This window comes from Papaver somniferum, chromosome 4 (genome assembly GCF_003573695.1).
Source record: "Papaver somniferum cultivar HN1 chromosome 4, ASM357369v1, whole genome shotgun sequence".
Taxonomy (NCBI): domain Eukaryota; kingdom Viridiplantae; phylum Streptophyta; class Magnoliopsida; order Ranunculales; family Papaveraceae; genus Papaver; species Papaver somniferum.
Genome location: NC_039361.1, coordinates 63,069,529 through 63,141,617, shown reverse-complemented (window position 1 = coordinate 63,141,617; position 72,089 = coordinate 63,069,529). Strand labels below are relative to the sequence as shown.

The 72,089-nt window shown below is 36.0% G+C and overlaps 3 protein-coding genes and 1 long non-coding RNA gene across 4 annotated transcripts; 2 read left to right on the top strand and 2 right to left on the bottom strand.

Moving 5' to 3' along the window:
* Window positions 1-5,052: 5,052 nt before the first annotated feature.
* Window positions 5,053-6,275, bottom strand: LOC113273943 (serotonin N-acetyltransferase 2, chloroplastic-like). Its single transcript, XM_026523507.1, has one exon. The coding sequence runs from the start codon at window positions 5,954-5,956 to the stop codon at window positions 5,372-5,374; it is 585 nt and encodes a 194-aa protein (XP_026379292.1). The 5' UTR covers window positions 5,957-6,275; the 3' UTR covers window positions 5,053-5,371.
* A 32,561-nt stretch (window positions 6,276-38,836) lies between these two features.
* Window positions 38,837-41,317, top strand: LOC113275707 (6-phosphogluconate dehydrogenase, decarboxylating 3). Its single transcript, XM_026525250.1, has 2 exons — window positions 38,837-39,057; window positions 39,581-41,317. The coding sequence occupies exon 2, from the start codon at window positions 39,590-39,592 to the stop codon at window positions 41,048-41,050; it is 1,461 nt and encodes a 486-aa protein (XP_026381035.1). The 5' UTR covers window positions 38,837-39,057; window positions 39,581-39,589; the 3' UTR covers window positions 41,051-41,317.
* A 1,289-nt stretch (window positions 41,318-42,606) lies between these two features.
* LOC113272608 lies at window positions 42,607-43,065 on the bottom strand. The gene has a single exon (XM_026522421.1). It carries the CDS (start codon window positions 43,063-43,065, stop codon window positions 42,607-42,609), a length of 459 nt encoding a protein of 152 aa, XP_026378206.1.
* A 12,293-nt stretch (window positions 43,066-55,358) lies between these two features.
* Window positions 55,359-58,876, top strand: LOC113273942. Its single transcript, XR_003322681.1, has 7 exons — window positions 55,359-55,647; window positions 55,830-55,899; window positions 56,166-56,317; window positions 57,058-57,121; window positions 57,217-57,901; window positions 58,230-58,404; window positions 58,709-58,876. It is a non-coding gene; the product is annotated as an uncharacterized LOC113273942 (long non-coding RNA).
* The last annotated feature ends 13,213 nt before the right edge of the window (window positions 58,877-72,089 follow it).

Below are 72,089 nucleotides of genomic sequence, written 5' to 3'. Positions count from 1 at the left end.
AGTTATCAATCACCTCACAACAATCTTAATCATATGGTAGCGAAACAAGATGTTGCAGAATCACAAACAATAGGACGAAGATGTTTGTGATTACTTTTTATATCTTGCCTATCGGAGATATCAATCTCAAACCAATCAATATGATTGTACTCGTACGATAGAAGACGCAAGATCAGATCACACAACTATGATAAAAGTAGTATCGGTCTGGCTTCACAATCCCAATGAAGTCTTTAAGTCGTTAACCTGGTTTTAGAAGAAGAAAACCAAAGGTTAAAGGAGAATCGACTCTAGCACGCAAACTAGTATCACATGTAAGGTGTGGGGATTAGTTTTGCACAATACTAGATGTCTCCTTTATATAGTTTTTCAAATCAGGGTTTGCAATCAATGTTAGCTTAGTGACAAAGCATTCAATATTCACCGTTAGATGAAAACCTGATTTAGATTCAAGATAATATTTCTCAACCGTTAGATCGAAAACTTAGCTTGTTACACACACTTGACAATGCATGCTTCTAGGTTTGTTAACCGTACCCAAACGTATGCACTTGTTGGTTCAACAATAGTTAACCAAAAGGTTAGACATATGAGCATTTCATATCAATCATGTTCTTCTTCACCATAACTAGTTCAAATGAACTAGTTAGAGAGTTGTTCAATTGCAAAGAAATCTTATGTACTACACAAGATACAATTGAAGCAAAGAAGATTTGATTCAATTGAATCGGTTCATGAACTTTTATAGCCACGGTTTGCAAACTGCATTCCTTAGTATTTTTAAGTTTAAGTTCAGAAATCATCTTCAGATATATAACCTTCTCAAGTTCGCAGACTAGATTCGCAGACTTAAGTTACCGGGCAGAGTTTACAAACTCCAGCATAAATTCTCGGGTATGAGAACTTTGTCGGTTCACGGACTGGGTTCGCGGACTTAGCTCCATGAAAGTAGTTTGTCAACTCCAGCAGAAATTCTCGGGTTTGAAAACTTCGGCAGTTCGCGGACTTGGCTCACGCCATTCTTCTGGTTCTCTTGATCAACAAAGTTCGCAAACTTTGGTTCAAGGAATATGACTTATACATAAATGTGTTTCCACAACAATGCTTATGTAATCTAAACTCTCATTTCAATCATTGAAACATTCTTAGAGGACGTTATATAGTTGTTACACCATATCTCTTCAAAGCAATTTTCAAGATGATTGAAACATATCATGACTTTCGTCACATGGTAAAGATAAACTTGATCGAAGCGAAAAGCTTACGAACACATATTTTGAGATACAGATAGGCGAGGTATACTCGTCTCGAAATACCAAATGTGTATAATCCAAGTCTATATATATAGCATACGACTTCTTGTCTCAAAGAGTAGGAGATAGAGTAGATATACTTTTGAGTGATAGATAAGTTCAAGTCTTCACATACCTTTTTGTCGAGAAGTTCCACCGGTTCCTTGAGTAGTTCTTCTACTTGTATGATGAATCGCCATGAGGTCATTGATCTCAACTACACTTTCTATCCTATTCTGAGACTTAGCCATAATAAACTAGAAATAAAGATTTATAGTTTTGATCACTAACATTGACAAATATGCTTGGGTTAGCAACGCATGCGAGGTTGACCGAGCAATGCTCTAACAATATGTGAGACTTCTTATGGAACCGACTTCATAATATGCCTAGATTAATCTGAGTTCCAGACTCATAAAGAGGCCATAACGTTTACTGAAACCCCATTCTGTTAAGAAGCTTCATTTAGCGAAATGGACTCAGTCCGTCAGAACCAAACTTGGGAGCTTGCTAGTTTACCTCTAGGGAGTAAGACCATAGGATGTAAATGAGTCTTTACGAGGGAATGTAAGATAGATGGAACTGTAAAAAAAATATAAGCTAGGTTAGTAGCTAAAAGATATAAACTAAAATAAAGTGTAGATTTACTTGATTCTTATTCACCTGTGACGAGAATTACTTCCGTTGAGATACTAATTGTTATTGCTGCCATAAAAAACTTATCGATACATCAGATGGATGTTAAGACAAGTTTATTAAAACCGTGAATTAGATAAAGAAATTTACATAGACCAGCCTGAGAACTTTTTAGTGAAAGGTTGTGAAGACAAAATTTGTAAGTTGAACAAATCTTTGTATGGGTTTCAAATAAGCACGTAAACAGTGGCATGTAAAATTTGATCATGTGATAATGGGTAGTGGATTTAAGTTAATGAATCTGACAAATATATTTCAAGTAACTTGTTAAGGATGCATGTGTGATTGCATGCTTGTATGTTGATGATATGTTTATACTTGATACAAACATATATGTGATTAATTCCACTAAAAGTATGCGTTGAATGAGAATGTTGACTTGAAAGACTTAACGATGATGATTAGAAGATAATCTAAAATTTATATTCTTAGTCGTTCTCATTATGTTGAATTGTGCTTAAGAGATACAATCAGTCTGTTTATAGGCCTGGTTGTACTCCTCACAATTCTTCTTGTAGCCTCAAGAAAAATAAGGGTAATGGAGTATCTTAACTTGAATACTCAAGAGTTATAGGAATGATGAATTTAATGAACTATAAGAGTCCATACATTGCCTATACTGTGAGTAAGTTAAGTAGAATTACTTGTAGTCCAAAGCAAGAGCATTGGGATGCACTTAGTATAGTATTACGGTACCTAAAATACTCTATTACTTTTTGTTTGGTTTATGAAAGGTATCTTGTTGTCCTTGAGGGATTTTGTGATGCAAACTAGATAGTTGACTCAAAAGAGTCTAAGTCTACGAGTGGATATGTTTTTACTATAGCAGGAGGGTTTGTTTTGGAAGATTTTAAAACAAACATATTATGTTCAATTCATTATGGAATCTGAGAGTTTGCGTTAAATAAAGCACGAGAGGGAGCCGAGTGCCTAAAATGCTTTTTAGAAGACATTCCTCTCTGGCATAGGCATGTGCCGGCTATATCTATACATTGTGTTAGCCAAGCTATAATAACTAAATCTAAAAATAACTAATCTCAATCGGCGTTATTTCCATTTATTGCATAAATTCCAAGAAGAATATCGTGCAACCTTTGACAAAAGGTTTGTCCAAAGAGATAGTTATAAATACATCAAGGGGGGTAGGGCTTAAACTCATAAATTAAACTTGCCGCGAAGGATACTCAACCTTGCTGACTGGAGATCCCAAGATCAAGGTTTCGAATAAGACAACTAATTTGTGGTAGGTAAAGGTAAACACTATCAGAGAATTTCATTCTCTGTCCCTTCCCTATGGTGTAGACGTGATAATGTGACTGCATGTGGAGGATGACTTTTTAATAAGTCTTAATGAGTTCTATAGTTTCAATTTAATATTGAAGTGAGGTGTAAACACTCTTAATGGAATTCACCTATCTGAATGAGGAAGTGGGTCGTTTCCTACGAGAATATGAGCTAATTCTCTAGAGCATTCTGAGAAACGGGATACGTCTAGGGCCAAAACGAACACAACGGCACGATCTTGGAAGAAACCTTGGAGATATCATTGCATGGTTGTTATCGCGAATTACATCAAATGCTAGCATTTTAAGACATCGTGTTCACTGTCTCTAGCAAGTAGTTCCAGTAATGTCTCACTAAGCAAAGGTTCAAGACCTCATGGATACCTCTGCCTAAAATGGTAATTTCTACGTTTTTATCTGATTTTTGTTTTTTATCGAAATTTAATTCATTTTGAGAAAATGAGTTTCATGTTGTTTTTATGGTTTTGGTATTACTGGAACTTAGGACCTAAGGGTCACTAAGGGTTCACTAGTTCATGCATTTTCATTTTAGTGAAAGAAATCTTTAGTCTCACCTGTGAGAAACTAAAGATGAAATCTCGCTATGCTATTATGATTTACGCAATCCATAGTATGACCCTGGGGTCAACACACTGTTGTGTGAGGGAGAGGACGTTGAAATGGCTAGTATGACTTCAACAAACACATGACATGTCTACATGTTCGGTCAGGTTAGGTCGTGGGATTGGGGTGTTGATTTACCAAGATTTATTTATATTTTTCATGTTTTATTGAGTTTTCATTCATGTGGGGATTGTTGCAAAACAATTAATAAAATTGATTTTTTAAAGGTTCATTAATTGTTTTTTTTTTGTGAATGAAAAAACTTATTAGTCCCATATCGTGAAGTTTACAATTTTTAGTTGTTTTAAGAGACTATATAAATTACTAGTCCCACATCGGGGAGTTTCTCTTCTTAAGTTGTTTTATTTCATTATATAAACAAATTCTCTACTTTTGTAAAGTAAATGGGAAAGGGTTTTATCTATAATTTAGAGAGACCCCCAAGGGAAAAATATTTTATATTGTTTTCTTTAGCGTTCGCGATTTTCCTTAAGGGTTTTTCGGAGTTGCCAAGCTCAAGTTGGGCATCTACTACGTATGCTAGTAGTAGGTGTAATAGGGTGTTTTATCCTGGAGATATCCGTCCTGTGCGGACTATAGCATCATTCTTGAGTGTATCCGGGCGCTAATGTCTTAAAGACAACGTGTTGAACACGTGACTCACTCTATTTTTTAAAGTTTTACCGTGTTGTTGTTGCGGAGATCTGGGAAGCTCGTTCATTTCGTCAATCGATCACTTCCATTATAAATGAGCTAAGTATCAATAACTTTAGCTTATTTGATTTTTCTTTGTTTTTGATTATTGCACCCAACAATATATGTAGCTAATAACATGTATATATGTTTTTAGTTTTCAAATGCACAGTTTTGAATTATACCTCCCTGCACGTCTCCGAAACGCCTGCTTCCTGCCAAATCCAATTGTTTGAGTTTGATGTGAAATACGCGACTGATTATGTCTACTTTATTATACCTTTTAATACCAAATCAAAAATACATCGCGACGAAACCAAATAAAAAATATACGATGGGGCGAGACGAAGCTACACCAAACTAAAAGTATGGTTAAAAGAAAAATATGATGGTGGATGATTTTAGGGATGATGTAAATTATGTGAATGCACAGTATATGCCAACATCAACTGGAGATTTCGAGGGAATACCAAGCTCTTATTCTGTTTACTTAGAATCCTAATTGACAAAGCCACGCCAAATCAAAAACCCTAAGCGATGGGGCGAGGCGTAGCCAAGCTAAGACACACCAATTCAAAAAGGCATTGTGACGGGATGGGACGAAGCCCCACGACACATAATAAAAAATACACGACAGAACGAGGCGAAGCCAGATTACACCAACAATATGGTTAAAAAAAGAAAAAAAATGCCCCATACGCGCCACCCGCCCAAAATCTGGTTATACTTAACAAAACCAAAGAAAATGAAGAACAAAATATTTTATTTTCATTCACAGGTATACTATCTCTTCTTCTGTCTCCTTGAATAAACCATACCTCTAATCCCATCAGGATCAGCAGTAAATCCTAATGGTTTATAAAATCCTAACACTCTAGGCTCTGAATACAAAGCAATATTACTAATCCCTTTCTGTAACAACTCCTCAAGTAATCTTTCCATTACAGCTTTTCCTAATCCAATTCCTTGATAAGAAGGATCAACAACAACATCCCATATTATAGCATTAAATACACCATCTCCTGTTGCTCTTGCAAATGCAACTGGCTTTCTGAATCTCGTATCTTCAATCCATAACAGTGAATCTGTATGTTCTAATGCTATTCGAATCTTGTTTGTATCTCGTTTTGGAAATCCAACTGCAACAAATACTGTGTTTAGTTGATCAAGATCGAGTTCTTCGAATGTACGATGTAGATTGAATCCTCGAGACTCAAGTGCTTGGTCTGAGATTGAGAACTTGTTCTCGTTGGTTAGAATTTGAGCTGATATTCTAGTGTTTCTTTTGATAAAATTTTGGGAATTGAATGTTGTCTTTGATGAGGGGAAACGGGTGGATGTGAAAGTGGCAGTACTTTGAAGAAGCATTTTGTGATCGAGGGTGATGAATTTTGGAGAAAACTGGTCGAAAATTGTGATGTTTCTTGATTTTGCAGTTTTAAACTGAAAATTGAAGTTTATTTTTAGAGGTTTATCCTTTTGAGGATTGGGTCATTTGTGGCTGAGAAAGGGAGTCGCAGTTGTTGGCAGTGCACCTCGCTCGTGCACGTTCCAGACCCAGTGCTAATTATCCCTGAGCGGAATATCAGTAGGAGCAAATGCAAACCGACCACAAAATGATAAATCGGTAGCAAAATACTGATTTTCATTTGTTGGCATTTTGGTGCGAAATTGCCATCAAGTGGATCCGCTCTACGGTACTGTGGTTGTACACGGATTTATTCAATCTTGGGTCAGAAAACATTTAAAGGTGCTTGGATTGTTGGGTCATGGATATTTCTTTTTTTGACAAGGAAAATGATATATTAAGGGGAAAATTATGTTCAGGCCCCACCCATGGGTAACCCATAATATGAGGCCCTTAATTAAAACAAGTTTAAATCTAGGTCCCGAATTATTAAAAGACCTTGATACCCTTATGTATATTGTCAAGCCCATAATTCCATAAAATTTAAATCTAGGCCCAAATTTATTAAATCTAGGCCCGAAATTATTGAAGTACATTGCGAATGTGTAAATAGAAGTTACACATGCATATGGCATGTGTAACCAAAAGTTACACATCCTTATGACATGTGTAATGCAAAGTTACGCTTGTATATATATGCAGAAAATAGACATCAAAAAGAAAACATAAAGAAAATACATGTATTACTTTAATATTCATTTACAACAATTTTTTAACATGTGTAACTAGAATTTACACACATCTGTCTAGTGTAATTGAGAGTTACATATGTGTCTATCTAGTGTAATTGAGAGTTACACATGCATCGACTTGTGTATCCAGCGTCAACTCCAGTTCCAGCGAGACCATTACCACGTTTAAGAAATTAGCTATTATGAAGGTTATCTGAAACCTGAAATATAACAACAAGCAATCAGTATTTATAAGATTAAAATAAACAGTACATACAACAATGTATATTCAGTTTCACAAGCATCTGACTAGAGTAACTACTAGTTACACATGCATCTGAATTGTGTAACTGAGAGTTACATATACATATAACATGTGTAACTAGGAGATACACATGCATCTGGCTTGTGTAATTAGGGGTTACACCTGCATATGGGATATGCCATTTATCATGAACTTGCAAGCCTAAGTTACCTAAAGCAAAGTATGTGTAAGTAAAGGTTACAAATCTAATTAGCATGTGCAACTAGAAATTACACATGTATTTAGCTCGTGTAACTGGAAGTTACATATCTAATTAGCATGTGTAACTAAAAATTACACATCTATTTAGCTTGTGTAACTAAAAATTACACATCCATACCAAAGCACCACCACTAAGACAAGCAGAATGTAAAGTAGATCCAATTTACAGTGTCTAACACAGCTCTAACATCCATACCAAATCTCTCAGCTTCTTACCAAAACACCACCACTAACTCCAAATAAAAATTATTCTCCAAATCTGATCCAATACCACCACCACCACCACTTCCTCCTCATCCTCCTCCAAAACCCTCACCTCCACCATCAACACCACCACAAGTGTTGATTTTCTTGTAAAAGAAACATGAAAATATCAGCCAAAATAATCATTGTATACAAAAACTAATCTAGATGCAAAAGCAATACTGTCAGCCTCCAAAAGTCATAAAACAAGCATGTATAATCAACTAACTAAACAAGCATGTGTAACTCCCAACATCTACAGATTTTTTAACAATCAGATTTCGTCTTATCATCTACAGATATAAATCAATAACTGAATCCATTGTAATCATGAGAGTTCATCGTTTTTAGATGATTGAATTCAACTAGTATTACGAACAAATTGAACCCAAAACAACAACATCAACAGTAATAACAGCTATCTAAACGTACCTAGATTCAAAATTCATTGATTCTAGAAAAATTATATTGTTATGCTCTGACCTGAATAGAACAACCAAAACAAGAATCCAAACATAATCAAACTAAATAAGAAAATAGAACTACTAAATGAGTCAATCGTATTGAATCAAAACGAAAATGTTACCTGAAGTAGCTTCAAAAGAACAAATTGGAATAAATTGATTGATTCAAATTGGAGTCGCCACAATATCACCAACTGTAACCCGAATCATCCAAATTGGAGTTCTTATACAAGATGACAAGTACTACCTAGGTTTAATCATGAATAAGTTGTTTCCAAGCATTAACAACCTTCAGCTGTCGTATTCAATCAGTATGTATAAGTAAAAGTTACACATCTAATTAGCATGAGTACCTAGAAGTTACACATATATTTAGATTGTGTAACTAGAAGTTACACATCCACTTAGCTTGTGTAAGTGAGAGTTACACATCCATAATAAAGTACAAATGGGAGCTAATACCAGCAGATTAATGAGGATAATCGGACATACCTGTCTGAATTAAACATATCAACAACACCTTGGAGATCAAAAACCCATGTTTCATGGTACCCATATTTCTTAAGGTTACTGCCAACCCACTGGGAAAGTGATTTGAAGAACCCAAGCTCCATCATGGAATCTACAAGCCACCTGAGTTTTAGAAACACAATATGACATGTCAGATAGTTGATCTACTAACGTCAATTCTCTTACGAAGGTATGATTTTCCATGAGAGAAGAAAACACTTCCAAATGTGTTGTTCACTGTCAGTTCATGAACTCCAAAAGTCGTCCACCTTCACACTGGATCCATATATATGGTAGCGTAGTTGAATGTATATATCAACTTCCAAATTCCGCAGATGAAAACTGTACTATACATAAGTACAACAAAATGAAGGAGAATAACTCTTACTTACTTGGTGGGATTTCTGAGGGTAAACTTTGCAAGGTCTGTAAAACCTTCTCAACTTCTCCATCACTCTCTTCAGGATTGACATCTCCAGGTACAGAGTCCAGTACCCAAAGCTGTTCTGCATCAAGGAAGTGTAGAAAACTTCATTACATGGAAGGATGAACATACTGGGTTTATTAGCAATTGAAAGAAGTAAAGATCTCAAAAAAGGTTTTCTGTGTCCTTCTTAACATTTTGTAACAATTTTGTTTAGTAAAAACTGATAATACGTAAATAAACATACTAAATGCCAGATCCAAATACTTCATCTACATTTCGTATCCTTAAATTACAAAAATTGAACAACATCAATAAGACCAAACAACAGAAGCAATTCATCAAACATTTAGAACTCAAAAACAGAATTATCATATCTTGGTGATACCGAATCTCCAGATGAAAATTATTACTATTAACAACTTCTTCATTAGTTGTTTCCAAAGAAAAAGAAGAATCATATTTTGAATCACCTGTGAATGACGATTAGTTGTTATCTTATTTATATCATATTCCCCAATTTCCAGTATCCCAAAAAAGTACTTGATAACTTATTTTAGCATGTGTAACTGCGAGTTACACACGCATCTGTCTAGTGTAACCGGAAATTACACATGCATCTGTCTAGGGTAACTGTGAGTTACATATGCATATAAAAAACACAAAAATATGCACATTACTCTATAATTTAACTTACCGCACGAGTCAAGCAAAATAAGCTTACAATTTCTCCAAGCTAAGCACTTATCAAGTACGACTCCATAGCCTTGAATAAATCTACAAGCAATCATCGGAATAATGAAATTTTGGCATAATATTCATGTGACTCATCAGATCCATCTACGCAAAGCAAACAATATAATTAGGCAAACAATATAATAAGCGTCTAGTAAAAAAAACTCGTCCAAACAAATAATCAACTAGAATTAGCAGCAACTGTTATAGGAGTTCCAATTTGAAAAGAAAGAGTGAGAACTAAACTAGGGACACACTTCGACAACTAATAATAAACAATCAGTATGGTACTAGGTGACCCATTGTCTTTCTTACCATAAGGCCTGCAGATACTAACTTTGTCCAGACCAGAAACCCTCTACCTGGTCAGATACTAGGGAACGAGATACTTTTTCAGTATCCAGATCGAAACAACGGTGTTGTTCACAAAACACACAAGCATAAATAAAAATAAGAATGAAACATATGCCATGATGATGCATATAAATGATTGCATATCAGCAAAACAAACTGCTAGCATTACATCTTAAAGAACACTATTTACCTCATGTCTTGTACGCCGATGTCATTAACCCTCCCAACAAACTGAAAAAGAAAATATTTTTTGTTGAGTTGGTGAGGTAACAAACAAAAATCACTAGCATTGTGATATGATAAGTTATTTGCAGGCACATAATAGGTTCAGCATTTTTACCTCATCAAGATAGGATTTCTGTGAGATGTCAGAAAGGAATGTTGCAAGAGAAACCATTTATGTACCGATCTTCTCGAACTTTCTCCAAACCTGTGAAACATTCAACATGATCATTCCACTCCAAACAAACTGACCTTCAAGGTATTCAGATACTTTTATGGAATGATGAAAAAACACCATCATCACAAATACAGAATAAGAACAGGATATATAAATTGATTGCATGTTACTAGAGTCTCCAGTAAACTGATTTCCTGTGATGTCCAAGGTCATTTAAGAACCTACAGTCTGAAAATTTCCAGTTTGACTATTTTCTAAAAAGTGTGGACATGGAAGATAACTGATATAACAGAATTCATATAAAGTGATGCACAACACCATCTGTAACCGCTCCAGACTCCTAAATGCTTAATTTAACTTGACAGACCTACTAACAAATAGGTAACGCACCATAAATTTCTTCATAGCAATTACAGGAACAACAAGATTCAATAATTCCATTAAATCTATAACAATCATTTTGGAAATGATGGAAGTTCCAGATTAGAGCGAAACATGAAAGTAACTGAAACTCGAAAAATTTAGAGGGGTAATAAAGATTAAGATGCATCGATTACTAATCTGAATTTAGATTTACAACCAGGAAAACGGATTGACAGGTCAATCAAATCTCAATCAAGAACTCTACAAATTAATTGTGATTTTTTTTATCTCAAATCTCAAATCGAAGATAAAGATGAGATTATTACAAATCCAGACTCCAATTACAAATCGAATTAAAAACTTGATCAGAAATAAACGTTCTTATAGGTTTTTGAAACCATAAATTGATTTTTCAAAACAAAATTAAAACTGAATCAAAAGACAAATATAGTTTAGAAGGAAAACTTACTGATTTGTTTAGATTTGTTGATGAAATTGATTTGAAACTTTTGAGATTCGATATTAATCTTCCAATTTTCTTCTCTGATTTGATTTTTTTCGCTTTGTCTTCGATTCATATTTCTTCTTCATTTCGGCAGAGCTGCAGGGAGAAACGAAACTGAATGAAAATTAAAAGAACCGTAAAGAAGATGAAAGAAGAAATTGATGGGATGAAACAATAACTAGTTATAGAAGATTTCTGTGTCGATGAGAGACAGAGAAGATCTGACGAGGATTTAATTTCAGATTCAGAACTCTAGAACTAAAAAGTTTTTAGATCCAGAAGGAGAAACCTAAATGTTCAAAAAAGAAAGTGAAATTACCTGATTCAAGACAAATAAAAAACGATTGTCTCTGCTCAAAACCAAATCGGAAACCTTAGAAAATGTTTTCGTAAGAACTGGAGAGAGAAAATGAAATTAGAAATGAAAACACCTAATGAGTTTTCTATGATATATATAGTAAAGGATAGTTTTGTCATTATCAAAATTCATAATAATTAATTATGGACCAGATCTGAAGAAAACTTGATATTTTGGGCCTACCAATATCATTTTCCTAAAGTATGGAGTTGACAATGAATGATCCATTTACTGGGGCTTATATATGTTGAACCCATATAGAAGGGGGTTATAGTATTTTTCACTATATTAAGAAGAAGCCAAAATTACATAGTTTAGGATAGGAAACAAGTTCCTATTGAGTTTATCAAAAAAACAGATCTCTCGCCTCACAAACTAAAGATTCAGTTGTAAAACATGAGATACATGAAGATCTTGCTTCTTTAGCTAACTTATCTAGGGAATATAGGAGAGTTCCTCTTTTAAATTTAAAACACACACAACTAAAACTATTAATATAACTAAACATAGATATGCACTTCTATATTATTTCAAAAAGAATATAACTAAACATAGATATGCACTTCTTAACATTATTATGCTCTCGCCAGTGAGGTTGGTAGTTGTTGTCTTCATAAATTGTAGAGATAAGATTTCTACCGTCATTGTAAATGCAACTTTCAGCTATCAAATTGAGAGCTTGTAGAATTGCTTTGGCTTCAGCGTCTAAGGGGCTGGCTGCCCATCCCGAACCTGCTCTGAGCTCACAATAGCTTCCTGAAATGTTTTTAATAGAGATTGCAAAACCCATCGAGTGATTAGTATGTTCATAAGAAGCATCAAAACTGACAGTCCAATTCATATCATCTGGAATTCCAAAATCCCAGGGTTCACTTAAGTTTCTAGCAACCTGAACTGGTTTACTATTGGGAATGCTCATAAGATCTTTTTGAATTTTATTGATCAGAAAAACGTTATTAGGGATGACATGGTTAAAAACAACATCATTTCTGTAATTCCAAATAGACCAAAGAGTGAAAGCATTTTTTGTAATTTATTTTTTTAAAACTTTATCAGTTAAGCAAATTTGAAACCACACTCTAATGTTATCACAATAGTTCATATTAGTTAAACTTATAGGGAAAATAGCTTGTCATATGCTTCTCGAAAATTTGCAGTTAAAAAATAAATGTTCATCTTGCAGCTGACAATCATCACACAAGCTACAACAAGGATAAGCATGTTTATTATATTTGGCTAATCTCTTTCCTAGAGGAAGAACCCTAAAACTAATTTCCAACAGAACAATCTAATTCTAGGTATATAATCTATTTTCCTGAGAGAATTCCAAAAGAGTTTTTCAGAACTATTAGGTTTATTATTTGACAGAAAATATTAAGCAGGCTTAGTAGTGCACTCTCCAGAAGCGGTAGTTTTCCATCTTATTCTATCAGAGTTATCAATACAAAGAGTTATAGATTTAATCTTATCATGCAAAGTTGGATCAATGTATTTTTCAATTATTTGATCATTTTAATTTCCTTGACCATCAGTTAGCTGATCTACAGTTTGAGGTGTATTATTATCAGAAATTAAAGGTTTTAGACTGCACTCTTGATTGGGAATCCAGAAGTCATTCCATATATTGACCTGAGAACCCCAATTAACCTGCCATTCATAGTTAAAAGCAATTATTTATAGACCTTTTTTATACTTCCCCAAATCCAGACTCAATCTTAATAAAAGTATATCAAAGAGTTATATCTCACTTTCTCGATTCAATACTTACTCAAGCAAATCGAAATCTGTGAGTCTAATTGAATACAAGAGAAATCACTTGAACGCTACCAAAGACCAATGTTCAAGGATCAATCAATTTCAATCAACAACCAATGTTTGGACTTCCCAATTGATTCATTCAATGCACAACCTGTGATATTTCAATTATATAAACAAATATAATGCGGAAAAGAAATAACACAGACACCAGAAATTTTGTTAATAAGGAAACCGCGAATGCAGAAAAACCCCTGGACCTAGTCCAGATTGAACACACACTGTATTAAGCCGCTACAGACACTAGCCCACTACAAACTAACTTCGGTCTGGACTCAATCTCACACTGATCCAAGGTACAGTGGCGCTCCTTACGTCTCTGATCCCAGCAAGATACTACGCACTTGATTCCCTTAGCTGATCTCACCCACAACTAAGAGTTGCTACGACCCAAAGTCGAAGACTTTAATAAACAAATCTATATCACACAGAAAAGTCTACGATAATAGATAAATCTATCTCCCACAGAAATACCTACGATTTTTTGTTCCGTCTTTTGATAAATCAAGGTGAACATGAACCAATTGATAAACCAGACTTATCTTCCCGAAGAACAGCTCAGTATTATCAATCACCTCACAATAATCTTAATCGACTAGCGAAAGAAGATATTGCGGAATCACAAACGATGATACGAAGATGTTGGTGACTTATTTTATATCTTTCCTATCGGATAAATTCATATCAAGTCAATCTTACGATTGTACTTAGTACGATAGAAACAACAAGATCAAATCACACAACTACAAGAAAGTAGTATCGGCCTGGCTTCACAATCCCAATGAAGTCTTCAAGTCGTTAACCTGCAGGGTCTCGATAGAAACCTAAGGTTAAAGGAGAACCGACTGTAGATAATAAAACTAGTATCACATAGGAGGTGTGGGGATTAGGTTTCCAAGTTGCTAGAGTTCGCCCTACAAAGCATTCAATATTCATTGTTATATGAAAGTCTGATTATATTCAAGCTAATATCTTTCAACCATTATATCGAAATTTAGCTTGTTACACACAAATGAAATGCACATTTATTTAGGTTTGTGTAACTGTACCCAAACATGTACATCTAGTTGGTTCATCAGTAGTAAACCAAATGGTTAGCCATATGAGCACTTTCATATCAACCATATTCTTCTTTACCATAACTAGTTAAAATGACTCAAATGAACTAGTTAGAGAGTTGTTCAATTGATTAGATATTATAGAAGTATACAAGAAGCAATCGAATCGATTCATGAACTTTATAGCCACGGTTTGCAAACTTGCATTCCTCAGTTTATATAAGTTTAAGTTCACGAATAATCGTTCTTAGAAAATAACCAACTTAAGTACGCGGATTTGGTACGCGAACTTAAGTACCCGGAATAAGTTTGTTTTTCAGTTCACAAACTCCAGCAGAAATTCTCGGGATGAGAACCTCCGACAGTACGCCGACTTGGTAGCGGAATTGGTACGCGGACTCTAGTTCCGGTTTTCCTGAGCAGCAAAGTACGCATACTTTGGTTTAAGGAATAAGAACTTATACATGTATGAGTTACCACACAGTGTTTATATCCAACCATGGTTATGTAATCAAAACTCTCAGTTCAATCATTGAAAAAGGACGTTATATAGTTGTTGTTCACACACTATTTTTCGTCAAAGCAATTTTCAAGCAATTGAAACTTAATATGACTTTCGTCACTAGTAAAGATGAACTTGGCTAAAGCGAAAGCTTACCAACACATATTTCGAGAAATAGATAAGCGATATAAACTCGGCTCGAAATAGAAAATGTGCATAATCAACGTCTATATAGCAAAATGACTTTTGTCTCAAGATAGGAGATAGAGTAGATAGACTTTTGAGTGATAGATAAGTTCAAGTCTCCACATACCTTTTAGTCGATGAAGGTCCACCAGTTCCTTGAGTAGTTCTTCGTCTTTGTATGATGATCTCCATGGAGTCTTGATCTCAACTACACTTTCTATCCTAGTCCCAGACTTAGCTATAAGTAGACTAGAAATCAAGACTTATAGTTTTGATCACTAACATTAACAAACATTCTTGAGATAGCAACACATGCGAGTTCGACCGAGCAGTGCTCTAACAATCTCCCTCTTTGTGTCTATATAGCAAAACGACTTTTGTCTCAAGATAGGAGATAGAGTAGATAGACTTTTGAGTGATAGATAAGTTCAAGTCTCCACCACATACCTTGTAGTCGATGAAGGTCCACCAGTCCCTTGAGTAGTTCTTCGTCTTTGTATGATGATCTCCATGGAGTCTTGAGATAGCAAAGCATGCGAGTTCGACCGAGCTGTGCTCTAACAATCTCCCCCTTTGTCAATTTTAGTGACAAAACTATCAATACATATGGAATGCAAAAATAGATATATAAAATTTTGTAGTTTTTCTTCCACATGCCTGATCTTTTTGGTTCTTCAACATTACTTGAAATCTTCGTCACTTCCAAGTACTCCAATGATCCCCAAAGGTTGTAAGTTTAGTATCTCTGTTGTTGAAAATCTGTAGCCATAACAATGAGAAAACAAGAATCCCCAATCATTGTAATACAATGTCATAGTATTATTACACAGCATAAAAGTTCCATTGTAATACAACTTCGGCAACAATACTATGGTGATATGTATCACTCCCCCTTAGTCAATACTCCATCTCACATGGAAACCACTCCCCCTTACATAATGATCCGAAAACCATATGTATTTTTAGTGTGAACTACACATTAATTCCCCCCCTTTTTGTCAATAAAATTGGGAAAGGTACGAAAACTAGTGGGATCCTAATGAAATTTCCATAGAGACATTTCATGACCAAAAGAAAGCACATATCAACTTTTTAGATGCAATCATATAGCTGAAGCTAAATGCTTTCATCAAGGAGTTTATAACAATACAAGATAACCCCTATAATATTCCACAGCCGCACTCCCCACAAAGATTTGGCAATTAAGCACAAGTTCAATTAAGAACTCTCCCCCATAAAATGTCATTCCCGAAAGAACAACAAGAGCGACCTTACTTTCACAAGAAAAGAAGGATTTCTTTGGACTTAACAAATCACATACGAATATGAATTTCAATCCAAAAATACTCAATTAAATTAACCACAAGAGAACCCATGATTAATTCAATCGGAAATGCTCAACATAAGAGAACTTACGGAACCGCATAGTATATACATAAAATATGGATAGGGAAGATCAATACTGCGGAATAGACAAGGATTCATTCTATTTTCCATCATTATTTGAACAATGACATACAATAAACATAATCCTTTTAAACAAAAGTTCATCTTATCTTCCATCAATATTTGTATAATGACATATAATAGGATTAAAACTTTTGTAATGTCAAAAGTTCATTCACTCTTTTATCAATACATGCATATCGACATACGAAAGACTTAACTTTTGACAAGGTATGGGACAATTATAGTTCACGGACGCTGTTTTGGGGTAAAAACTGATTCTACTGTTTTTGGTAATTTGGGGTGTGTTGATGAGAAACGATTTCAAACCCTAAACAAATGCACTGCACGGGAATGCTTTAAGTTCGAGAGATCAATCTATAAGACTCTGGCCTAAACCAAGAAATGGTCGTTCCAGATTCAATTCGGTCACAAAGTGAAGGAGAAGGGTTGATCTTAGGGAGGGAAGCAAAGAAGGTATTGAGATTATGAAGGTGTTGGATGTTTATGACTTGTATCTGAATGTTGAACTAGCTTGCACAATGTAATCTATCAGTTCTGGGTGTTTTCTGGATACCGTGACAACACTCGGTTTTTTTGTGTTCTTCTAAAATAGGTTGAAGAACCTATTTATACAAGTCATTTGAGCGCAATCCTCATCTCGTAGGAAGTGGAGGAAGTTGAGTGATTGGGTAGTGGGGTCGTATAGGTGATTGTCACACGATCACGCCTTTGCCCACTTCCCTCATCATCGTTAACCGTCCATGCCTCCTGACACGTTCTCGTAATGGGCTCATTGCACGCCGCACGCTGTAAACCGCCAGACCAATACCCCAGTAAATATCCCCCAGTTTGTGACATGTTTGATGTCTTGAATGAGTGGGTCGAGTCGTGGGACCCGCCGCAAGAAATAACATACATTGCTATCAGGTTAAATAACTAAGTTATTTATGAAATTGATATTCATGAAATATCGTGTATGCTCGATGCATGTAATGTATCGCTTTTAGGAAAGCAACTCAAAACAATCGATATGTATGAAGCATCGTTGTTTTAAAGCTTGATTGAACAAGTCGCGGATTAAGCATATTAAAATGGTAGCACGTCCAACCACCTTTGAGTGATCGTTTGGAGGCCGCATGGGCGGGCCACCATCTGGTCGATCACTCCCTGTGGCAGAGTGGCAGACGGTAATCATTGAGACGCTTCGTTGATCGCCTAACTTTTAATCCAAGTCGTCCGACCAAGATGGCAAAGTTGGACAGACGAGATGATTTATGGAACATATTTGCTGCCATTGATGGATTTTAGGGTTTTTTAGAGGTGTGCAACATCCCCTCTTTGGCTTGATCGAATCCAAGCATGAGTACTAATTTTGGAGGGACCAACCAGGCATGCGTGGAGACGGCCCGTCGGCGTACATTTCTACACCTCTCTGTCCCACAAATATTCGATCTAGGCCACTCAATTTGACCGGGAAAGATGAGTGATCGTGATCGATTTGCGACAGAAGTACATTGCCGCAAAGGTTTAAAAGCCGTGTGGAATGCCACCTTTGGGCGTGCGTTTCGAGGCACCGGGCTCTAGTCTGCATAGGTCGGCCGATCACACGCAAAGGTAGGCCCATGGTGATCACGTTGACATCCATGGGACCTCTTGAGTCTATATCTACACCATCCGTTTAGTCTTGTGAAAATTGATGGTCAAGATCGAACTACGACATACGTGCATTGCCGCAAACCCTAATTAGGGTTTTGAATCAGTCACGAACACGTGACTTTGTCCAAGCGGTTTGGCAAGCCGTGATCCTCCTCTTGGGAGATCGATCATGTGGGGACCATGTTGGGTGATGGTGAACGCACGTGCACCTTCCTGATGGTCCTAAATGCGACCTAAGCCATCCAAACAGGCTGGATAAGTTGGAAGGTTGTGATCGATTTAAGACACTAGCGGACTTCCGCGACCCTTAGAAGCATCACGCCTGCCATTATTCGAGAAAACGCTTCATTGCTGCATGGCCTTGCCGCGAGAAACCGACTGGGTGAAGTAAAAGTGGGCCCGCCAACGTGTGCGTTAGTACTTCGCTGATCATTCATGGGATGATCTAATCCGTCCAACCAGGATGACGAAGTTGAACGGTTGTGATGGTTTTAAGACTGCATTGGACAGTCTATTCTCGTTTGATCTTCTTCCAAAACAGCGCGGACACCCCTCTTTAGGTTGGCGTTTGATGGCGCTAGGTAAGTATGTGTGGTGTTCGACCGGTTGGGGCATTAGTGGGCCCGCCGGTGGCCATCACGGTGATCGCTTATTCCTGCCAGATTTTTGGTAGGCTAGTTAAATCGTGCGGCCAAGTTGTGTGGCCGTGATTGTTTCTGAGACTGGCGTTAACAGTCTAGACGTTTTTTTAAGAATAAATGTGTGTTCAATCACGCCAACTTTAATTAAAAGTGTGTGAACACACCGATCTCTTTGTCAGAGAGATGTAACTCGTATGAGTATGTGCAGATCCAAATACTAACACTTCGGGAGATTCATGCTACTCCGCTGAGAGTGAGCATTGATCGTCATGTCATGTCAGTATTGAGAGTTCTACTGGGAACATAGCACGGAAAAATATCAGGCGAGTCATGCATTAGTTAATAATGTTGGCATAAAATAGAATTCACAGAATACTTGGGATTACTACTGTGTGCACCATTCTGAATGAATTTCATATATACTGAGTTGTTCAATACATGTGTAAATAAAGAGGTTTGATCACTCATCACTTTCAAATGGCCTTTATTCCTTTGCAGGATCACAATGCTAAATATAGGGCTTTACGATTTTGACCCCGAACCTAAAAACCACCATCAACGGACGCAAACACTCATATATATTTGCAATATATAAAACCATAAAGATTAATACTGCAAAAATCATCTTCCAAATAAATTTTAGAATTTAAACAAATAAACCTAAAAAAACAATAAAGATGAAAGCGTTGGACATAGATATGTGTAATCACAATAATGGCTATTCCAAACACTAGTTATTCTTTCTAAAAAACACAAGAATAAAATTATCATAAGAAGATTTATTAGACATTAAGACCTTTGAAGAATTCTTTATCGCCCCCGAACTCCTTGTCGTTAACAGCCATTGGGACAGAAGGTACATGAAAATAGGAGTTAATATCAATAAACCTTCTTGACTGAGTCAAACCAGGGCCTTCTGAATCTCATGAGTCTTAAGAACAAAAGCCTTTATTTGTTGAATCTCCTTTCGTGTCTCCTTCAACACTTCAAGAACATCAGAAAACTTCTGAGAATTTGAAGGAATTCTTGGCTTCCTCACATTCCTTCGTTTCCTTTTCAAAGTTTAAGGCAACGGAGATTTCTATTTTTCCTTCATGATTGATGGCTTGACAATTATATTAACATCTCTTCCATCAGAAGACATGATGCTTGGAGTATCCATAAGCGTATGGGTTTGTGAGAGGAAGTCACAATTCAACTCAACAAGTAGTCTTAAGATAAAAGAAGTTTCAGGGAAGGAATGTAGGGTTACACAACATTTAATATGTTCGTGCACGCACAATTCTGAACCCTATAGAGAGTAAAATTGTTGAGAATAACCCTCCTTTATTGATAGACAGGGAATTCCAAAAACAAAACTAAGAAAAGATGAAAACAAACTTTTCATAAAGTCTGATAGGTGCATAACCTTGTCTCTTTTGATCAGGCACATGAGACAAGATATACAAATCAACACAATCAAGTTGTGTTGCGGTGAAAAAAAATCTGTCCACCATATTCCTCTTGTGAGGAATCCATAGACCTCTGTCTATCAAAACGATTGGACCATACTTTCTTCTCTAATGGTCTTGTTTTATCCTTGGAAACTAACTTCTTAGACGAAGATAAAATCTTACATACCTCAGCGGTATTTTGAACAAGTTTGAGCTTGTTTGCTAATCGATTTTCTCTTCGTTGAAGTTTGTTGACATGCCTCAATTGGTGTTTGTACTTGTAACACTTTGATAGTTCATGACCTTTGAGTGAACAATACAAACAATTCAACCTTGAATATAACTCAGGCATTTGAGATGTGCAAGCTTCTAGACACGTAGTTGAACCTGAAACATTATTCACAAAGTTTCTAATAGAAATGTCAGTTTCATCTTCCAGATTGGTTGAGTTTTCCTCTGAAAGAATATCAAGATTGATGTATGTATTGATATAATTATATCAAAATTAATATTTTCACAAAGAAGCGTAACACTTGATTTTTCGTCTTCATTAGAATCATAGTTGTCAGACATTTCATCAAGAGTTGCAGCAAGACCTTTCTTCCCAGTGTGTTTCTTTCGATTTGGACACTCATTAGCAAAATGACAAAAGCCTTTACACTTAAAGCACTGAGGCATATCCTCGTCATCAGTTTCATCATTATCCCTATTTTTAGAAGGAACGCGATTATGTGGTTTATCTGATGACTTGGATTTATCTCTGGAGAACCGTTTACTTCTCTTCAAAAGAAGATCCATAAACTGTCTTGTAATCAACGAGGCTGACTTTTCAAGATCTTCATCATATGAATCATCATCAGAAAGATCATCTTCAGATATGTAAACACTATTACTTTTTTCAAGTAATTTAGTGTTCTTTGGTGCTTTGAAAGAAACATCCTTACTGGACTTGGACGTATGCTCATGATCAACGATCTTTAGCTTCCCAACTAAAGTATTTCTGGATAGCGTTGCGAGATTATTTCCTTCAACGATGGAATGCTTCTTAGAATCATATCTAGATGGAAGCGATCTGAGAATTTTCATCACAATGTCATTTTCAGGAATGGTCTTCCCCAATGCAAAAGATGCATTAAAAATTTCAGACACTTTGTGATTAAACTCACCAAAAGTTTCTTCATCTTCCATACGAAGGTTTTCCCAATCAGAATTTAGGCTTTGAAGCCTAGCTTCTTTCTCACTGGTATTTCCTTCAAATACGATTTCTAAGATATTCCGGGCTTCTTTAGACTTAGTGCACGTAGTCACATGGTGCTGAATATCTGGGGTAATGGCATGTATGATAGTGTTTAAGCCGTCAGAATTTTGCTTTGCAAAAAGGATTTCTTCTGGACTATATCTACCAATATCCTTAGATATAGATACACCCCCTTCTGTATTAACCGGAGGATCATAGCCATTATCAACACGTACCCACGTTTGAAAATCACGATCTTGAAGAAAAACACGCATAACAATTTTCCACCATAGGTAATTTGAGTCATCGAAGACTGGTGGTACGTTTATGGAGATAGAATTCCTGTTCATAGAATCAGATCGCTACAAACACAGACTTGTAAGGTCTTTAAACGTGTTTTCCTGCTCTGATACCAATTGAAAAAGCGGGGGTTTAACAACCACACCCAATATTTTGCTAAGCAATATGTATGGACTAACTCCAATATACTTTTAAAAGAATAAACTAGACAGTCAGACTCAATCTTAATAAAAGTATATCAAAGAGTTATATCTCACTTTCTCGATTCAATACTTACTCAAGCAAATCGAAATCTGTGAGTCTAATTGAATACAAAAGAAATCACTTGAATGGTACCAAAGACCAATGTTCAAGGATCAATCAATTTCAATCTACAACCAAAGGTTGGATTTCCCAATTGATTGACTCAACGCACAACCTGTGATATTTCAATTATATAAACAGATATAATGCGGAAAAGAAATAACACAGACACCAGAAATTTTGTTAACGAGGAAAACGCAAATGCAGAAAAACCCCGGGACCTAGTCCATATTTAACACACATTGTATTAAGCCGCTACAGACACTAGCCCACTACAAACTAACTTCGGTCTGGACTCAATATCACACTGATCCAAGGTACAGTTGCGCTCCTTACATCTCTGATCTCAGCAGGATACTACACACTTGATTCCCTTAGCTGATCTCACCCACAACTAATAGTTCCTACGACCCAAAGTCGATAACTTTAACAAACAAATATGTATTACACAGAAAAGTCTACGATAATAGATAAATCTATCTCTCATAGAAATACCTATGAGTTTTTGTTCCGTCTTTTGATAAATCAAGGTGAACATGAACCAATTGATAAACCAGAGTTATATTCCCGAAGAATAGCTCAGTATTATCAATCACCTCACAATAATCTTAATCGACTAGGCGAAACAAAATATTGCAGAATCACAAACGATGAGACGAAGATGTTTGTGACTTCTTTTATATCTTGCCTATCGGAGAAATCCATCTCAAGCCAATCTTACGATTGTACTTAGTATGATAGAAACAACAAGATCAGATCACACAACTACAAAAAAGTATTATCGGCCTGGCTTCACAATCCCAATGAAGTTTTCAATTCGTTAACCCGCAGGTTCTTGATAGAAACCTAAGGTTAAAGGAGAATCGACTATAGCTAATACAACTAGTATCACACAGGAGGTGTGGGGATTAGGTTTCCAAGTTGCTAGAGTTCTCCCTTATATAGTCTTTCAAATCAGGGTTTGCAATTAATGTTATCTTAGTAATAAAGCATTCAATATTCACCGTTAGATGAAAACCTGATTAGATTCAAGCTAATATCTTTCAACCGTTAGATCGAAACTTAGCTTGTTACACACAAATGAAATGCACGTTTATTTAGGTTTGTGTAACTGTACCCAAACATGTACATCTAGTTGGTTCAACATTAGTAAACCAAATGGTTAGCCATATGAGCACTTTCATATCAACCGTATTCATCTTTACCATAACTAGTTCAAATGACTCAAATGAACTAGTTAGAGAGTTTTTCAATTTCTTAGATATTATATAAGTATACAAGACACAATCGAATCGATTCATGAAATTTATAGCCATGGTTTGCAAACTTGCATTCCTTAGTTTATATAAGTTTAAGTTCACGAATAATCGTTCTTAGAAAATAACCAACTTAAGTACGTGGACTTGGTACGCGAACTTAAGTACCCGGAAGAAGTTTGTTTTCAGTTCACAAACTCCAGCAGAAATTCTCGGGATGAGAACCTCCGATAGTATGCGGGCTTGGTACGCGGCCTCTAGTTCCGATTTTCCTGAGCAGCAAAGTATGCATACTTTGGTTCAAGGAATAAGGAATTATACTCGTATGAGTTACCACACAGTGTTTATATCCAACCATGGTTAGGTAATCTAAACTCTCATTTCAATCGTTGAAACATTCCTAGTCTGAGACTTAGCTATAAGTAGACTAGAAATCAAGACTTATGGTTTTGATCACTAACATTGACAAACATGCTTGAGATAGCAACGAATGCGAGTTCGACCGAGCAGTTCTCTAACAAAAACTATCAGTTTTGTTTCTATTAAAGAAAAGAGGTGTGCCTAGATACTTGTCATTTTTCGAAATCTGTTTGACTTTAAGAATCCTGCTAATGATTTTGCAATTTTATTATGTATTTTAGGAGATAGAAAAAATATAGACTTTTGAAAGTTAATAACTTGACCAGAAACAACACCAAAATGATTTAGTATATCCAAAATATTTTTTGCTTCATGTATTCCTGCTCTTGAAAACACAAAACAATCATCAGCGAATAAAAGATGAGAAATAGAAGGAGCAGTTTTAGACACTTTTATGCCAGTAATTTTCTTATCAAATTCAGTTTGAAATAGCAATCTTGAAAGAAATTCTATATAAACTATAAAGAGGTAGGGAGACAGTGGGTCTCCCTGTCTCAGACCTCTTTCAACTTTAAAAACCCGATCCATTAAGAAGCACAACAAAGGAAGTTGTGGAGACACATTGCATGATTAGCTGACACCAGTCATCACTAAACTCAAAGGCAGTCAATATCTTTTCAAGAAAGACCCACTCAATCCTATCAAATGCTTTAGATAGATTAATTTTTAGAGCAAGATGACCTTTCTTGTTTTTAGAAGTTTTCATTGTGTGGAGAACTTCATGAGCAATGATAATGTTATCAGTTATTTGGTGACCCGGAATAAAAGCCGACTGATTTTGGGAAATCATTTTCCCCAGGTGTTTTTTAAGTCTATTAGCCATGATTTTTGAAATAAGTTTATGTATTGTGTTACTTAGACTGATAAGTCTAAAGTCACTAGGATTAGAAGGGTTTTGCACTTTAGGAATTAAAAGTAGTGTAAGTAAAGTTAAACTGTTTGAGCATACGTTTAGTTTTGAAAAAATCTCCACAAGTTTAACTATATCTTGTCCGAAAATTTCCCAGTGAGCCTTAACAAAACCCGGTGGGAAGCCATCCGGGCATGGAGCTCCCCATTGGTTCACGCTAAATAGAGTTTTCATTATTTCCTTGTCACTAGGGATAGAAGTTAGACTAATGTTTTCAGATTCAGTTATGACAGGGGAAATCATATCATTAATAATATTGTCCTGCGTAATGCCATTAGACTTTCTTATATTCCTAAAATGATTTATCAATAAACTATCAAGATGATCCGGGTCCTCTATGCATAAGCCAGAAGAGTTTCTGAAGGTGTGTACATGATTTATTCTTATTCTATTAGAAGCAACTTGATGAAAGTAGGCAGTACTTCTATCATGATCATTAAAAAATCTATCTTTTGTCAAATGATTCCAATAATCATTTTCCTTGTCATACCAACTTTCAAGTTGGGATTGAAGATTTTTATTTCTTCGATAGGTAAAGGATTGGCACTATGAAGCTCTTCTATTTTTAAGTTTAGGTCACTAATGTTCTGAAAAATATTTCCAAATACTTTTTTATTCCACAAAGATAGAGAATAAGAGAGATGTTTAAGATCATTGGAAAATCTAAAAGCTTTAGAACCTTTTTTAGTATGATTCAAGTTATCTTTAATTAGCTTCGGTAAACTTTCATGTCCTAACCAAGATCTTATTATCCTAAAAGGTCTGGAATTTTGTAGATTTTTTAAGAACTCATGATTGAGGATATAAATTACTTCCCCCAACCAATAGTGTGTGCTAAGGGGTGTTTTTGGGGGACAAAAATACTAAAATACCCTTTCCTCAAAATAAAAATCAAAAAAACAAAATCATATCCCCCATTTCCATCTTCAGTTCTTATTAATCTCCTTTAGGTTTAGGGCTTTGAAACTTAAATATCCCTACTCCCTTTCAAATTCTAAAATTTTCCCACTCCCTTTCAAATTCTCTTCTCCTTCTCTGCTGGCTCCTCACTTTGATTTTCTTTTTTACATTCAGAAGTGATGAAGACCATGCCGGTAGTAATGAAGACCATACCGGAAGTAATAAAGATCATGCTGGAAATGATAAAGATCATGCCGGAAGTGATAAAGACATGCCGGAAGTGATAAAGTCATGCCGGAAGTGATGAAGACCATGCCGGTATAGATGAAGACCATGATGGTAGTGATGAAGACCATGCAATAAATGATGAATACCATGTCGGTAGTAATGAAAACCATGCCGGAAATTTTTTTTTTACATCGCCGGAAGTGATAAAGACCATGCCGGAAAATGGTGCTGGCAATGCTTGGTAACTAACATTCAATGTCGTAACAAAATGCCGGCATGCTCGATAGAAATCTATCAATGCCGGTAGTCAAGTGAAAAAAAACAAATTTTCTGGATACTTTATATCATGTGCCGGAAAAGAAATTTAAACAACATAATATGCCGAAAAATGGTGCCGGCATGATCGAGAACATCCTATCAATGCCGGCAGTGGACTGATCAAAACCAGAAAAATTTCAAAACGGAATAGGTTTTGAATTTCCAAACCAGTTCGAATACAGCCGGGAAGGGCTACGCCCCCCGGACCCCCTGGATAGTTTTGTACCAGCATAGTTTTGTGGTTGAATACCATACCGGATATTGAGTGGCCGGCATGGACGTAGTATGAATACCATGCCGGTATGGCTGCTTCCGGCATTATATTCATACCACTTCTATGCCGGCACCGAACTTTTTCAGCTGCAAAAATGGTGGATTCAAAGAAAAAAAATTCAACTTCTTAGCAGCAATTCTATCCTCACAATCATCTTCCATTTTCACCAAAAAAAGTTCTCTCTCAAATATTTTTTTTCCCTCCTTCTACTCTCACCTCACTCACCCAAATACAAATAAAAATATACACTAATCTTTTAACAAATACTTAAGATTTTTCCTTGTTATAATTATACACTCAACCTGATTAGTTAGAGGTGGATTAGGAATTATGTAAAATATTTAGATAAGGGGTGACCCTGATTTATTATTTGGATTCAAGTTTTGTCCTTTTCCACTATCCCCAAATTAGTTTCAATATCCCCCAATCGTGGGTTTTTTTTTAAGGCGTTGATTCTAACAGGATTGGAGTATGATCGGATCCTACTCTAACAAGGTGTTTAACAATAGAATTTGGGAATATACTAATCCAATCAGTAGAAGCAAGCACTCTGTAAATTCTCTCTTTGATGTTTTCGTAACCTTGTCTATTATTAGACCAAGTAAAAGGAATTCCTTGGTATCTAAGGTCAATAAGTCCTAGCTCATGAATAGTGTCATGAATGAATCTAGTGGCCTTATTATTGTTTTTACCATTTCCACCTTGTTTTTCATCGATGTGCAAAATAAAATTTAGGTCACCAATAATAATCCAAGGATAGTTACTAGAAGCACTAAAACTATAAAAATGATTCCACTGGTTATACTTTTCAGTGTCACTAAGAGCACCATACATGCAAACAAGGTTCCAAAAAATTCCAAAATTATCATTGACACAAAAAATGCAAATATTGTGTTTAAAACTGATTAGATTAACTTTTAAATTGGTGTGCCAAGCTATGAGAATTCCACCCTTTAAACCAATCCTAGGAACTAAAAACCAATCAGAATACCTGGATTCCCTAGCTAGCTTCTCCATTCTTGTAGAATCTTCCTTAGTTTTCGAGAGGAAAATCATATCAGGATTAGATTATTTTAGAAGATAGTTTAAGTGATTCCTACTAGCTGGGGGGCCAATGCCTTGCACATTCCAGGCTAACAGTTTCATTTTTTCTAAACATTATAAGGCAGTATTTATTAAGATTAAAGAAAATAGGAAGAGATTGAGATTGTAAAAAACAAGATCACATGAATAAAGACAGGTAAAGCTACATAATTTAGATTCAGAATGTAGGGAAAACAGAATCAAATACAGATGAATAATATGTATGTAAGAGAAAGAATAATAAGGTAAATATTTAAAAACTAACTTGATTGGGATTGACTAGAATTTCAGCAACTGTATCTCCAGGATTGGCAACATGGATTTGGTCTTGTTTCATGTCAGTGGGAGAACTATCATAGAGTTGCAAGGCAGCATAATCAGAACTTTCACCCTTCTGAATATTTGCACCAGCAGTAATATAATCATCCAAAACATTGGCATAAACCCATTTCTCCTTTGGGGCTTCATTATCTTATGTTGTTACTGCTTTAGCAAGTTTGACTAGAGCATCATTAATGTCCCTATGAAGAGTATCTAAATCCACTTTTTCTTCATTCACATTTTCATCTCTTCTTCTTTTAACACCTCTTTCTCCTTCAGAATTTCCATGCATGATGTTAACATAGACTTGAGATGCCACTGGAGAATTAGGAGGGTCATTTTCATTCTCAACCATATTCAAGATAACATCATTCTCACTAACCAAAGGTTGCACCTGATCAATCCTATTAGCTTCAACATCTTGAACACCTTGAACATTCATATCTTCATTAACAATAGCTTGCACAAATTTATATTGATTATTATCCATGTTTTCTTCTGGAATCATTCCTCTTTCTTCATTAAAAGGGTCAACACCTTGTAGATTGAGCACTGGTTCATTCATCCATGCAAGATTTGCAACCATCCCACAATAAAGCTGGCTATGATTAAGGACATAACAGGTTCTGCATGTTGCTGAGGGAAAGCCAAGATAAAAAGAATTGCCACCTTTATAATCTCACCATCCTCCAAAGTAAGCTTCACCTTTCTGCATAATGAAAGGTTCACATCTAGTCTAACTCTAGCTTTCACAACTCCAGTCCTATCTTTGTTGAAAACTTGAATCACCTCTCATGCTTGAGAAACCACCATATAAGGGATATTATCTCTGTCCAAATCACTTCTTAATCTGAATTCAATGAAGAAGAACTCAAACTGAAAAATCACTTGGTGCACATTCATATGAAATTCCCATGGCATTAACACCATAAGATAACCTTGGATAGAATGAGGTTTTCCCCTAAGAATTCTCTGATAAAAGTATCTGCTCTGAAGATGAACACATTTCTATGATTGGTGTTGATGATAACAAGATTACGATCATTTCCCTAAATATCTCTTAAAGCATAGTTTAAAGCTCCTCTAGTCACAATAATTTCTTCACGGTAGATACATCCAACTAATGCAAAAGATTCAACTGAAGTTCTTTTTCCTTTACATGTAACATGCATGGTGGTCTTTTGAGTGACATAGCATTTTTGTGCAAGTTGTGCAGACGAATTACTAACTGAGCTGCTAGAAGTCATAAATAAAAGTTGTTTTTTGGAGGAATGACAGTGAGGCGCAGAACAAATTTTGTAGTGTTTCTCTTTATGAGGAGTAATAGGCAAATTATATTTCTTCTTATACTTGTAATGAACTTGCTCTAATAATTGAATCGAATGCCAAGTGTTCATCATGCAAGGATTATAATTAAACTTGTGGATAAGTAGAAGACTGAACTTGGACTGGTCTTGTATTCCAAATGTGTTCAAAGTAATGATTATTACTTGGGTGATAAGTATAATAACCTGTGAGAATTGGTGATTCATCCTTGATAATAGAGTATCTTGTTTGAACGACCAAAATCTCAAACAAGAAAGTAAATTTTTTGACCCAATCTGCTTCCTGTATGTAGAGACTAAAGCACCTTCCACTGCCGCCGAAGAGCAGAGCTAAATCTCTAGCACCTACCAATCAGGTAATGGAGGTGAGAAGGGAAAATTCCTGAAAAAAGAAACACAGAAAAAGAGATAATGGGGGATTAATAAACTCTCATAGAAAGATTATCAAAGGAAAAGATAAAATATAAAAAAAAAACAGCGGGAAAACTAAGAGTCGAAATCAACGGATTCAAGGAATTGGGAAAACCGGAAGATTAACAAATTAAAATAGAGAAATAGTGATTAAAATGAACGAGATTAAACAAATAGGAAAAGATCATAGATTAAAGAGGGCATCTCATAATTTTAGAAAATAGGTAAAGGAAGAAATCATTAGATCTAGACTAGGGATTAAAACAACATACAAAATCAGAATCAAAACTAAAGGTTTAGAGGCAAGGGAAAGCAGATTTTGAAATAGAAATTAGAAATTCATCCAAAAATCGAAACATAACGAGTTAAGACTCACCAGATTTGCAAGTAGATCGGTTAAAATTATAACTGCATTTGCGTAGTTATTATCGATTTGTTAAAGATATTTTCGTTGGTCATTTCTCAATTTTAACCGTAAAGTGGTTGGTCAACGCGGTCAAACAAAGTCAATCGGTTGACTGAGTACCAAACTCAAAGTTGGACAAAGTTAGGCACCAAATGTAAAAATATACTATTTTATGGGCACCAAAGTCAAAATAACCATTGGTTTTAAATAACATTGATTAGTTTAGGTTTCCTTCAATTGGAAATATGGTTTTCATTTTATGTCTCAAGAAAATAAATTTGTTATATATGCACAAGTATTTACGCATAGTGGATCTTGCAGTTAAAGCAAAAAAAAAATTTCCTGATAAATCTCATAAACTTCATTCATGATAAAATAGAGATTACATGGACTTCAAGAATATCAAGATCGAAATACAACTAAAAGGTACTAACAAAGAGTAATCCGTGAAGAGAAGTAACGAACTACCAACAAGAGTACCAAGCAATCCGAAGATTGAAAGAATGGTTTTAGGATTATAATCCAACCATTTTGATAAGGTTTCTTATTATTGAAAAAGAGATCTACTTATAAAAATATGAGAGTAATATTCCCAAAGTCTTGAATCTTTTTTTTATAAGAAAATAGAACAAACCACTACTTATACTTTAAATAATATAGGTAGGATAGTAAAAAATTCAGTTATAATCAGGGTTAATGGAGAACTCCTGAATCAAAAAGGATAGGTTTTCGTCATCCCATCTGGAATTAATGATGCTTCGATTACACATTTTAGAAATACTAGATGCTAAGAAGTTGTTTGGTCTGGTGACCAGATTAAAAGATACAACTTTAAAATAAAAAAGTTTAAACTTCTGGGTCTCAAAATGGTTGCTATTTTTGAATCGTTCCTCTCTAGCTTTTGCATACATTTCAATCAACAGCTTTAATATCGGTTCAGAGTCGCTTTGGAATTCGATGTGATGTCCTGAAAGCTCCATTGCCCACTGAAATGCTGATTCAGTTCCTTCTTGTTCTAACAGTTCTCTAGAGTTCCAGCCTGAAGAATTTCCCCTGGCTTCTTTGTAGTTGCCTGTATCATCAACCAGAGTTAAGCAATAGCTGAGTCACAAATTTCAGGTAACATGGACATAACAATACTAATTCGATATCTAAAGTGTCTTGGTAAGTGCCAACAGTTTAGGGGAGTGATTTTGAGGTCAGGTTCATTCAGAAGATTATAATATGGGGTTTGGTTGATGTTATAATTAACATTATGTATATAATTAGAAGAGTTCAGATATTTTACAATGGTGTTAGCAATTTGCCAACTGTTTTGATCTTTATTTTTAAAACCTTTGTCACAGCGATCCTTCCAAATGTGCCAGTTTATGGTGCTATAAAATTCTGCCCAACCTATGTAACTATTGTCTCTTTCTTTATCTCTAAACCATCTATTTATCCAATCATGACAAGTAGTGGTTCTGTTTTTAACATAGTCAATCTGAAAATTTGGATGGTTTCACACTTGCGAAGAAAAATGACATTATAACAACAAATGTGAGAGTGTTTCATTATGATTGATGCACAGTTGGCAGATAGCATTTATATTTGGGATTTTAGCCACTACTCGCATACTGTTAGGTAGGATTAAATTAGCTATTTTCCACATGAACAATCTTATAGAAGGAGAAGCTTTCAGGTTCCAAATTTTTCCCCAGTCAGTAGCATTTGGTTCGCTATTTTTAAGTTTGTTATACAAAGATTTTACAGATTTTTTTTTTGTCTTGGTTTAAAGTCCAAATAACATTAGCTTCTCTGTTGTTTGTTGGAATTTGATCTGTTTTAATATGTTAACAGTTTGGTTGTCACAGACTTTATCATGAGTCATCATATCACTAACATAATTTAGGTTTGTGGTATCTATATTGAGTTTAGCTATTGGAGGTTTAAAATTTGGTATCCAGTAATCCTTCCAATAAAGTCTTGAATCTTGATCACCATATTTGGACTTCCACCCAAAATCTCCATTGAAATCACAAAGAAATGCCATGAGGGCGCATAAAGAATCTCCATAAAGGAGAAGACATGAACAGAAAGGAAAAAAACCCACAAAAACACCATAAAATCTCCTAAAAATAACGAAGAATGAAGCAAAAACTAAAACAAATCTAACCTAAACCACTAGCTATCTTAGGAAACAAGAAAAAGTAGAGAAACCTGCTCAGATCTACCCCGAAACGGACTAGATCTGGGCAGTAAGCTTTAATGGTGGTGGTTGGTTTTTAGGGTTTTGAGAAGGAGCTAGAGATGAGAGAAAAGAGAGAGAAAGGTAGCACCTGGTTGAAAACAGCTAAAAGAGCCAAATTGTTATCCAAAGTTGCCAGTTGGATTTGCATTTGTCAAATTTGGCTAGGTGCACCTAGCATCGAGGAACCATTTTATTTTGCGCCTGATGATATGACGTGAATTTTAGTAGCATTTGGGACACATGATTTCAATAACGTTTATTTTATAAGTAAAACTCGGAAGAAGCTTTGTATTGAAAAAGACAAAATATATTCTCCCTCCGTTCTTAAAAAGAGTTACTATTGGTTTTTCAATTTGGCCTATTTTTAGACTATGGCCTATTTTTAGGCTAAAATGAAAAAATGATAGTACTCATTTTTTAGGAACGGAGATAGTGTAAAACAGAAGAGAAAAACTAGATAAAAACCTTTAAAAAAACAAGAAAATGAAGCTTCAAAAATAAATAAAACACGAAACTAATTATCGGTCACTACGCAACGCTGAACGGACGAAATGTGGAGGTCCATCCCGCCACTGCGAACATGCGGAAGCTCCCCGATTAGCCAATAAATTTGCTATTGCGCTGCCTTCTCTATAATGTGAGATTACCTGAATTGAATTGTCTCTAAAAATCTCATGCAATTAGCCTAATAAATAGCGAGCTTCCACGGGGATGGGAGAAGTGTTTCAGTTTGGAAAGATAAATGTATAAAGGATTATACTTTAATTAAAAGATATCCCGAGGATGAATTTATATTACAAAACTGTGACATGAAGGTAAATGAGTTAATTCAAAATGGTACCTGGAAAATCCCAGCACACATGTTATAGTACTTTGATCTCAGTGAAGTGCCAGTTTTGGGGGGTGGTAAAGATAAGAGAATATGGGCAAATGAACTCACTAGAAATTTTATAGTGGCTAATGATGCTCAAATGGTGAGGAAACACTATCCTGTAGAGGCTTGGACACGTCAGGTATCGCATCCTTGCATTCATCCTTATACATCTACCAATATATGGAAAATTCTGAAAGGTACCTGTGCAACTGAGGAAACAGTTAGGAAGAAAGGATTTCTCACAGTATCTAAATGTTATCTTTGTGGTAACAATCATGACACAATGAGACACATTTTATGGGATTGTGAGTTTAGTGAACAGATATGGCGTTGGCTGAGTGGAATATTTTAGTGCACAAGTCCAACCAGTTTTGGTGAAATTTTAAAATTTGCCAAGGGAAAAAGTACTGCAACAAAGGAGATGTGGTATAACTACATTCAATATTATAGTGGATTTATGGCATACAAGAAACATTGTAATATATGAGGTGTTCAACCAAATGTGGAGAAGTTCAAACAAAATATTATAAGATTTACTAATGAATAAAGTGTTGGAATGACATGAGTAATATGGGGTACCATGTATGAGCTTCAAATACTTCAATTGTTTGGAATAACAGGAATTCAAACTCACAGTACTAGAGTGAAACAATGTTTTTTCAAACGGCCTATTCAATATCAAATCCTTATATGTTGTAATGGTGCATCTAAAGGGAATCCAGGGAAGGCAGGATTTGGGTTCATAGACAAAAATAGTTGTGGTGATTATATTGGTGCTGCTTCAACTGGATTAGGGATTGCCACAAATTACTTGGCTGAAGTAATGGATCTGATTAGTACAGGGGAATAAGCTGTCAGTAAAAAGTTGATGCAGGTATGCTTCAGTCTGGACTCAAAAGTTGTATTAGTGTCTTTCCTAAATGATAAAATTCCATGGATTGTACAAAACAGATGGGATAAGATCAAACAGTTCATTCCAGTATTCAGATATTCTTACAGAGAGATAAACTTCTCTGCAGACAAGATGGCCAAGAAAGGTGTGTTGCTAAATAGAGGTGAGGTGAAGTTTTATGAAGAGAAACCCTCCTTTCTAGGGAAGTTGGAGAATGAAGATGATATATACTTTATATTTTAATGACATAGTTGTACATTAATTCCTTAGTGAGCTTTTTGATCAGGGTTTTTGTATTTGAGTTGCCTTGAACTTATCTTGGCTATTTTTGTAACTTGACATTTTTGGCAATAAAATTCCATGATTAAGAAAAAAAAATAGTGAGATTCCACGACATTACAAAAGAATCATAAATAGTTCTAATGACATGAAACAAACGACACATACACCAAATGCGAGTCATACCTCTAGATCGAGGTGTCCTAAAAGCAAAGGTAACTCCTCAATATTCAGAAGAAACTATATTTTCTATGAAGAGCAATTGAGCCAAGCTTCCCACTGCCAAACTTTAAATCTTTAGAGACTCTTTTGATGATGATATGAATGATTCTTTTACCTTTTCTAACACAACTCAAATAGCACGAATCTTAGCTTTTACTGGAGAGAAGGCTTCAAAAACAATGATAGAGAAAGCTTTACTGACATAATATCAAACCATGTATCATTACCCAAAGTAGATAAGTCAACAATATTATTAGTATTGCATTTAATCCACTGCATAAGGTAAGGGCATCCACTTATCTACTCAAATGACATCTTGAAAAGGTCTGAGATGAAAGTCAGGAGTTTTAGACACAAACATAGATCTAGCCCGACCTAACCCAGAAACATGAGTTTTTTCCTTTTCACCAAAAATAAGGCTATTACTACTCCTCCAAAGAGACCAGAGAATAACTAGAAAATTAAGGTCTAGGCTCATCAAAGAGAGAGGATAAAGGGTCTAGCAACCATAAATCTAACCAATCGAGGAAAGCCTTATCGGAAAAGGAAAGAATACGAGTACAATAAGGAAAAATAAAGCAAACTTGACTAGCAAAAGTACATATGACTAAGGCATACACAATATCCTCATCACCTAATTAGCATCTAAGACATATAATTGAGGCAACATGCAACCTAGGTTGAATAACAATGCGAGCATGAATAAAATTTCTAGCATCCTTCCACATAGATAACTGAATACGATGATGAGCACTAAATTTCCAATGTATCTCCAAACTTTCATATATGGGGAAGGTCTGAGACATCTGAAAACAAAATAGGCAGACTGCAATTCTTTGAAATCTCCCCTGTCAGGAGTACATATATGGCTTAAGGGAATCGATCCCACGAGGAGTACTGCCAAAGTGAATTTGCAGCCGGTAATATCCCATGATTTGGTGTAATGGTTAATGATGTTGGAAACCTTAAGATTATGATTTAAAGGTACGTGAGGGTCAGAAGTGGCAGATCCCAAAGAAGGAATCCACTCATCACACCATGTATCAATAAAATGTCAATCTCACTAAACCAAAAAAATAAAAGGCTTAATGATGAGTTCCTTAATGGTATAAAGGCGTTTCAGGTCCAATAACAAATATCTAGCATTAAGAAAATCAGGATTAGGAAAATATATAGTTTTTAAAACACTGCCAAAAAGAAAATCAAGTTATTCTACTAAAATTTCAGGCGTTTCTAGCAGGCATAACTGATTGTTCAGATCAATTTTTCTACAACCTAACCCTCCTTCTGATTTAGGGGATCAGAGAGCATCCCATCCAAACAGGTGAAGTTTTCTATCCTTGGAGTCCTAAGTTTCTCCCCACTAAAATTTGTATAAATAAGAATTCTTTTACATGCAAATATGCTTGGGGATTAGAAAATCAACCATCTGATAAATGATAATGGTCTAACCAACATGCTTGACGAAAAAAGTTCTAACAGCTTGAGATAACAGTTTATTAAACCAGGAGGTAATTCTAGTGTTAACGGGTTACAAAGTGCTCATGTGCATTTTGATCTTAGACTTCTAAAAAGTAATATGAGTACCAAGATACTTATCACTGGATCATGATTATGAATATTAAGTATGGATGATAACTGAGTTAACTTGAGGAGGAATTTTCTTACAAAATGTCGGACTTATCAACATTGATTTCTTACCTAAAGAAAGATGCGTATTTTTAAAGATAACATTTATCGGTCAAAAAAGAAAAAGAAGAAGTGACTAAGAAATACAAAAAATTGATATTCCAATTCTTTTTAAATAATTAATCTAGTTCAAGTAAAGTTGGGACTTTTCGGCTAACACTCTAACCATGCAAAAACATATTAAGGACAATACAAGAGCATCCACAATAGGAGTCGCTGAAATAATCATTTAAATTGCTTAATTTGGAATAACAAAATTTTCTTCTCTTCTCGAAACAAACACAACGGGAAATTTGTAAAACTTCCTCGTGAAAAGATAAAACAAACACAATATGCGTCGTAAGGTTTGCTTATGAATTAGACACGGATAAAAGATTTAAAAAAAAAGAGGGTTTGCGTGTGAATTTTCATACGAATTTTTGGATTGGTTGTCGAATCATAATTAACTTCAAAATGAGTTAACAACTTAACAACTTCCTCGTGTATAAATCCTTAATCGTTTCAAAGTGATTACGTTCTTTTAGGGGTTTTGAAAGTATGCATGAGTAAATTCTTTCTTTCTTTCTCTTCTCCTTTCCTCTTCTCTTGAAAATAACCCTTTAACCTTCATTAATTTCTTGCTAAATCCGAGCAAAATTTCTTTTCTTTTTTAAGTTTTAATCGAATAAAAGTATTTTTGTTTTGTTTTTGATGTCATTTGACATGTTTCTTCACTATTTGGAGCGATTTTTCTTCGCCATTTGGGGTGAGTTTCTCTTCGCTTTGAGGGCGATTTATTCAAACCTTGATCGCTGTTCGTGACTTGCTATTCTCGATTCGAGAACATCGACAATCTAACACATTATTGCTTAGAATCCATATTCAATCCAAGGGATTTAGGACATTCGGGTTCGTTTGGGTTTGCAAGATTTTGGGCAAATAACCCCTTTCTTATAGGAGTATCTCTTATTGAAGAAGAAAAAAATCAGATTAAATGGTCGGAATCGATTTCGGATTATACCATCATCCTTCCCTACTACATTTACAAAAATTGGGTATCTTTATGGTATATGGCTCTTTCTCTTTGCGATTTACTTGTAATTGATATTTTCATTTGTATTAGGGTTCTTATTATCTTGTATTTTGATGTTTTTGTTATTCTTGTAAGCGATTATGTAATCACATTTTGATTTGAATAAATTGAAATTGCTGATTGACCCAAAAAAAAATAAAAAATACATGAGCACTTAACTCAAAGTGAGTATGAGCTCATATTCATTCTCCAACGGAATACAGATTTTGAAGATAAGTGACATTTTTCTACTGGAACTTCAATTGTGTACGGATTTAGCACACAGAATTGGAACTTCATTATTAAGCAGCTACCATCCTGACTTGCCATCTCTGGGAAGCTCGGTGGTGAACTTCCCACATATGCAGGGGCGGAGCCAAGGGTTGACTAATCCTGGCTCTAGCCCCCCATAAAATCACCAAAACCATAAAATTACCCTTGATTTTCTAATATATTTTACATTTAGCCCCCTGATTTTTATATTTAGTCCCTTTGTGTGTGTAGAATTTTTTTTAGTCCCCCTCATTCTCAAAGTCTGGCTCCGCCACTGCACATATGTAATCACACCTGTTGGATTGCGATCATAATTTGACATGACAAATTTTATAGCAGTGTGGATGCTCTACCAATCGTCCGACGACTCCTCGAAAATACACAAAATTGGTCGATTAATCCAATATCGACAATTCCTAGATGAAAAAGACATGTAAAATTTGATACTGTTTAAATGGACGAGAATGTAAAAATAGCCAATTTCTCTTAAAAATATTTCACGCACCCAAAAATGTCTTGCATTGGTTGAATGTTATATGGCTGTTGGATAGGCGGATTCAACTAGCAAGGGATCCAATGATATCAAAATTAACGTGTTGGCGTGGCGGCCATATTGGGTGTAGGTGGAATGTCGAGTAACACTAAGGTCAGAAGTTGCATCATTTTGTTTCACCTACCAACTTTAAGAAGCCTCCAACTAATTTCTTAAAGTCTCTCATATCATATCGGATATGCTCTTCCAAAATCGGTATTCATATATTCATACGCTATGTCATTCTGCTATTTCGAGCTACCAGACACTCCAGTAGTCCAGTCTGCGGGAGACTGGTAGTCCCCTCTTATGCATCTCAAACTTGTAAATACTTGTTTAGCAAGGGTGGCAAAGCAGCAAATGTAATCTAGAATGTTCTAGAGGTGATGCGTCAAAATATGAAGTACGAGTAAAGTGTACACGTCTATTTAATATCTGCTGTGTTGACAGTAGCCTCTTTTTCGTGTTTCTACAATTTAACCTTTAGGCATGTTTGTCTAAATCTGAGAGCGGACACCAAAGGAACTGTCAGTCTGGGTGTGCGCCGGGGATAATGAAAAACATCCAACGAAATCCTTCTGGAATATAAAATGTTAATATACGGCATGAAATCTGCAGCTTCTTTGTGTGAAAGAAGAAATATACTTGAATTCCTTGTTGGTTGCCGATTAGTTGTGAAAAATAGAAACTGTGGTCATAATGAAAGTTGCCCAATTTTGACCTATAAAGAAACCAAACAAACAGCGTCTCCTATTTAATCTTGTGTCAAATACTGAATTCCCCACTCAGTTGTTGGTTGGTGAAAAACGAGTCCAAAATAAAAAAATATCTTTTCAGCTCTCTCTCTTTCAGATTCGTTCCATATCACCTTCTTATATAAAGATCAAAATTTCCTGCCAAATTTTTAATATAAACTCAGATCTTAGATTGTTTCCATTTCAACCAAATTTCACAACTCAAGCAATTTTCTACAGGTTTGATTTCTTTCTCGTTCGTTAATCTGACGGTTGTTAATTTTTCCTGTAAAAATGTTTCTGATTTCTTCATTGCAATTACAATTATCTTGCTGGTATGAAAGTTTTAAATCCTGTTGATCATACTTAGTAGATTTGATTCTGTTAAGAACACAAATGATCGATGCCATTAGTATACCTTGTATGAAGTTTTGATTCATGTTAAAAAAATCTGGTTCATTAACTTGAAAGAGTTTAGATCCATAATTTTCCCCAAATCTCTTGGTAATATTTTTTTCACCAACCCGCATAAGAAATTTTCCTTGAGATCTTTCTGCAATTGAGTTAAATTTTGACCTAAAAGCTGCTGATTTGTGTGGTTAGTACTTGTGAGGTTGATCACATCTCATGTTAGGTTGTGTAAGATCTTAGAGTTTGTTCTTTCTCTATGATTTACTGACTTCTGTTTTCAATAGATTTTCTGAGTGCTGATTTGCATTCTAGTTAAATTTTGTAGCTTATGCTTTGATACTCTTGACGACAGGTGATAAAAATGGCTCCACCACTCACTAGAATAGGTCTTGCTGGATTAGCTGTTATGGGCCAAAATCTCGCCCTCAACATCGCAGACAAAGGCTTTCCAATTTCTGTTTACAACAGGACAACCTCCAAAGTTGACGAAACTGTTGAACGTGCCAAACAAGAAGGAGACCTTCCTCTATACGGTTTCCATGATCCCGAATCATTTATTCAGTCGATCCAGAAGCCTCGTGTTGTGATCATGCTTGTTAAGGCTGGCGCTCCAGTTGATCAAACCATCAAAACTCTTTCTGTCTACTTAGAGAAAGGTGATTGTATTATTGATGGGGGTAATGAATGGTACGAAAACACCGAGAGGAGGGAGAAAGAAATGGCTGAATTGGGTCTTTTATATCTTGGTATGGGAGTTTCAGGTGGTGAAGAGGGTGCTCGACGTGGTCCCTCTATGATGCCCGGAGGATCCTTACAGGCATACAAAAATATAGAAGACATTCTTCTTAAAGTAGCAGCTCAGGTTCCCGATAGTGGTCCATGTGTTACTTACATAGGTGAAGGAGGATCAGGAAATTTCGTGAAGATGGTTCACAATGGAATTGAATATGGTGATATGCAACTAATTGCCGAGGCGTACGATGTACTAAAATCAGTCGGGAAACTTTCAAATGAGGAGTTACACCAAGTTTTCCTGGACTGGAACAAAGGGGAGCTTCTTAGTTTTTTGGTTGAGATCACTGCGGATATTTTTGGAATTAAGGATGATAAAGCAGATGGCCATTTGGTTGACAAGGTTTTGGACAAAACTGGCATGAAAGGTACTGGTAAATGGACCGTTCAACAAGCTGCAGATTTATCAATTGCAGCTCCAACTATAGCCTCTTCATTGGATGCAAGGTTCCTTAGTGGGTTAAAGGAAGAAAGAGTAGAAGCTGCTAAAGTTTTCAAATCCGCTGGATTTGGTGACATCTTAACTGATCAAGCTGTGGATAAAAAGAAGTTGATTGATGACGTAAGACAAGCTCTATATGCATCAAAAATATGTAGTTATGCACAGGGGATGAATCTTATTCGCGCTAAGAGCATCGAAAAGGGGTGGGGCTTGAAATTGGGTGAGCTAGCTAGGATTTGGAAGGGAGGTTGCATTATCCGTGCCGTGTTCTTGGATCGTATCAAGAAGGCCTACGACAGGAATGCTGATCTCGCAAACCTTCTCGTTGACCCAGAGTTCGCAAAGGAGATCATTGAGCGTCAAGCTGCTTGGCGCCGAGTTGTTTGTCTTGCCATCAACTCAGGTATCAGCACCCCGGGTATGTCCACTAGTTTAGCTTATTTTGACACTTACAGGAGGGATAGGTTGCCTGCGAATTTGGTCCAGGCCCAAAGAGATTATTTTGGAGCTCACACTTATGAAAGGACTGATATGGAAGGATCCTTCCATACTGAGTGGTTCAAGATTGCTCAACAGTCAAAGATCTGAGGCTTTGTCTCTCTATGGTCCTCAATTGAGTAATTCATGATTAGTCTAATAATGTTTTTGGAGATTTGGTTTATCCAGATAAGATTTGTCAAGTTTTTCAAGCTGTTTGTTTGTGTTTCTTTCGTGTTATGACTGTTCATTTGCAGAACTGCTACCATATTGATTATGTATTAAGTTTCTAATCTCTTCCCATTCAAAGCTGTTCCATATCTATATATTGTTGGTGTTGCACATTTCATTATATGTAGCATAGAATCATTCAGTCAATCTTATATTACTAGACTGTCGGATATAAGTTGTATGGCTCTCCTAAAATGTTGATCTAAATCACCAGTAAGTAGTTACTATCGTTTGAAAACATTATGTTCAATAATATTCTGTGGAGTTTTGAACCTCAACTTTGCACTTCATGATTCTGAAAGCACACAGACATTGCATGTTGCCTGCCCTACCAATATTGTACGGGGTTCGAGGACCCCCCTGTTTTGTCGTCTTCTCCAGGCTATTCATTTCTCAAACCTAGTTTTTTTGTCTGCATCCAACTTATTGTGCATTTGTACTCCATTGGTTTTAATCTTAGTGGTCTCTAGTAGTAGCTAATAGTAAAAAATCCAACTCTGTTAAAGATTCATACTAGAATGTCCTCATACTGTTTGTCTGTTCCAGCATCATACATAGAGCTGCTAGATTTATGCGACATCCTGCCTTCAAAATACCTACGTCACTACATAGAATCAAATGCAGCAGAAGATAGTATTACTTGTTTGAATCAAAATCAAGGTGATAACACCTTGAACTGGACTTGTTGCATTTGATTAAGCTGGTTCTTGTTCAGATGATTAGTATATCAGTTGTCAGTAAAACTAGTTTCACTTGGAAATCCTGTTAGCAGAAGCTTCCTAACAGTTTGCAACATGCTGACTGATTTCTTCACAGACCAAAACTCTTTTTGAGGGTAAGCAGTGTTAGTCAGTATTCTTTGATAAGTAGAGACAGTCCCAGACTTGTGCATACTCAATAGTTACAGCATCCAGTATCACCATTCCCATTCTGTGCAGACAGCTTGTGATCTCATTTTTTTTTATTTCTGCTTCAGGAACCCTGGTAATGAACAAGAATGTTCTTAGTCATAAAACTTCCTGTTGTGCATTTATAACTTAGAAAATCTTGTCACCCTTTTTGAGTTCATTGTAGCTTTCATCAATGAACTCTCCACAATCTTTTTCCCATAGGTGGTTACAGGTATATGAAACACATGATATTTGCTGATTTTATCTTGTCGAATTGATTGCCTTGTTAAGTTTAACTGTTTGAGAGCTCTAAAAAGTAAAAACATAATTACCCATACACACCCACACTAGAAAAACAATGGAGACAACACAGTTTCTTGTCTATCTAATCTGACTATTATATTGAAGATTACAACAACAACAACAAATAAAAAACTTGGTAAGAAGCTTTTATAATCTACTGTTGATCCTTTAAAGAACAAAAGAACAGAAACTACTACTATCAGAGAATCAAACTTGGAAGAAGACATATAATAGACATGTTTTTTATTTACCTTTGCCAAACCATTTGAGTTTTCTTGACTTGGTGGTACTAGTAGGAACAGAAGCAGCAGGAGGATTAAACAACATAACCGGTTCTTCAATTTTCTTATCAACTTTAGTCCCTTCTCTTTTCTTCTCCATACTAGGTGTTTTCTTCTTGAATGAATAGAACTTGTTATTCCCATTGTCTTTCCTGTAATGACTAGTACCACCATCAACGCTGTATCGATGATTCGGACCGGAAGACGCATCGGAATTCATCGAATCATCGCTATCATCATAGTTGTTCTTCAACTTTTTCTTAATATTTCTATGCTCATCACTATGATAACCACCACCATCACCAGTAGTGACATTACTACCATCATTATTCATTGGTGAAGCTATATACATAGTCCACCCTGATTCACTACTGCTGCATTCTTCTGTGTATCCATAGATATTTTGGGAGGAATGATCCATTTAGAAGAAGAAGAAGAAGAAAAAGAAGAAAGAAGAAGAAGTGTGTAAAGAAGTTACACCAAACGAGATAGAAACAGCAGAAGTGTAGTGTCTTAAATAAGAAAGCAAAGATCTAGTAAAAATAACAAATTCTTAAGCTGAGAGAGGAAATCTAATCCCAACCCACAAAAAGTCTTTAACTTTATGATACTGACCAACTTTCAACCAAAAGGCAGCTTTTTTACACAAATAACTAAGAGACCCATCTCTCTCACTCAAACCACATCATATGCTCTATTGAATAGACCACCTGGAAATACTAGCACTACCACCATTAATTTTCTCTATCTCAAAGTTCAGCTTTTTATGTAAAGCGAGAGAGAGAGCAGCAGAAGACACCCATTTCTCACAAAAAGAATAAGATATCAAAGAGGGTTTGAATAGAAGATATAGATGGCTCTCACCTGCTGCTCATTATATCCTTACGACCTGGAAGAAAAAAAAAAAGCAGGAAAAAATCCTATCAATCTTCAATTCTGCATTTTTTTGGCTGTCATAAATATAAAGTTGCAGTAGTAAAATCCTTTTAATGCTGCAATTGAAACAGATAAGCCCACTCCACAAACTGGATAGATTATAAGACACCCATACTCTTAAATACTAGCAAACTCTCTCCCTCACGGAAGACAGTGTCATTCTTTCTTTCTTTTCCCTCTCAGACTCACTCAGTAGTAGTAGTACTACAACAAGTTTTCCTTTTCTTTCACTACTCTCTCTTTATTTGTCTTTCACTTCTTTAATTCTCTGTCTTGTCATAATAAAAAAAAAATTATGCAGCTTTTTTTCTTTTTTTTTTTGGTATCTAACACTGTGCAGAGAACCTAACTGGATTCTTTTCTTCAGAGAGTAGTAGTAGCAAGCTGGATTTTTTAGATGAGGTTGTCAAAAAAAATCTCTATCTCTCCCTCTCTGTCACTTACTCCTCTCTCTCTCTCTCTCACCTCTTCTGTCCTTCCACCCTGTTTACTGTTCTCTGTCTCCCTCATAAAGCAGGCCTATGTCTTTATAAGATGAAGAAGCACACTTTAACATTCAATAATTTGAGTTAAAAAGTGATTAATTATAGCTGATTTTGTTGAAGGAAATAACTTAGAAACAAGGGTCTGTTCTTGTTGTTGTGGAGTTGGTGTTGTGACATGAGTTGAGAGTGAAAACTAACAAAAATGGTGCATGCTTTGTCTCATCATTTAGTATTATTATGCATAAAAAAGTTCCAAGGTGTAATGTTCCCCTAAGTTAACCCTTTTTGAAAATTCTTCTTCTTCTCTTTCTTCTTCACATTCTCCTTTTAACTTATTATCTGTTAAAATTTGGAGACAACTAAGGTCCCTTTGTATTATTCTTGTTGCCTGTCCTTTTGTTTTACAAGAAGAAGAAGAAGAGATTATATATCTTGACTTGCTCGTCTTTGGCCCTCCTTTCACCTCTCGGCCATGTGTATGATTTTGCAATAAGACAAACTACATTCTCCTTTTCCATGGCTTTAAGGGATTTGATTCACTTTTGTACATGTGTGGGTCTAATGTCATTTGTTCACACTTAGGAAAGTATAATAATATATTGAGATTAAGTAGGTCAAACTTAAGTTAAAACTTTGAGTTAAACTACAAGTAAATTTCCAAGTGAAAAGAACAGTTTCAAATTTCAATGTCGTCTGTATGATGGACATGCCCAACATTGGTTGGTTTGTTTTATGAATCCGCGTTTCTAATGTGGATTGCGTTTTTTAATGTTGCAAAAAGTACCAAGTAACTAATAGTAGTAGTATTATATTTGCAACTGTTTTTGAGTAGATGCAAAATAGTGAGTAACAAAATGAATGCAGCTGGATTGAGAGAAAGAAGAAAATGACTTGATTTTTTGTTCCGATGGAGTGTATTCGAGAATAGATGGGTTCATGTATGCAAATTCTGAAAATGACTCAACACAAGCATTGTTTTTTTTCCTATGAGCAATGAACATTGAGCATGGGGTGGTGCAATACTGCAATCAATTCTCAGTACTAATTGTCGTTTGTTCGTCGGTCGAATCCGTAGTAGGGACGAGGATCGGATTCACTAAGCGAGGGCGAACGCTCGTCGTGTCGTGTCGTATCGACGGTTTAAGTAGTAGGGACCGGAGATCGGATGGATTAGTTGAGTGGGTGAAAGTTGATTAGTGTTAGTTGATAATTAGGCGAAAAATTGAATTATTAGTTCGAAGATAACAAAAGATTAGAGGTGTGTTAGGTTGATGAGGTTGATAACAAAATGTGCTGTAAACACTTTGTTGTTTAATAGAGGAAGATCAGATTCCAGTGATCTTTTTGATGAGAAAACATGGGATGTAATGTAATGTAAGTGGTGAATGGGTCCAATGAATTAGATTTAAAGCCCCTCTAATATAAAGGTTATATGATTTGTGAGGCAAATGAATTGACTAATCACCGCCAAAACTAATACGTTTATCTTTTGTGCTAGGGTGGTGTAACCTGTTTGGTTCCGATTTTGTAATATACCACCAACAAAATGAACACGTGCTATAAGGCGGCTAAGGACGCCGGTACACGGTGTCATGGACCCTTTGGCAGAGTGGTTACTACACTTCCCGCCTCTTAGGGATGTAAATGAACTTGACAAAATGGGGGTCTCACACCACAAGCTTCGGGACAAGTTGCGAATGCGACTTTGTCTCGGTAGGTGCATTATAACTGCTCATAAAATGCACATAACATGTACGTGCAATAGTAGAGTACAAACAGTGAAGAGATAAAAGGCTTTGATGATCAATAGAAAGATATATTTAGGAAAATCTTTCTCCACCAGCAACATATCCGTGTCGGATATATTGTCGTTTCTTTTCTTAGTTATTCATGATCGCTTAGGATTAAAAGTAACCCAGCCCCATCCCAACATTCATCTAACTAGTATCTTGCCCGTTCGTTGCACGGGATTAAGTATCTATCGTTGGGGCTTATATATCTGGCTATCCCAAAACATGATTGTACCCAAGCCTTTCTTCAAAATGCTTGTGAGATTTGGATGCAAAACGTACCTATTTCCAGTGAATGAATACATAATTTACAAACCAATTTACCGGGATCAAAGAAAAAGAGAGAGACCTGAAGCGAATTACCACTGTACTGCTAGTGCTAAAGCCTAAAAGTGATAATCTTATCATATGCTTCTCAGGGACTCGAATGTACTCAAGTTCATTGGCTGTTTTGAGATTTGCAATTTTAACTTCATTATCTACTTTTACATATAAATTTTACATTTACTTAAAACACAGGAAAACACTACCCATCTGATAAAGCTGCATAAAACAATAGCATTCAATAGATCCACAAATTCATGCTTTTTTTCATACCCCAAAAAAAATAAAAATAAAAATAAAAATCATTAGAGATAACAAATTGCATTGGGAGGTGAAAAGGCGATATGAGTTCTGAAATAGGCTAAAAAGTAATCTTGTTCTACCACCGAATGAAGATGATCTCTGCTTTTATTCTGCTTCTTCACAACCTCACAACAAAAATAAAAATAAAGAAATAAGTCGTCATAAGAAGAAAATATTGTGCGACAATAGAGAAGAAAGAACCGCAACAATTAGACATTAGTATCGAAACCAAGTATTGAACTACAATAAATTATCCCAATTATAGACCCCTGTACGTGTATTTACTTCAAGTACACCTTATTCTCTAAGCCCACAAATGAGAGCAGTGTAAAAGTTTTCGTGGAAACCCTTACCAACGTAGCCTCCAATTTTCTCTAAAGCTCATTTTATATTATACACCAAAAAATGAGTCACTTGAGAAGCGATGAATAAACAAAAAGAAGAAAGAAGCTCCATTATCACCTCTTATCTGCAATCTCCACATACAGGTGTATTCCGTCATTGGATAAAGCAACAAATTTGTCCCTTTAATCAATTTATTTGTGAAGCATGAGAAGAGATGTTCATTTTACAAGGAAAAATCGCTCATGACCTAGTTCATCTCGCATGGTATAAGCTTACCTAAACCAAATTATCATGAGGCTCAATGTCTATGCCACATCACTCCATCTGAGGCAAAAAAAAAAGCCAACAGTTTCTTGGCCTTCTATTTCTCTGACCCTTTAATGATGTCTCGTACTGTAATCCAAATTTTGGAAAATTAATTTAATCATTACCTGGATGTTAATAACCCTTGTTTTCTTTGCAAGCATGAATTAAAGACCTTTGGAGATTTCAGTATAATGAGGACTTAAAATTAAGCAAATAGAAACGCATCAACTAAAGTAGGCCTATCTGTGGGCGCAAAAAAGTATTCATAAAGTCTGAGCACAAAGAAATGAAACTGATACTTTACTTCTTACTTTATCCATCTCAGAATCCATACGTCCCTGAAACAGTTTTGCTTGAAAAATAACAATTTAATGTCCAATTGAGATTCATATTGCAACAACATATTTTTAAAAATCATATTTATTTGTACCCACATTATAACATATGAAAACAAAACATATCCCTTGAGAAGTAGCTTAAGTAAATATATATAGAGATTGTTAATAATGATCAGAAAGACCTTCAATTGGAATTATCAAAAGCAACGTCCTGAAAAACTAAATCATAGACAGAGGCTGTTAACATGGAGCAATACATAATTAATGTAGCCTGAGCTGTCAGGGAAAAGACAACATCATGGATTCAAGATTTAATCTGTTACTGGAGGCGTCATTATGCCACTATTTCTCCAAAGATATCTGACTAATATCAAGTATAAAAGGAGAAATTTATCATGTTAGCAACAGATTAGGCGAAGGGCTATTAGTAATGTGTGTTTATTAAACATACAAAACGGTATAACGGGATAATGAGCGCCAAGTTAGCTGATGAGAACAATATGACTATTGCACAGTGTTCAGAGTAAGTAGACTATCCAGCGATGATACCTTGGTCCATCAATTTCGAAACATAAGAAAGTTAACAAAATTTATAATCCAATGATGATCGAAAGAAACAAATATAGGCATGGGAATTCACAAACGTTCCTTGAGCACCAAGTATTCACAAATCAAAAATTCAGGCAGATCCATATTAATTAAAAGAGATAGAGATATTCTTATTGCCGGTAATACAAACAGTCAGCCCGCTGGTACCAAGCCTGCTCAACCTGCACAACTACTTCAAATCAGCTATTATTCAAACAAATGACTTAGATTCAGCAAAATAGTTACTGCCATGGCTAAACTATCTTCAAAGCTTCTACAAATTTCTGGTTGGACATCAGAGAACAACCCTGCAAACTGCAAGCAAAACACAAAAGAGAAAATTAACAAATCACAAACAAAAGAAATTAATTGAATACAAAATATCAGAAGATAATTATTTAAGATTTTACATACTTTAGCGCTTGAGACGACTGGTGGCTTTCTTAGTACACCAGTTCATCTCTTTCTCTGCAAACTTTGTATTCCACAACGAATAAAAGAGACGTAATTCGGGCTTTCAGTTTTGTATGAAAGAACAGGTGGTTATTACTTAGTACTGCAGGACAGCATGTGGTTTCAAACAGGTACAGTGCAAGAGATCCAAGAAGGTATTGCAGGACTGTTTCTCGCTTTCTTGCTTTCTAGAAGGTGGTTATTACTTAGAAGACAGTGTTTTTCCCTTTCTCGCTCTTTCTCGGTTTGCTTCTATGGCCTCATCTTCAGCTCTATTGCCTGTAATACTCCTTGAAACCATAATGTTTATGTAACTTTTCTTTGTAAGCTTGTGTAAGACCTTGAAATTGTTTTTGTTGTCCCTGCCCACCTCCTTGACCATAATTTGGATCTATTTGAAATTCTATTTTGTTTTTGAGAAAATCAAGTGCCCAAGGAATAATGCATGCATAGTTTTAATATGTAAACCATCTATGTCCCTTAATAGTTATTCACCTTTTTTTGTTTTGTATTGATGGTAATTATCAGGGATCTACCTCTTTCACAACCACATTTCTAAGATCTTGATTTAGAGATTAATCCTCGCCTGAAAAGTTAAGAAACAATGACATCTAAATAAAATCAATAACCAAAAACCATTCCAAGAGCCCAAAACCCCATTTAATTAGAAACCCTAATTCGATAGCAAAGTAATAGAACATAGATAAGGATCAAACCCTTCTTCCCATTTGGTTCGTAGAATGATCCTCACCTGCAAAAGTAAAACACAGTGAGACGAATCAAAAATCAACAACCGTAAATCAGAAAATAAAATCATTAAGGTATTTTTTTTCATGACTATATAAAAGAAGAGTCTATCTCGCTGGTATTATTAACAAATCTCACCTGATGATTCAAACTGGTAGAGCTTCAGCTCCAAAAGACAACCATTTAATTAATAGAAAATGAGCAAACACAGTTTCTTGTCATGTATATGTTTCACGGTTCAGGTTATAAGACACGATCTAAAGGTCACGAAGATTATTTTGAAAATCAAACAAAACAAACAAAAATAATTCAAAAGGGTAGGGTAGGAATACTGGAACCTCTATGATGCACTTTTGATTCTCGATCCTGTATTATCACCTGAGGCATTAAAAGTAGAGGATATAGAGGATGCGGTGGAAGAGAAACTCATAAGTTAGTGTTTGAAAAGAAGGGCTTGAAGTCCGCGAATATTATATGTAAGTTTGCTCACGAAATACTCATAAGTTAGGGTTTGAAAAGAAGGGCTTGAAGTCCGTGAATATTATATGTAAGTTTGCTCACCCATTTCGTGTGCGGCCAAAAAAACCACCGAAGATATTTCAAAATCCTCAATTTCTATTGGTAGGGGGTCAGGAGCTCTAAAATTCAAGCTTTTGGCCTAACTTTCAATGTGAGGCCAGCAATTTGTACTCAAATTATATATACAATTCTATTATGGTATGAGAACTCAGTTATTTTACTCAATTTCAATAAAAAAAAAACTCATCAAAACTCTGGTATTATTCTTATCCAAACAAGTCAGGATTAATAATAGTCGATATGGACAAGGAGAATCAAACATCAACAGTTGAAGTAGAAACACCAAATGCTGGTAAGTTTATCTTTTTCATCATCGGAATCTGTAAAGAAAAAGATATTTCTAAAATAATCACCGATCCTTGATATATCAATTCATCTGATAATTTATATTTTTTCTTACACTCAAAGAATAACAAGGTTATCTGGGTGAGAGGAATTACAATTACAATAAGTGCAAAGAAGTAAGTTGGGATTTGTCGAAAAGATTTTTCATAACCAGCGGATTATAATTAACACCTCAGATGGAACATGGTCAATGATTTATTGGAAATTGGACCTTCAACCTACTTGATCCGAAGATTAAGAGAAGTTTAATGTATACTGAAAGATAAGTTTAATGTATACTAAATCCTCTTTATACATATAGTCTGAACTTCGTTTTCGTTTTTTTTTCTTCCAAATTTTTGTAGACGAAGGCCTTAGAAAAGGCTATAGATCCTCCTCAACAGTTGGCAAAATCCAAATAGGAGATACAAACCAAAACATAGAACAAGAGTTACTCTTCGGCTATTGAGCTAGTGTATAAGCTACCACATTACATAGTCATAGTTGAAAATTAAAAATACAAGCCGACAATTGTGAAGAGAAATAAAAAATATCTTTATGATTGCGTTCGTGCATTGATCACTATAAAAAACACCAATAGTAAATTGATCAATTAGAAACTTTGCATCACTTTCAACAATGATTAGAGATAGCTTCAATTCCTCATATTCCTTTTGAATTGCCCATATAACCCTAGCTTCAGCTTCTGCTGCTGACGGCACATCAAAAACTAACGCAGCACAAAAGGATGTTTTATTCAAGTGATCTCTCATCACATATCATGCACCGTTGTTCAAAGAAATATCATCAAAAGCTCCATTAGCATTACACTTTATCCAACCGACCGGGGGAGGCATATTAACTGATTATAATGCTATTATGTATCTAGTGATTAGGTTTTCTAAAGAGTAACATAGTTCTAGCTTAAGGACCATATAATGTGAATCTTTCTTATTATTAAAGATCAGGATATTCCCACTGCTCTAGATAGACCACAGAATAACAACAACCAAACATTGACTCTTCTCAGGAAGTTTAGAAATAGAATCCACAAACCAATACAACAACCAATCAGTAAAAGACATACTTTGAAAAAATAAAGTAATAAGACATAAAGGACTGAGAAACCAAACATGGCTACCAAAAGGGAAAATGACAAGAGTATGTATAACAGACTCATGGGGGTCAGAGCACCAAAGACACTCCACAAAGGCCATAGGTATTCTAGTATTAAGGATTTTTCTAGAAGGAAGAGCATTCCTAACAACTTTTCAGAGAAGAAGTTGAATCGTATGGGGGATACAAATTTTCCAAATAAACTTCCAAAGATTACTATTTGGGGAGGGTCTCAACCCTCTTAATCCCAAATAGGAAGATTTTGAGGAAAATATGCCAGTCTTTGAAATCTCCCAAGCCTTCATATCAGGAGTGTATATCTGGCTTAAGGGAATGGTGATAATCTTCTTAACAGAAGCATTATCAAATTGGGTGTTAAGTCTACTCTCATTCCAAGTTCTATCATCTTGATTGATAAAATAAGCAACTTTCACACTGGGGGTCAGGGGGAACCAGGGGGTTAGGGGTGGCAGATCCCAAATTCGGTATCCATTTATCACACCAAGGATCAATAAATCGACCATCTCCAACAATCCAAGAGATGAAAGGCTTGATTAGTTATTTTATAGTATGAAGACATCTCCAGGTACAAGAACATACAGTAGTGAATTTAGCATTCAAGAAATCAGTATGAGGAAAATATCTAGCTTTAAGAGTAACATCAAGTAAACAATCAGGATTTTCAAGAATTTTCCAAGCATTCCTAGCTAGCATTAGGCCTGTCAATGGAAGAATATCCATCGGATATTTAGAAATCCGATATCCGACAGGTTAAGCACTATCGGATATTCGATACCCGATAACATCCTATAGGATATCAAAATCAGATTTCGATTCCGATAGGCTAATCTATCAGATATCGGATATTTATCCGATAATATCCGATTCTGAAAAAAAATGTTAAAAACCCTTTAAAACATGTTCATAATTGAAATTTAAGTTCAATTTTTCAAACATTTTATATCGGATATTAGGGTAAATCACAAATATGGTTAGGGTAAATCACAAATAAATCCATGTCTATCAGATATTAACCAAACGGATAGAGCCTAATCTGATTCCGATAGGTTAAGGAAGAAATATCCGATAAATATCCGTATCGTATATCCGATATCTGATAAAACGGATAAAATCCTATAGGATCCCGAATACTCGAAACGAATTTCGGATATTGGACATTTATTGACAGGCCTAGCTAGCATATCAAGATTATTTAATTCAGTTCTCCTCAAACCTAGGCCTCCTTCAGACTTAGGTGAACACAAGAATGTCCAAGCCAAGAAGATGGAACTTGCATACGTGAGAATCCATTTTTCTATAGAGATACTTAGGAATATGAAAAGAACTGATATATAGGGATAGCCTGACCAACATTTTTAACTAGAGTAGTTCTAGGAGCCTGAGAAAGAAGTCTATGAAACCAAGAAGAAATTCAAGCATCAACAGATTGAAAAATACTCATATGAGTTTGAATTTTAGAAGCTGGAAAAGCAATGGGTACCAAGATATTATTCACTTAAGTCCCGAATATGGATATTTAGTCAGAAAGGTGTTTTTCCAAAGATTCTGGGATTTTTTTACTGAATAGAATACCAGACTTGTCAAAGTTTATTTCTTGCCCAGGAGCTAGGCAATACTTATGTAGATAATTTTTGATAATTAGGAAGTCTTTGACAATAGCTTTACAGAATAAAAGGGAATCATCAGCAAAAAAACAAATGAGTAAGTAATATTAGGATAATTTAGAAGAGAATATACTTTATGTTCACTATAATCGAGCGAGTGTTCTGATTCCAAGGCAAGTTTCAGAAGTATGTCTAGCCGAGAAAGTAAGAACTCAACGTTCATTCCTAGATGTTTAAAACTAATTAAGCTCTTCTTCCATGCTTTATATTCATTCCTAGGAGTACTAAGCTAACTTTCCCTGATGGAATCATCAATATTGACTATTTCACAAATCATACCTGCAACTAATTTACTTTTCAGCCCTTGTATAAGATGTTTATGAAGATAAGTTTTCCGACTGCGGCAGAGCTCGTAGTATTTAGTTCTAACATTTGCCGATATCTTGGAATCTATAATCAAACCATTGAATACTATAGTGAAACTTTCTAAATTTGTAACATCCTGAACCTCAAAAACGAAGTCAGAAAGTGTTTGCCTGCTCTGATACCAATTGAAAAAGCGGGCGTCTAATAACCACACCCAATATTTGGCTTAGTAATTTGTATGGACTATCTCCAATATACTTTCAAGAGAATCAACTAGACAGTCAGACTCAATCTTAAGAAAAGTATATCAAAGAGTTATATCTCAATTTCTCAATTCAATCTGCAATCAAACAAATAGGAATTTGCGAGCCCGATTGAATAAGAGAAATAACTTGGACGGTATCAAAAACCAATATCCAAGTGTCAATCAATTTAATCAACAACCAAAGGTTGGATTCACAATTGATTGAACTTATGCACAACCTGTGATATTTCAATTATATAAACAAATATAATGTGGAAAATAAATAACACAGACACCAGAAATTTTGTTAACGAGGAAATCGCAAATGCAGAAAAACCCCGGGACCTAGTCCATATTTGAACACCACACTGTATTAAGCCGCTACAGCCTACTCCAAGTTAACTTCGGACTGGAATGTAGTTGAGCCCTAACCAATCGCACACTGATCAAGGTATAGTTGCGCTCCTTACGTCTCTGGATCCAAGCAGGACTGTATGCACTTGATTCCCTTAGCTGATCTCACCCACAACTAAGAGTTGCTACGACCCAAAGTCGAAGACTTGATAAACCAATCTGTCTCACAAAGAAGATTCTATTGAATAGATAAATATGTCTCCCACAGATAAAGCTATGAGATTTGTTCCGTATTTTGATAAATCAAGGTGAACAGGAACCAATTGATATACCAGACTTATATTCCCGAAGAACAACCTAGAAATATCAATTACCTCACAATAATCTTAATCGTATGGTAGCGAAACAAGATATTGTGGAATCACAAACAATGAGACGAAGATGTTTGTGACTACTTTTTATCTTTCCTACCGGAGATTAAATCTCGAGCAAATCTTAGAGAAGATAGTACTCAATACGATAGAAAACAGCAGGATCAGAACACGCAACTACGGAGAAAATAGTTGGGTCTGGATTCACAATCCCAATGAAGTCTTCAAGTCGTTAACCTACAGGGTTTTGGAAAAAACCTAAGGTTAAAGGAGAATCGACTCTAGTCGCAACTAGTATCACACAAGAGGTGTGGGGATTAGGTTTCCCAGTTGCTAGAGTTCTCCTTTATATAATCTTCAAATCAGGGTTTGCAATCAATGCTACCTTGGTAACAAAGCATTCAATATTCACCATCAGATAAAAACCTGATTAGAGTCAAGCTAATATCCACTACACCAAATTCAGGGTTTAGCAACTCAGATTAGCAACAACTTATGAGCTGTTGCGAATTTTCAGTTGCTAATTTTAGTTGCAAAAAATTCGCAACAGTTTGAAACAGTTACGAAACTCGCAACTGTCAGTTTCTGTTACGATTCGCAACAGATTGGAGTTGTACACGTGCGACTCGTGAGTGTGGCTGCCCACACATTTTAGCTGACTCGGTTTCAGCCTATTCAGATCAAAACTGACTCGGCTTACTAATATTATCGAAAGAAGAACTTGTTTGTTTGCAGCTGACTCGGCGTCTGAATCTGAGTCAACCCCTGACTCGGACCGAGTCAGCAGTCAGACCGTTTGTTTTCCATTTTGAGTCAGATCTGACTCGACCTCTGACTCAGACATAACCCCTGACTCGGATTCATTTAAGTCAGGTAACAAAATACCCCTGACTCATGGGACCAAACCACTGACTCACTTATTTCCGAGTCAGATGAGTCAGATCTGACTCAAAACAAACATATCGACTCAGATCTAGACGAGTCAGGTGATTTCACTCAGATCCAGATGATTCAGATCCAGATGACTCAGATGAGTCAGGATTAAACAAACATGGTGGAAGTCTCACTTATCCTCTTCTCTCTCTCTCGTTCTCTTCCCTCCCCTCTTCTCTATCAGCCGTTTACTTTCAGCAAGATTAAAAAACAAAAAAAATCTCGTTCTCTTCTCTGATGATTAGGGTTCAACCACTTCAGTTTCTAATAACGGATGAAGTCTCAAATCAATAATCTCTCCGAGATTAAGGTCGAACGATTTGCTGATTTCAGAGATCTCAAATCCCAAATCAAGCCCTAATCTCAAATCTCAAAAAATTTCATTCCTCGGAGTTTGAATCAATTGCCGAAGCTTGATTTTGAATCAATTGCTGAAATTTTTGGATTCGCTGTTAAATCTTGCATATCTTAACTATGTATGTGTAAAATCATTTTTTATTCATGAGTTAGGGTTTTGAAGATTCATTCTTGAATTTTAACCTTTTGATTTGTATTATTTCTAATCTGATGTCGTGTTTTGGGGGTTCTGCTATATTCGTGATTTATTTTCTTAAATTTGGAATTTGTTAGCTGGTTTAATATTGCTTGTTGATTGCAGCTCAAGGATAAATACATGATAATAATGGGATATTGGGTTTGGAAGGTAATGTTTTGAAGATGAAGAGATGGTGAGAGTTGGTTCTTGTTAGCATTGATTTAGTTTGTAGGTATTGTTTCAGTCTTAGTATGATAAGTATTTGAAGATTTACTTATCTAAATTTTAACATTTTTTATTAGAATTCTTCTGAAGTAATGATGTTTCTAACAAAGTCTTTTTGGGGACTTGTTTGTAGTACGTTTTCTTTCTCTTTTATCATGTTTACTTGATAGATTATCTAGGTTTTTTTGGGTTTATGAGATTGTTTGGCAATTATGCTTATTGTTTATTTTGCAGATTGCAGACATGGGTTTTGTTTGATTCATGGCCTACATGAAGTTGGAAGATGTTGATGGCTGGTATAGAGATTCTTACAGCAAGGAAGTCCTACTAAGAGCAGTGGTGTAGTTAGACCTCAGTTTGAATCTAACCTTATTCCTTAAGTCATGGTAATCACTATACATATCTAACAATATGAATACTTATTTGGTTATTTTATTATTCTCAATAGAAACTAATAGCCATTACTAACGTATTCTCAATAGAAACTAATGGACAGTACTAATGCAGTTAATATATTTGGATTGTCTCATTTGATTTTGATATTTGCCATCTTGAGATACCATATTTTGATACATTGCAGCCGTAATTCTTCAGATTGAATGTTGAACGCCTACTCTTAGATGATTACTCTAACTATTCAGATGTCGTCGGATTATTGTCTGCGAATAAGGTTTCCTTAAGAATTTTTCCACAAACTCCCAGTGAACTTTGACACAATTAAAACTCCATGTCGACGATTTGCTGGTTGTAAATACTTTAGCTTAAAGCGTTGACAATGTAGTTGCTTGTTCGGTGGGTTGCTTCTTTGATAAATGGTCTGCTGTAATGATCCTCGCAGTTTACATGTCTAACTTAAAATCTTTAAGTAATTATGTCACGTAATTCATGACTTTTAACAGTGTAAACTAGATTTGATTTTCCCGACTTAGTGCGAAGTTTGACTTTTAGCAAGTGTAAGTGAAACTAGGCATGCTTTAGTGAAAGACGGCCATCCTGTCTATACCAAAATCATGTGCTCATAAACTACTTTGTTTTACTTGCTGTCGTAGATGCTTTTCTGATATTTTTCCCTTAATGTACCATATGTAATACTATTTTTTCTTTTTTGTGTTTCTGCCCTGCAAAGATTGAAACTCCCTGAAGAACAACGTGACCCTGATGATTATAAAGCAAGATGCAGGAGATATGTGGTAAGTTCAGCTTACATGCATATTGGATTTAGATTCATAAGTGTGCTTTTTCAATTTGATTTCTACTTGCTTATAATTTCTGTTAAACTTTGCAGGGAATGGTAAAAGAGCTTCTACAAACTCTGCAGTATAGGAAGAGACCCGTATGGATAGGGACGCAATCGCGGAGGTGGGTGCATATGAATTTCAAATTGTTAACCTTTTAGTTACTAACCCATTTTGTTTACATGTTCATAGGTGTTTGGGTATGATCGTGGGGGCTTCGTCCGGGGTATGGTAGGTGGTGTCTTGAAGACTGAATTGCTTGCTTTTGTATTTCCCGTGACTGAGTAATTGTCACTTAAAAGTTGCAGGTTGTTAATGTTTTATGTGTAAGTGTTTGTCGTTGCAGGAACACCCAGCATCTCTGATTCCACTTCAGAATTGCATCCACGCTTTGGGCTATTTGCAGCATGCAATTAGCCAATTACAGATTCTCCAATAAACTTGAATAATGTTATTTGAAGACCAAAAAGTTCAGCTATAGTTCAACAGCAGAATCATGGGTCCTACAACTTTCTTATTGCTTAAAAAGTTTCTTTTTGATTTGGTGCTTGTGGCAGGTCCTTCGTGGTGTGGATGGCGCTGGATTTTGTAAAGAGGCTTTTGAACAAGGACCAGAGGAAAAGAATGACTGTTGCGCAGGCTTTGAGGAAACTTTTTTGACAAACTGGAAGCATCATATAGCTTAAACGCCTTGACAGTATTCTCCTTCGAGTTCGTATCATGTTTCTTTCTGTCGTAAGTTATGTTTCATCATACTTTTCCAGTGAGATATGAATTATCCTAGTTTGCAGTTTGTTATTTCTAGTTTCTGACCTCACTTGTTGAGATTCCTGATGAGGTAAAACTAATGATACTAGGTAATGAAAATAGAGTGTGAAGTCTTGTTTTATTAGTCTCCAAATCAACTTAAAGAAGCATAAAAAACTTTTCAGATGAGAAGTTTTATTTTTATTTGTCCATTGTAGTCATATTGTAATCATTGAGTACTCATGTAGTTTTCAACTTCATTGCACGATATGAGATTTGTCTGGGTAGATCTAATGTTTAGATGATATATTTACAGGATTCAGAAACACCAAAAGTCAAATAACAACATCTTTTACAGATAAGATGAGCTGAGACGCATTAGAGAAGAGATTATTGTTGCTTGGGGTGATAAGGATGAGCTGAGACGCATCAGATGTTGTTGCTATAAACCAATAGTTAATTGACAAGCCTTACGCTTGCTGCTTATGAAGGTAGTCATCTTTTGTATTTACCTCTTTTCAAGCGTTAATATTTTTAATTGTTTGTCAGTCCTGGAAAATGGGTTTGTTATCGGTTCAAGTAGTATATTTTGTCCGTACACAGTACCATACGAGAAAAGGGAAAGAAATACAGAAAAACATTACACTTAAGCTGGACTGGTGACAGACTGATATTCTTAATATCTTTCTCGTTCCTTAAAAATGGAAGAGTAAATCCATGTTTGCTCTCATCCAAAACCAGAACTATATATCTCTACTGAAGAACTTAATGTCTTTCTTTTTGATGTTAAAACAGTGACCAAGGTCCAAGACTGAACGAGGAAGTACTTAATGTTCACTGGTGTATGTCATCTATTTTTTTTTTTTTGTTACTTGTCATTCTTTTTCAGAGGTATACTGAATAACTCTTTAGTGTAAGATTTCACGAATTTCCGAAGTTCAATTATAGTTTTTAGAATTAATGTATTGCCCAAGTTCTTCTTTGTTTCTTTTGATTGAAAGATTTCTTTGTTCAATACACATTTATGTATTTTAGAATCTTATTATGGTTATATGTTTTGATTGTTTTGCCTAAGAAGAACTGGAAAATTTCTGTGGATGTCGACTGAATTTCTTGTTACAGGGGAACTGTTGACCTGGTAAAAACCTGAAGTTGACCTGGACAAAACCTGATTTTGACTAGGGTCAAAACCACTATTTCTTTAGTTGTTGCAAAAATATTCGCAACTGTGAAAAACAGTTGCGACCATAAAATTTCGCAACACCTAAGAACAGTTGCGACCGAAAATTTGCAACGGCAATCTAGCCGCTGCGAAATATTGCAACACCAACTATCGCAACAGAGTAGAACTGTTGTGACCCCACTTTGAAACTGCCACCTGCCGTTGCTAACCCCTGAATTTGGTGTAGTGATCTTTCAACCGTTAGATCGAACTTAGCTTGTTACACACAAATGAAAAGTGACTTCATTTAGACATGGGTAACCGTACCTAAATGTGTACACCTTTGTTGGCTCAATAGTTAGCCGAAGTTAGCCATATGAACACTTTCATATCAACCTTATTCATCTTAACCATAACTAGTTCAAATGACTCAAATGAAACTAGTTCTAGAGTTGTTCAATTATTTATATTCTCATAGAAGTATACAAGACACAATTGAAGCAAAATCGATTTTGATTCACTCGAATCAAGTCATGAAAATTATAACCAGGGTTTGCAAAAGATTGCATTCCTTATTATATAAATGTATTAGTTCATGAACAAACTGATTTTAGAACATAACCCACTTAAGTATGCAAACGGGTACGCATACCTTAGTGGGCAGACTAAGTTGTATGCGTACCACCAAACTCAGTAAAGTACCGGAACTTGAACCTCACGCCAGTACGCGTACCGGTATATGTACTTAGTTCCCGGACCTCTATAAACTAATCAGTACGCATACGGGTATGCATACCATGGTTCCCGGACTTGGATTACACATATCCAAGTATGTATACTGTGCTTATATCCAATTGTTCTAAGCTTTCATTTCAACCATTGAAACATTCTCGGAAGACGACAATAGCTCTCTCACAGAAACTATTAGCTTCAAAGCAATTTTCAAGTGATCGAATGATCTATACGAAACATTCCGAGTCTACATCAAATGGCTGTCTCGCACAAATCATGTAAGATGTTACCAGGAGATTTTCACATGATCATATTTTGACTTTCGTCAAGAATATAAAATGAACTAGGTTAAAGAGAAAGCTTACCAACACATCTTTCGAGAAATATGTAAGCGAGTTAAAATCAGCTCGAAATATCAAATATGCATAATTGAAGTCTATAAAGCTATACGACTTTTGTTTCAAATAGGAAATATAGTAGATAAACTTTTGAGTGATAGATGAGTTCAAGTCTCCACATACTTTTTGTTGATGAAGTTCCACAAGCTCCCCTTAGTAGTTCGTCATCTTCAATCGATGAACGCCGTGAAGTCTAATGCTCAACTACACTTTCTATCCTAATCCGAGACTTAGCTATAAGTAGACTAGAAATCAAAACTTATAGTTTTGGCAACTAAACTTGACAAACAAGCTTTAGATAGCAACACTTGCGAGTTCGACCGAGCAGTGCTCTAAAAATCTCCCCCTTTGTCAAATTTAGTGATAATACTATCAACACATATGGAATACAAAATAAATAAACTTTGTAGCTCTCAATCCAAATGCTTGATTTCCTTGGTTCTTCAAAATTACTTGAAACCTTCGTCACTTCCAAGTACTCCAGTTATTCTGAATGTGTTCAACTCAGCATCATAGTTGTTGAAGAACCGTAGCTATAACAATGAGAAAACTGTATCTCTCGATCATTGTCATACAGTGTCATAGTATTATTACACAGCATCAAAGTCCAATTGTATCACAACTTTGACAACAATACTATGGTGATATGTATCACTCCCTCTTAGTCAATAATTTATCTTACATGAAAACCACTCCCCTTACATAATGATCCGTAAACCTTATGTATTTGTAGTGTGAACTACAGATTAATTCTCCCCCTTTTTTCAATATAAATTGGCAAAGGTACGAAAACTAGTAGGATCATAATAAAATTCTCATAGAGATACTTCATGACTAAAAGAGAACATATCAAATTTGTTTCGATGATTTCACATAGTCGAAACTTAGTGTATTCATTAAGGAGTTTATAAATATACAAGAAAACTCCTACAATATTCCACAACCGCACTCCCCACAAAGATTTGGCAATTAAGCACAAGTTCAATTAAGAACTCCCCCCCCCCATAAAATGTGATTCCCGAAAGAACAACAAGAGCGACCTTACTTTCATAAGAAAAGAAGGATTTATTTGGACATTAACAAATCACATGAAACATGAATTTGTATCCAAAATACTCAATTAAATTAACCACAAGCGAACCCATGATTAATTTAATAGGAAATGCTCAACATAAGAGAACATATGGAGCCACACAGTACTTACACAAAGATGTGGATCAGGGAAAGACAAATATTGCGAAATATTCAAAGATTCATTATATTTTTCATCAATATTTGCATAGAGACATGTAATAGACTTAATATTTGTAAACAAAAGTTCATCCTATCTTTCATCAATATTTGCATAATGACATAATAGGCTTAACTTTTGTTGTCAAAAGTTCATTCTATCTTTTATCAATATTTTCATAAAGACATATGAAAGACTTAACTTTTGACATCTTTATATGTACTTCTTATGTATTTATCACATTTAGCAATTTAATTGAAGGATAAAATCATTCAAAGTTAAAATACCATAAAAGTTATTACAACCATAACAATTTTAATAAGATCAACATAAGAAGTTCAACAGAAAAATCAAGAATAACTATTGCAAGTACAGAGATTAATCACTCATTTCATAATAATCCCTAGCAATTTCATAAAACTTCTAACTCAGTTCAGGATGAGCTGTCTCGGCATAATCCACATGCTCTTTCAAAACCTCAACTTCTTTCTGGAGACGTATGAGCTCAGAGTTGGATGCTGCAGGAGTTCTGGACATTTTTCCAATGTTTTTTATGGTCATGACCTTTGGTCCTCCAAGATTGGTTCCAACAGCAACAATACCAAATTGACTACAAATCCTTGAGATGAGACAAGGAAAGCTAGGAGTCTTATTCGAAATATGTCCGACACTTATCATCTGACGAATAATAAGGCCACTGAAGTCGATCTTTCTCCCTTCAACAACGTAATAAACAAGTTCTGCAAGAGGTCTGGTCCATAATTGTCTGTCAATTGTGTTGGGCATCAAGTTGGCCACCAGTAGCTTTCCAGCAACTTTGAGGAACAACGCAGCATCATGAACATCAATCTTACCTTCATACTAGGAGACATCCCTTGCAAGAAGGAAGTTTAAGAGCACATTTGGAGAAGGTATCAAATGCTCAGGGGGTGGTAATAGAAAATCACCATCACGAGACAAGCTCAGCAGTTCATCAATGACTTGTCGATTCTATAGATGGGGAAAAAATGATTTGCTGGTTTTTACAAAATTGAGGAGACGACCATGCAGAGGAGACTCCTTGAACCGAGCGAAATATTTAACCTCACACAGATGCACTGCAAGAAGGGAGTGCTTTAAGTTCGAGAGATCAATCTGTAGGACTCCGGCCTAAACCAAGACAATGGTCGTTCCAGAGTCAATTCGGTCACAAGAGAGGATGGGTCGATCTGTAGGAGGAAAGCTGAGAAATGTGTGAGATCAATAGTGATCGAAGATTATAGGTGTGTTGTGTATTCTACGTGAAGAAATAAGATAAGTATGATTGATTGAATTTGCTCTGTTGAGAGTAATTGCTCAGACGTTGAGTTCTTAATCTCTTGTTGTCTGTTTGACGAGATATTGTCTTGTTTTTCAATCATGATTCAGAGACTTATTTATATTGCTAGAATTGTAAACACCTTGATCCCATGAAGTGTGACAGTTGCTGAAGTCAAAGAGTGGGGAAGTGGAAATCGTGTTAAAACCAGTTGCTCATCGTGCGGAGACTTGGTTGATTTTCCATCCACTACTTTGCTAACTCCTCCAACTGATTGCACGACTTGCTCACATTCTCATCGTGTGTATGAACACACGTGTCGTAGACCGCCAGACCAAAACCTTAGTTAATATCCCCCATGTGACACGATTGATGTCTCGTGATTGTGGAGTCAGCAAGGCAGACGTGTATTTAGTTAGTCAGTTGCTGACTTTATGGGACGATGAGTCCTTGTATTGTTGAGTCGAACGTGATTTGAAAATGTTCCAAGACTCATGAATTGAACATGTCTGTTGAGACAGAGGTATAATTCTCGATTAAATTTTGATAGTTAAGGGGAGCAAATATTGCTCATTCGATGAATTGTTGAATATTAATAGTTGAGCCAATATTCTTAAGTCTGAGCAAATATTGCTCATCTGAGCAAAATGTTGCTCGTTTGATGAATTATTGGTAGCAGGTTCAAATGAAATATTAATTTAAAATACTGGCAACTGAACCAAGTATAATTAATTATAATACATGGGATCAACGAAAAATTATTAGTGTTTGAATCTGTCAGAATTATGTTTTGCAGAGCTTTGGATTCGAAACCCTAATTTTGATCAATTGCTGATTAATTGATGATTTATTGAAAATCAACCACGGAGTTAAGGAGGGACCGGCTACATGGGATGATGAGTCGACCATGTAATGCCCAGATGCTCGAGTGAGCAAATACCAAAGTCTCTTGAAGACCAGTTGGTATGATTAAATGCTGGTTTAATCCTTCATTAAAATAATGTTCGTCTGAACCTTAGATGATAAAACCTAATAAATTATGAAGAGATGAAGGACCGACCAAGGGGTCATGAAACCGACCCTGGTTGGTCATGGGATCGACTGACGATCCTTTGATGAAATTCCAAGCTGTTTGGAAGAGTTTGAACCTAATGTGAACAAATTAGGTCAAATGATGAAAATGTGTGGGACTGGCCTCTTGCAAGACAAAGAGCCAACCTTGGTCGGTCAAGGTAATATTCTCATGTCACCAAAGTGTTCGTGTCTGAATTCTGAGAGTTTTGACATTTTCCGATGTGCATTTGAGCAACATTTGAGAAAATATGAAGAATTCAGGGTTTTGCCGAAACTGAGGAATTTCCATGATATGATGGAAATAATAAATAAAATAAGGGATTACAAGGTGTGGGACTGGCCACGACTAGGGCATGGCCGGCCGTCTAGCGAGCCCGGTCACGTGACACCTTTCCCAATTTTATGTAATTTCCTTGATGTGAAGGAAATACCATGAAATTGAGGAGTTTCATAAGGTTAAGGAATTTCCATGAGATGATGGAAATAATAATAATAAAATAAAGAATCATGAAGTGTGGGACCGGCTATGGCCAAGGCATGGTCGGCCGGCCAATGAGCCTGGTCCCATGGCACTTTTCCTAATTTTATATTATTTTCATGATTTTAGGGAAATATCATGAAATCAAGGAGTTTGTTGAAACCAAGGGGTTTCCTTGAAGTGAGAAGTTTTTATGAGATGAAGGAAACAATAATAACTATTAATAATAAAATAAGGGGCGTGTGGGACCGGCCATGACTTAGGGCATGGTCGGCCGTCTAGGGCCCGGTCCCGTGAGTCTTCCCTAATTTTATATTATTCTCATGATTTGAAGGAAATATTATGAAATTAAGGAGTTTTCATGAGATGAAGGAAATAATAATAAAATAATAAGGAATCATGAGGTGTGGGACCGGACACAACTAGGGCATAGCCGGCCCGGCTAATAGACACGGTCCCACGACAACTTTCCCAATTTTATATTATTTCCTTGATGTGAAGGAAACACCATGAAACTGAGGAGTTTCCTTAAAATGAAGGATATTTGTTCAAATGAAGGGATTTTCACGAGATCAAGGAAAATAATAAAAATATGATAAAATATAGAGGCGGGTCCAGTCCCCTAGCGCCCTAGCTAACATTTTATTATTTATTATTTTCTTCCTATTTTGCATAGGTTCATCGTTCCTTCGTATTTCAGAATGCTCGTTCTTGCATTCAGGTGCTCGTTAGTGCATTGTTGTTGAGTACACATGCACCATTTTGGTCGGGGCTTACTCGATAGCGGTTCAGATGCCCGTATGTTGAATATTTATCACTAACCCATGGAATTCTATTGGGAAGAACCACGAATTGAAGTAACGAAATATTATGAAGAACGTAGAATATTCCTGAATATTCAGTTAATGAATTTAAGGACTAGTGATAATTAATTGATGACTCTATACTAGCAGACATGCTGTCTAGGAGCATTTATCTGAGAATTGAGTAATATGAGATTGTTGAAGCGTCATATTTCTTTTATAAAGTCAGGGAAAACATTGTTACATCCTGAAGACGTTATTGCTCTATACTAGCATGCAAGCTGTGTAGAAGCCGTCCAATCGTTCGATTCTATATAGAAGTAATTACTGAAATTGCTCAGTATTCATGAGATATGTCGTTGCCTCAGGTGAGAGGCTACACATCTACATATACTCCGAGAGACAGTATTCTCATTCAGATTCTTGCGGCATGAGCTTTCATGCTTCGATGAGATACATTAGCCTCAATGCTCACCTGATTGCTGGATCAGGAGTATGTATAATTATGGTTTTACGATTTTAGCCTTTGTCGAAAATCCACCATCTACATTAAGTCCCCTGCTTAGTGTGGGACAGTCATGTTCCTCAGTCAGCACTGGATGGTGATTTTCTAGTTACAAACAAAATAAGTAATTGAACTTAGTCGTAAGAGAAGATGTTACCGGATTTTCGACTGCGCGAGAAAACCATGGCTTGAACGAAGATCCGAGTGGCATGATAGAGCGTCATCTAACGAGCATAAAGTGGTTTAGCACCACTTATTTGGTGATGGAACCTTGGTCGATTTAGGATTCACGGGCCCGGGCCCAAGAAAGGAAATCCTTGTGAAATTAGGTTTTGGAAACAAAATTCGATATAAAAGGAATTAATCCCTTTTTTTTTTGTTTTTATTTCTTCCTCGTACGATCACCACCTTCATCTCTTCTATACCCTCACGTCAGTAGCAGGGAGGAAGATTTTTGCCGGAGCTCGCCGTCGACTGTCGTCGTCGATCGCCACCGTTCGACTATATTCCTGCCGCCGACCAGGTAAGTTTTTTTTTTTTTAATGAATTGTTCATGCTTTGTTCATATTAAAGTTATGTATATACATGTGCACATATAAACGTGAGTTTTGTAGAAAACCCTTGTTTGAAAAACGTATGTTCGTTCGATCTTTAGTTTAAGAAACTAGTAATAATCTCTGACTTAGAAGAGATTTATTCTTATATATAGACCTGTGTCTAGTGATAAAATTTTGTTTATGAGCTTTCATGAAAACCAAAACTTTATCTTAAAAGGTGTGAGTTTTCATAAATTCGAAATAAACCCTCGTTTCAAAGATGGACGATTGTACGAAGGAAAAGACTTTTTTTTTTTGATAAGACCGTGGAGTATCCACCAATTTTTTTTTGCATATAAAACCGTGACATGTTCACGGATTTTTTTTACGTGAGTTTTGCTCACATTAATTTTTTTTACGTGAATAATTCACGTTATATATATATATATATCTATTTTGAAAATCAAAGCCTGACTTTAAATAATGTTTAAAGGTAAACAACTATTTGTGATAAAATATTGTTTAATTTTCATAATTCAGTGGTTAATGTTCACACAGTAGAAGTGCTCATGATTTTATGAAAATCTGAGTTTTGCTCGTCTTTTGCAGATTCGAAGAAACGAGTAAGTTTTGAAGCGTTAACTCTTGCATTACAATCACTACTGTTAGCGGAATCGTAAAAAGGTAAGAGTTAAGGATTACCATTTTGGTAGATGCTAGGTGAGCATCTTGCTATTTGCATGATTCCATCATCTTGTCGAAGTTTGCGTCTTGTATGGACAACATACTGAAATAGAGTATTGTGTGCATGTTACAGCTACTTTGCAAGGATGTCTGATTCTCAAGAAAATTATGTCTCCAGAGACGACACCTGTATGGATGAGACTTCTGTTGAAGTACAAGTAGAAGAAGAAGCACCTGGGATTAAGAATATCCCGAATATAGAGGATGCGTTCTTTGTGGCTCAAAGGCCTGAAAAGCGTCTCAGAACTCCAGCATTTCGTCTTCTGATAAATCCTAGAGAGGTTACTCAGAAGAAATTGGTGACTCCTCAGGCAACTATTCGGTTCTGTCTTGAACGAGGATATTTTTCTGCGTCAATCATAGAATTCAAGATTTCTCGACGGCCTTTAGAAAAAAAAATTGTATGGGCAAGGTATATGCTGGGCTTTCCTCGTGTTCGAGCTATGCTGCATGATGCACAAATAAAAAGAGCTATCCAAGCATCTGGAGACTTGTTCATTTTTCATGATGTGCGAGGTATGGTAGCTCTACTTGTTCGCTGGTGTATTCCAACTCATACTTTCATATGCAGATGGGGAGAGTTCACCATCACCTTAGAAGATGTAGTTGCTTTGTTGCATCTTCCAATCACGGGTAACCTTCCTGAAAGTCTTTGAGCGGAGGAAACAACAATCTCTAACATCTTGACAGCCGCAATGGAGGAGATTAATAAGATATCCGACAACAAAGGTTGTTATGCTCACTGGTTAATACATTGGTGGTCGAGAGATACTCCTCTTGACTGGCCTGTTGACGGTACGTTATCTATTGCTGCTTTCTTGTGTTTATGTCTGTCCAGAGATGTATTTGAAGATACTGGAAATTTGTTGAAGTCGTTCGTGATTCCCTTTGCCATTAAGATGGCTCAGGGTAAGCAACTCCCAATAGGTAGTCTGTTTTTGGGTTCTTTATACTCTAATTTAGACTCCAGCGCCTCAAATGGCTTTATGAAGATTGAATGCTATGCGAATACGATGTTTCTTCAAGCTTTGATGTGGGAACGTTTCCATAATTATGCACCCATTCCACGTAGTATTATCCAAGGACTGAATGCTGATGCTCGTCATGTTTTCTCTGAGAAAGACAATGCCAGGATCATGCGCTGGTCTACAAAGCAGCCTCGACTCAAGACCCGCTTCATTGATGTGTTATACTGTGAGTCTTAATTCAACTTCTGTCCATGAGTGTCAATTCCTCCTTATATTTCTCAGTTGACAACTTTAAATGCTGAAGAGAGTATGACTTTGAAATCCGGTGCTGATTTGAGCGACGGGAAGAGGTCTTTTATGCTGAGTTGTACCCCTGGTTACCTGATATCAACAATACATGGAGAATTTTCGGTGGAGGAATACAATATTGATAGGGCAGCTCGGAAAATGGGTATCGATCAGTGTGTTCCGACTTTTCGAAGAAGGAAACCATCAGTTGAACAGCTTATGACCCGTTTAGACCGCACACATGTGGAAGGAAGTGAATACTGATTCCCTTGCTCTTAGCGAGTTACATATGTAACTCCAGGTTACATAAACTTTTGGGATCAACAACTCAGGCATTTACTTGATTTCGTGACGGTTGATCAACCTTTGGTGAAGGAGCCTCCTTCTGCTGAGATGATTGCTACTCGACCAAGACTGAAGCATTTCCCTGGTGGTGATAAACGGAAAACATCTCCAGGATGTTCACAAGTAAGTATTCTATGTATAATCTTCATAAAATTATGATAGTTGTGTTTTGATTATCGCATCAAAAATTTTCACAGGATGGTCGTAAAGTAAGACCTCGAATCGATGTAGACCTCTCAGAAACTGAAGCAACTGTTCATGGCGGAGAATCCAGGAGAAAGAATTATAAATTGTGGTCCAATACCATAAAGTCCCCAGTTGTTTCTTTGGTGAGTTGTCAGTACTTCTATTGTTGTGACTTCTACTCATCCGCATTATTAGGATTAGAAAACCAATATTTGTTATTCCGTTACACAACTTCACTCCATCGAGTATTGACGGTCTTCAGTTTTCTGCTGCTGCTGGACAAACAGTTTCTGACTTGAGTGATGAAGAAGAGGCCGTAAGTATTTCTTCGTATAACCAATTATGATGCTTTGTAGACAAAATGTTAATTGTTGAGAATATATCCAGGAGGATGTCTCCATGGAAATGGAGAATACTGGTGATGTTCGTTCATCTTCGGAAAATAGCGATAAAGAAAATTCCCAGAACCCAACACCGAATAAAAGTAATGGTGCTCTTGATGTTGATACAGGCAATTCACGTTCTTTGAACGCTTCAGAGACTACCCAAGTAAGTATTTCTCTTGTATTTTATCCATAGAAGCAAAGATTTCTCGATTTATGAATGAATGAATGAGAATTCATGTGAATATACGAAAACTTTTGCCGAAATACGTCACAAGAAATTCCAGAATTCAGCCATTTAGCAAAAACGCCATAAAATCTTCATCTGATGTCGGATTTTTGCGATCTACCCATGTATCTTCATGCCCATAAAATTTCCAAGATTTAGCTACGGAGATTTTTAAGTTTTGAGCACGTTTATGGGTCTAAATCGACGAAACAGTGAACTTCCAGGAGACTTTCAGAAGATTTTCAGCTGTCATGTAGTCCAATGTTTTGATCACATCTTTTTACTCGTTCATCCAATTGCTATGAAATTTTAATATGTTGTAGATAACATCCATACGGAGAGAATGGTATATAACTAGACCTAAGATTCTTCACCAATTCCTCCTAGTTCGTAGTTTTGTACAGGGAAGTGTAAAATCCTCTCAGACGAACTTGTTGTAAAACGTGTTTTTATGACTTTCACGCTATTTTCTCGTGTATTGAATGCATAATGATGAATTTTGATGATGTTAGAACACTTATATGCTGGAGTTTATGATTTTCTTTGGTTTCCATGTTTAGATTACTCTAATCTCATGTAATCTTTGTATTAGGTGCCAAATACCGAAGTTGAGAATAATGAAACTAATAATGATAACTCGAGAAACCCTGGGATTATTGATGAAGAGACAACCATATTTGCACTTCAAGGACATGAGAGGGTTATTACTGATGCTGTTAAAGAGACCGAGACCTCAATTTTTATCGCTTCAGTGATAGAAGAAACCGAGCCACGAGTAGAAGAGACTGAAGAAACTGTTGCGATGACTGTAGAAGTTGCTCCAATAATTGAGAATCGCATAGTGGTGCATGAATATCTGAGTGCAGGAGTTCCTTTTGACCCTCCTTTTGATGCATCACTCCCGTACCACAAACTAGTTGGTGGATTCAGTGTTCCTATTGGATATGCCAGCTTGTACGAGAAGATATGGAAGAAATTTGGTCACATCATCGTTACCAGAGATCCCAAGCATGCTTATTCTTTAACAATGCAAGTAAGTGTTATCTTGCGTGTTGTAAGTGATATATGCGCTAGGTCCAGAAATATGGTTACTCCAGATGTACTTTTTGATTGGGAGTTCAATTTGGAGAATTCTGAGAGACTTGGCTTCAACGTGAAGTGGCTTCATAAGAAGATAAATGCTATTAAGGATTCATGTGAGAAGAACATACCCTTTCCCAATGATGTTGTGATGGAGAAGGAAGACAAGATTGCTAGGCTGACTGAAGAGATGGACATGGAGAAAGCGGTCTTACAAGTCTTGAAAGATGCAGAGGAGCGAAAATCTTTCTTTGCTGATTTTTTTTTATTTCCCTTCTATAATCTCTTGAACTTCTGAACTTCTGAGAGATGTGATGTTTTATTTTTGGTTTTGATTGTTTTTGATAAGTAGATGATTGAAGATTTTCTTTGGATTTGATAGAGAATTTCTTTAAGTAAACTGAATTTTCATAAATTGCTGGATTCAAATTACTGAATGCAAGTATTGCAAAATTCAGGTATATTGGGAATTCGTGCCTTGAATCCCAATACCTAAAATATCCAATATCTTAGGCATAAAATGCTTTGAGCCAAGTGTCTTGTATTACTGCCACATTATCCTTGCCATGCATGTTGATTAATCTGTAGTATCCACCAGCAACAGACTTAGAGATCATGAAATGTCCTTCCCAGTTGGACTTCCTTGTAGAATGGAGATTACGCTTAGTTGCTTTGAGAACTAAATCTCCTTCATGAAACTTGTTAGACTTGATCGTCCGCGCCCTGAATATCTTATGTTGGTTCAGAACTCCTCGTGCAGTGGGATTCCACGTTGGTGAAGCCTTCCAATCTTGCAGTACATATGGGCATTCGTGTAGGGGAGAGTATCTAGGATACTGCTTGTCGTGTTCAACCATTATTTCAGCAATGACTGTATTAATGAGATGCTCGACTCGGAGAGGTTCCGCGTCCAACCATTTGGTGAAATATTGCTGAGATAAGGTTATCCGTTCATAGCATTTTTCAATATCTAAGTTATTGGTAGAGTGAAACCCTCGAACCAAATTAGCATGTTTGAAAATTGATAATATGGACGCATGAGGAGGAATAAGACTTGCCTGAGTGCGGAACCTTTTGATGAAAGCATGCGCATTTTCTTCAGGTTTTTGTGTCATCTTCATCAAGGTTTTGACTCTCTTCAGATGCTCGAATAATGGAGTATCCTTTATTTCTTCTGAATCAGAGCTTTCCTCAACAGAGTAATGTGCAATTGAATGTGTTGGAGTTACCTTTTCAGCATGGATCCACGCACGTCCAAGGATCATATCATATCCTGGATCTTCTCGGATTATGTAGAACTTGGTTTCTGTCCAGGTCGAGTTTACCTTCATTTTGAGAGTAATGTATCCATAAGCATCTCTAGGCATCCCTTCATGATCCATGATTGGAGTTGGAGCTGGAGCATGAATACCTTATTGTCGAGTAATACCATTAACTCTGAGAGTTTTTCATAGGGATAACATTGACAGCAATACCAACATCAATCAACGCTCGTTTGAATTCGTTTCCTTTGAGATGGACAGTGGTAAGAAGTCCTCAGTCGTACATTTCTTTGTCTGTTACTGAAGGCTTAGGGAGTGTCTCCGGAATCAATAAACGCTTCCCTGACACGATGTGATTCAATGCAACAAACATGTCCTTCCTTTGATCCTTTGATAAGTACATCAATTCACAGACATGTTCGATTAAAAATTGAACTGCTTCTTTGACAGGTGGCTCAGAGAGAGTGAAGGTTCT

What these genes read in the sequence shown, in the direction of transcription:
- LOC113273943 (XM_026523507.1), bottom strand. Translation starts at nt 5,956, where the DNA reads ATGCTTCTTCAAAGTACTGCCACTTTCACATCCACCCGTTTCCCCTCA.
- LOC113275707 (XM_026525250.1), top strand. Translation starts at nt 39,590, where the DNA reads ATGGCTCCACCACTCACTAGAATAGGTCTTGCTGGATTAGCTGTTATG.
- LOC113272608 (XM_026522421.1), bottom strand. Translation starts at nt 43,065, where the DNA reads ATGGATCATTCCTCCCAAAATATCTATGGATACACAGAAGAATGCAGC.